At 47.9% G+C, this 71,758-nt stretch overlaps 2 protein-coding genes across 2 annotated transcripts; both read right to left on the reverse strand.

The window, feature by feature from the left end:
• Positions 1–4,964: 4,964 nt before the first annotated feature.
• Positions 4,965–26,420, reverse strand: RAE1 (ribonucleic acid export 1). Its single transcript, XM_080813900.1, has 12 exons — positions 26,219–26,420; positions 23,714–23,810; positions 23,045–23,149; positions 20,487–20,579; positions 15,529–15,615; positions 14,520–14,606; positions 14,318–14,389; positions 12,823–12,930; positions 9,784–9,890; positions 9,626–9,701; positions 8,901–9,095; positions 4,965–6,095 (listed from the first exon to the last, which is right to left on the reverse strand). The coding sequence occupies exons 2-12, from the start codon at positions 23,801–23,803 to the stop codon at positions 6,009–6,011; spliced, it is 1,107 nt and encodes a 368-aa protein (XP_080670026.1). The 5' UTR covers positions 23,804–23,810; positions 26,219–26,420; the 3' UTR covers positions 4,965–6,008.
• SPO11 (SPO11 initiator of meiotic double strand breaks) lies at positions 26,096–45,767 on the reverse strand (the record flags this gene model as incomplete). Its single annotated transcript, XM_080814729.1, has 12 exons — positions 26,096–26,275; positions 33,693–33,804; positions 36,135–36,211; positions 37,158–37,195; positions 37,513–37,612; positions 38,974–39,143; positions 39,477–39,513; positions 40,375–40,461; positions 40,950–41,058; positions 41,273–41,339; positions 41,757–41,845; positions 45,637–45,767. 12 exons carry the CDS (start codon positions 45,765–45,767, stop codon positions 26,096–26,098), a joined length of 1,197 nt encoding a protein of 398 aa, XP_080670855.1.
• Positions 45,768–71,758: the final 25,991 nt, after the last annotated feature.

Below are 71,758 nucleotides of genomic sequence, written 5' to 3' on the forward strand. Positions count from 1 at the left end.
GGGTGGAGCTTAAAAGACAGAAGTTTATTTCCGCACAGTTTTGGAGGCAGAAGACCACGATCGAGGTGTTGGCAGGGTTGGTTTTTGTGAAGCCCCTGTCCTTGGCTTGCAGCCAACTGTCTCCTCCCCATGTCCTCACATGGTCTCTCCTGTGGGTCTGTGTCCTAATCTCTTCCTAGAAGGACACCAGCCACACTGGATTAGGGCCCATTCTGATGACCTCGTTTAATTTAATCACGTCTGTAAAGACCCTGCCTCTCAATGTTGTCACATTCTGGCGCACTGGGGGTTGGGACTAACCACAGGGATTTTGGGGGGACACAATTTATTCTATAACATCTCCTTACTTTGCTTTGGCAGACAAATCGCAGAATTGCACTGGGGGCCTCCCATGTGGGTCACGGGGCCCCTCCTGCAAAGTCCCAGTGAGGTGGCCAAGGACTGGGGTCATGTTACAGGAGGTCCCAAGACAGGAATTGGCCCACAGCACCAGGGGACATGCCATAAACCTAAAGACAGTGGGAAACCCCATGCCTTAAAGAATTCCCTCAGCAAAACTCAGCCTCCGTTGCAGTTTTTGCTGTAAAGGTCAAGCCCAGGACTCCTGGGTGGCTCAGTTGGTTAAGCGTCTGCCTTCAGCGGTTCAGGCCAATTCACAGACTCCCGGGATCGAGGCCCACGTCCCAGCTCCTTGCTCAGCAGGGAGTCTGCTTCTCTCTCTCTCTCTCTCTCTCTCTCTCAAATAAGTAAAATCTTAAAAAAATAAATAAAGGTCAAGCCCAGAGTCAGAAAGATGCGGAGTAGACATGCAGATTTACGTGGTGCCTCAGGCCCAAGGTCAGGAGGGGCTGCTCAGCCTGCTGAGGAAGGCCCCGGGCCCAGAGAGTCAAAGGCAGCCCCTCCAGCCCCTGGAGTCACGGTGACACTGCCCTTCGTGCCACCAGTGTCACGGCTCCAAAGCAGAGGAAGGGCCTCGTGCTTCTGAGCCGTCGCCCTCGTGGAGAAGAATCGGGAGCAGGAGGCAGCGTGGCCGGTGCCCCGGCGACCCGGGGGCCAGCGTGGGTTAGGGCACCCCGGGTGCTGGCAGTTGAGCTTCTTCTAGCGCTTTCGTCCACCCCGTCCCTGCCCGCCCCCACCCAGGAGGAGACTCCAAGGATGAGCTCGCCTGCCGGGTCTCCCCAGGGCCTGCCTCACATTTCAGCAAGTTTGCAACAGGCTTTTATTTGCTTTGGCAACAGCCCTCATCTCCGTATTTCTCAGTATATCGATGCAAATTCACAACAGACTCACAGCGGGCTAGCCAAGGGTTTCGTCTGCTTCTATGGGCCTTGCGGTGGCACACACCCGTTGTGATACACACACACACACACCTCTTAGCATTGCAGCCACACAGTTCTCCTGCCTCCTCCCGCCTCGTGCTGCTGGAGCTCTGAAATCAGGGCACCGCACTTCGCAGGCAATCCCGCCGCTGAGCTGGGAAATGGTGGTGCTCTGCGGGCGCCAGCCCAGCCCCCGTCACAAGAATGGGATGCTCCTGCAGCCAGGACGGACGTCCCCCGGCCAGCACATGTACGTCCAGAGCGTTCACAGTGACTAAAATTTGCCTCAAAATGGCCCTGGTGGCCACAGCACCCATCCGGGATGGAGGCTGGCATTTCCTTCTCTTTCTTTCCCAAAGCAGGGCGGGATAATACCGAAGGGGACTCTAGAGTCGTCCACACCACAGGCAACAGAACTTCAGCGTTCCACAAGGAAACCGGGCAGTGGCAGGGTGGGGGTGGGGGCATTAAATTTTAAGTAGGAAAATCAGGAATCTGACCTCTGAAAAATTACCGAATTTAGTATTTTCTAAGGAGGCCATCAATCCTTGTAAAGGTAAAAGTGTATAATTTTAAAGGATATTTTTCTAACAGGACAAATAATCCCTCAATCCCACTTCCCAACTATTTTACAAGCTTGGTAACACCACCGCGTGGGGAGCCCGCACTCATTTCTTCGAACAAGCCCAAATCCTAGCAGAATACGCAGCAGCTCCCTGCCGCCCGGCCCTGGGGTCGTGGGCGCCATCTGCTGGCGGCCTGGAAACAGGGCCTGGGGCTGCCCGAGCCTCCTCCTGGAGGTCTGGGGACAGCCAGGTCTGTGGACATTTTGGGGTATTTTGGTCCCATGGGAGAAGAACTTCCCACAGACGTCACCCCACCTGGAAGTGACAGCAGTAGCAGCTAGAATTTGAGCACTTACAATGGACCAGCTACAGAAGCACTTTGCAGGTTTGAACCCTGAACACTCTGACCGATCTTTTGCGAATGCTGTTTTTAATGTCTCCCGTTCTAAAGATGAGGTCCCTGGGGCTCAGAGAAGTAGAAATCACATGCTCACGGTCCCAGGGCAGGACTGCGAGGCAGGCAGTCCACGTCCTTAACTACGTACAATGTTATACGGGTATTTCAAAGGTCCTATTACAGTCCATAGACAGTCCTTCTCCCATCTGGGGGGCAGTGCAAGGAAGCAGGCATGACCCTTACACGTGGCAGTGTTACCTGTCCTCAGCCACGTAAGACGTAACAGGGGGAAAGCCCCAGTCCGGGACATGATTGAGGTCTGTAACACACACACATGTAGACACATACAGACACACAGAATGGTAGCCCGTTGAGCAAACAGTGATGCTTACCATCACTGTGTGTGAGGTGGGGAAACGTGTATATTTTAATGCAGTCTTGCAGCTCTGTTAAAAAAACGCTAGTAGCAACAATTGCAGGCATTTCACAACCGTGATCATGAATTAGTCTGGAAAATGCTGACTTCTGTGTTCCTAATGTGTTTGGTAATTTCTCATAGAGCCCCTCCTTCAAAGGAAGATCACGTTTCGGTTGAATGAAAAAAAAAAAAGAGTGGATTGACTTGGGGCGCCTGGGTGGCTCAGTGGGTTAAAGCCTCTGCCTTCGGCTCAGGTCACGATCCCAGGGTTCTGGGATCGAGCCCCGCATCGAGCCCCGCATCGGGCTCTCTGCTCAGCAGGGAGACTGCTTCCTCCTCTCTCTCTCTGCCTGTCTCTCTGCCTACTTGTGATCTCTGTCAAGTAAATAAATAAAATCTTTAAAAAAAAAAAAAAAGAAGAAGTGGATTGACTTAAAGAAAAATGAGGAAATCACGGTGAAAAGTGGTGACCAGATGAATGCTTGGGGAGCTGCGTGGGAACCGGCCCTGAAAACACCCCAGCAGGCGCCTGAGCAGCTCCTCACGCGACAGAATCCCGCTTCTCAGGAGGAAGGGCGAGGACACGAGCAGGCCGCTCACCCTGTTCTACCAGATCCACCCCCACCGTGGCAGCCTCGAGTCCAGGCCCAGGACAGATGAAGCCGCCCCTCACATGGGTCGGCCAGGAAGGGTTTGGGAGGCCCCTCTGATGGCAGAGGACAATGGAGAAGCTCGCGGACCCGCACATAGAGCACCACGTTTCCAGGCCATTTCGAGGTCTGTCTCCCAGAACACGCGGTGAGACCAAACACAGCAGGAACAGAGGTGGGCCTTGCTGCCCACGACTCCCACCTGCTCGGCCCCACCTCCGAGCTCTGCCTCCTTTCTCGCGAGTTCTCGCTGCCAGGCTGTGTCCACGGTTACTGCCAAGTGTGGCGTCACGAGCAGAGCAGAGCAGAGCAGAGCAGAGGCCTAGGAAGACCAAGTGGAGACATCATGCGAAAGCAACCTGTTAACTTCAGAATCTGGCTGGTGGGTATGTGTTCACTGTGAAGCTGGAGACACTCCCCGACACGCTCGGTAATTTTCATGATAAAATGTTGGAAGACGTAAATGAACAAGACAGCCTGTCTTCTCCACGAAGCTTACGCACCCTTCTTTCTAGGAGAGTGGGACCTCTGGTTTTAACCGGGTGTAAATCTTTTTTAAGCTTTTATTTGAGAGAGTGAGCGAGCGAGGGAGCACGTGCATAGAGGGAGAGTGAAAGGGAGAAGCAGACTTCCCGTGAGCAGAGAAGCCAATTACGGGACTCGATCCCAGGACCCTGACATCATGACCTGAACCCAAGGCAGACACTTAACCGACTGAGCCATGCAGGTGCGCCATGGGTGTCCCTCTTTAATGGCACAGTGACTTGTCTTTTATTAAGGCCGTCAAGATTACGCTTGTATCTTTCTGAACCCGAAGATGCCGGCGAATTCACGAGCAGCGTGTAGTGTGGGTACCTGCAGGGGTGATGTTTAAGACGGGGAGCTCCTCAGACTCCACATCCTTTTAGAAAACATGAAAATAATTATCTTAAGAAGTTCAGCGATTTCAACAAGTATTTCCTGGTTCATCACGAGTAAACCCATAGCAGGCTTTTATGCTCTAGGTTCTGGAGAGCTGGAAAAATGAGCCTTGGCCCCATCTACCAGGGTTCACATCCCTGTGGGTGCCAAGGAGCTCCCTCACTCCTGGTTTCCAGTACCCCAGCACGGGTAACTTTGGTAAATGGACTTTGGCAAATGTCTTCAATTAGCCAATGGCACAAACTACTGATCCCCTTGGTGATATGCTGAGGCCCAGTCTTGGAAAAGAACACGGCAAAGCTCCTGGTTTAGACTCATGATTTCGCGGTCTCCTTTCCAGCATCACCAGTCCCTAGCTTGTAAAGAGCATTACGAAACCACGGCTAAACCAGTGCTCACAGACGCTGCCTCCGTGCCAGCCAAAGCCAGCTACTGGGGTTACTGTGCCCGCCTTACAGCACAGAGGTCCCGCTTGCCCTCCCTTCCCCACAAGCACAGGGCTGATTCATGGAGTGAGGTGTAAATAAGTAACTTGAAAATTCAGGCCTTTTTTTTTTTTTTAACCAGTCCATCCGCCTTTCTCTCTCAAAAAATACATTTTCATCCGAAAAGATAGAATAAGAGTTAATGAGTCTGATTTTACTTGTGATCGGACTACCGAAGAATTTAAACCATGCAGCGCAGGCAATCTCATCCAGTAGAAAATTTTATTTTCATTGCTTTTCACGAGAAGGCAAACACAACTTACAACATTGTCAAAGGCAGATTTCCAAACTCAGCAAGTTTACGTACCAGCCCCGAACAGTAAAGCGTAAGCAGCATTTGGGATCACAGGGTAAAAACACAACAACAGACCCAAAAGTCAAATGTTAAGCTGAATTTCATTTCGGATACTTACCAATCAAGAATTCTCAATGACACGGAATAAAAATAGCTACCAGTACTGGGGCACAACTGAACAGCACCGGGGACGGGGGGGCTCGGGTCCTAACCTGAAGGCCACACAAACATCACCCACTGGGGCTTGTGCACAAAGGCCTGCCCCTCGGCACATGGGGCAGGCCCCACTCCGGCCATGGGGACCTCTGCCCAGCAGAGCCAAACACCACTGGGGAGGTTAAAGATGGCACGAAGGAAGCAAGAGAAACACACATCCAGCCTCTGCCGGCCTGTGCTCGCCGCTACCACTATGCGCTCCATGCGGCAGGCACAGCTCAGGATGCCCTCTCGAAGGGGCAAGGCTACTGCATGTCCCCAAGGGCGGCTCCAATCACAAATCAAAACCCAAGACGCTGTGGGACAGGATGGCCACTTCAGAGCTTAGGGGGCAGGCAGGGGGAGAGACACACAAAGGGAGCTTAGTAGGGAATCTTCAAAATATTTTATTACAAAATACAGTACAGCGCTCATAGGATGTTTCCCAATGTTCTCGAACACATACACAGCTGAATGAAGAACGGCAAAATACGTGGCAGTCGCCCACAGGAATCTAACTTCTAGAATCATTTCAGTCCCCGTGGAGTCACAGAAGAAATCTGTAACAGGCAGTGGAACGGACAGACAGACAGTCATCGTGGCCGGCGGGGCTCCTGACTGCTGCTCGAGGACACTGTTTTCTCCAGGGCTTGAGTCCACATCCAGGGCTGACAACCTACCAAACACTGGGACCCGAATCCGTACAAAGACGAGGCAGAGTGGAGAGGAAACAACTCTGGACAACCCAGAAGTCTCCGGCCACTACTTCTTATTCCTGGGTTTTAGCTCTTCGGCTGCATTACGCAGGAAAATGTAATTTTTCTTTTGGGGATTATAAAATTCGTGTCCCTAAGGGGGGAGAAAAACACACACAACAATCTTATCATTAAAGAGTAAAAATCAGCATTTTGTGGGCACTTTGTATATGCCAAGTCCCGTGCTACGTACACAAAATAACGTATCTGGGAGAACAAAACAGGCCTATGGAGGGACAGAAAAGCCAAAATGGTAAACAAATTTAAACTCTGGTTTCAGAGGAAAGGTTAAGGACTTGGTGGAAATCTGTCTTCGGGGACCCACTCAGAGGCATGATCTCTTAGGCGTCTTCCGGAGCTAAGCCTGGTTAACCCTCCCCACCTCAATGCCTGTACAACCGCCGCAAGAGCAAGGCCTCCGGGGGGCGGACGAGCGGCTCCGACGTGAGGTTTCTTAGGAGAGGAGACGTCTGCTCCACGCCTTTCCGGGGCCAAGGGCAAGGGCCAGGACGAGCCGGCCCACACGGACCCAGAGAGAAGTGCAAGTACATGCGGTGGTCAGTGGGTCTGCCCTCCGTGGGGAGGCGGGAGGGGAGCCGGGCGAGTCTCGGGGAGCCTGGAAATCGGGACCAGGATGGACTAAGAGGGACCGTGAAGGGCGAACTCAGGCCTTCAAACATCATCCTCCAGGGAAGAGTAACAGCAGCCTCAGAAGCTCTAAGGGGCATCCGCAGGGACAGGACAGCGGAGGGGGCGGTGGGCACGGCAGAGCAGCGGGCACGTCAGGTGTCAGAGGACCGTCGCAGCCACCTCATACCTTTCATCCCCTGTAATCGCAATTTCAGGCCCAAGAGAACTGTCCTTAAACCAGGAACAGTGTGAAATTCGCAAAGCAACTCTTTTTAAGTGAAAAACATTACGACTTAAGTAACTCCAAGCGTAAGCGGACATTAACCGTCCGGACGGCTTCGTCCTGAGCAGTGCTCACAGCGACACACCTTCCTCTCCCAGCCCACTCCAGTTCGCCAGTGCCCACACCACGCAGCGCCCTAAGCGGCACCGGGCGGGGGGCAGGGAGGGGGGTGGGGCCTGGGCACGTGGACCAGGGCAGGCCCCGTGTGGAGAGCCAAGGTCCCGGCCACAGCCTGCTCCAGCCCCAGCTCGGCAGGACCGGACCGGGCATCCTTTGCAAAAACCGCACACGTGGCTGCCACAGACGGACGGACACACATGGCGCACCGGCCCCACGGACCGCCTGGCAGCGGGGCCACTCAACGCCGGGGCGGACGCCACAAACCCTACACGGGGTGAAAGCAGCCACGCCAGAGAGAGCACGTAGCGCGGGACTCTTCTGACATGAAGTTCTGGAAGACGCAAGCTCATCTACGATGACAGGAAGCAGGTTGAGGGTCGCGTGTGTCGGGGGCAGGATGACGGCAATACACATGGAAACTTCTGGGGGAGCTAAAACTGTTATCTTAAACAACAAGGTTATCTGGGCTGTGGCGGTGGTTTGCTGGGTACAGACAGACACTGAACGCGCCTACCGCGCATGAGCACTGCACCCCTGGGGCACCTCGGCAAAGCGGCTTCCAGAAACACCGCTCCGCTGCCCGGCCCTCATCAGCACAGCCCCGGCGGGAGGGGGCTCGGGTGCGGAGGCCGGGCAGGCAGGGGTACTGCCGCTAAAGCCACCAGACACGGCCGACCGCTCCGCTCTTCTGAGAAAGAGAGAACCAAAGGTGACGCCGAGACGCCCAGTGAGCGGAAAGTGACGGACTCAAAGGGGGACCCAGGAGAGGCGGCGAGCCTGGAGGCTAGAGCGCGCGCGGGCGGAGTCACAGGCCGTCACCTCCCGAGGGAAGGCGCTCCGGGCATGCGGCGCGTTCACACAGCCGGGGCGGGGATGCTGGGAGGGAAGTGGAGGGCGAGCTCGGGAACCAAGTCAGAGACTGAAGGGTCACTGGTTTGCGTTGGGAGAACCCCAAGACGAACCAGTCGGCTCAGAGCTGACAGGGAGGGGCGGCCCCCAGGAGGCAGCCGAAGGACCTAGCAGGTCTAGCAGGTGCCAACCCCGCTGCCGCGGTCGTCGGTCGGGGAGAACAAGGGTTCTCAGCAACAGCCCTGGCACGGCCGCAGGCGCCGGTGTGTCTGACAGACGGACGAGGAGCCGGTGGGCAGGCAGAGAAGGTGCTCGCAGGAGGAGAGAATGGAGGGGCGCCAGGGAGTGTGGGGCGGGAGGCAGGGCAGACGGGCACGTGAGCGGCTGAAAGGGAAAGACACTGAGGAGGGCAAAGCCTTTCTGGGTGAGGCCGGCGACCTCACCAGTCGGGAACCTGGGCAGCAAGGGCAGAGCAAGGAAAAATCTGGAAGGCTGCTGCGGAGAGGGGGTTGGGGGTGGCACGAGAAAAATGAACAAACGATCCAGGAGACCCAGCTGCTGAGAAGCTAACACGGGGGCTGTGAGCCAGCGGTCTGGAGCCCCAGTCCCGAGTCTGCTCCTCTTACCACCACGCTGGGAAGCCCCAAAAATGCAGCCACGACCCTGTCGGCCCCTAACCCCCTCTCCCAGATAATAAAAAAAGAAGCAATTTCTCCAGCGAAAGCCTCAAGACCTTACCCCACCGCGCCCCCTCACTCTCTGACCCCCACCCTGGGCCTCCCTGACGGACTCGGAGCCTCCCGGAGTCTCTCTGCTTCTGGCCTTACAATGACCAGACCCTTCCCAGGGGCAGGTTCCCAGGGAAAAGGCTCCACAGGTATGACTGAGTCCCCACACCTTGTGAGGAAGGCCGGCTATGTCCCTTTGCAGGGACGGGACGGTGACCTCGGCAGGTCCAGAGAAGAGTCACAACTCAAGCCCAGGCCTTCTGCGCCCGGCAGGCCTGGGGATGCTCACCTTTGACCAGTCGTAGCTGGAGGCGTAGGCGAATATGTTTCCGTTGTGATTGAAGCAGCAAGCCGCTATCGGCTGGTCTAGCTGTTCGGAAGTTTTTAGTTTCGTTCTGGCATCTTTGTCCCAAAAGCTGAATCTGCCATCCGACCCTACAGTGGCAAGCGTGCCGTGGACAGGATGGAACGCGATCCCATTTACCTACAAGGATTCACACGCACACGATGAGCAGTGGAGGAGGGAAGAGAAACCAGGTTGTACCGACACGCCTCCTGCTTCACTCTGGAAACAGAAGGCCGCCCGCGGAGCATGGAGAAACTAGCTGTGCTTCCGGAATCCACTGGCAGCCCAGAACCGAATCACGTTCCTTGTTATGAACACAAGGCAGCAGAAGTTAACAAGTATGTAGCCAGCCAGGACGCCAAGCAGTGGGCCTCAGGAAAGCGCCTTTTCTTTCTCAGTTTCAGCTAAGCGTCTGCGCGGCCGGGCAGTGCTCAGGAGAGGGAAGGCCCCCGAGGGAGCCGTCCGCTTGCACTCGGCAGCGGCACACAGACAGCAAAGATGGCCAACGTGTCACAAAAACAGAAAACCAGCATCTACAATGTAAGCCATCATTCTCTGCCCGTGAACACGCACGATGACAGTGGGAGCTTTCCTGGCCCGTAATGACTCAGCCACCCACCTCCAAGTCTAGTTTCTAAATCTCAAAGTTGAAGTTTCTAAAAACATACCGCATAGATGTCCTGAGGAGCTGAGGTATTGGTTCCGTTCGAGCGGTGACATTTGAAGGTAAAGTTATCTTTGGCGCTGAAAAGCAAAGGCTCAAATGAGCTTTCCATCCTGAAAAAGTCTCAAGTGAAAATTCACCAAGTGAACCGAGCCCACTTACGGATTTGGGGGGTTGATGTAGTGAATAGCAACCCTCCCCTCGATGCTTCCCAGGGCGAAACCAGTTGGCTTGTTCTGTTTGTCTTTAAAAATAGCCACACACCGATGCTATGATTTGAAAGAAAAAAAAAACACAGGACGTTATCACAAAGTAAGATACAAGACTTCATAACCAAGTGAAGGTACATAACGTCCACCTCATTTTTGGGTTTCAGAAGAACCAGAAACACATTATACAAATGTGGCACCTAATTTCTAGTTCTCTACCAAGCAGTATTTTCTACCTTTTGAGAAACTACCTGTACTCAGCCTTGAGACTTTACGAACAAACTGCAGAGCACACACTATGTCTGCCCCCGCTTGGCCTCCATCCCCACAAGGGCCCTGCCGTCCCCCCAGCAGCGCACATGCCCCCCGGAAGCCCGCCAGGTCCTATTCCAGAGCTGGCCCGATTCACAGCCCACCACTAACCAGGTGGACACCCTGCAGCAACTCGCCCGATGTTTCTGGGCCTCTGCTTCCCCCCATAGAGAAGGGAAACAGCATCTGCCCGGTGATCACAGGGAAACAAAGGTCACGTGGGACAGTGGACGTGGCCAGGACTTTCTAAACTGTGACCACACTACGCAGAAGCAACACGCTGCGCCTGACCTAACCTAGTCTCGGGACCCAGCCGCCAGGGGCAGAGGCCAGGGCCTGGGTGCTCACTCCCACCTTCCGGTCTGACAACCTGGACTCCTCCAGGGGACCACCCACCCCACCCAACCTGAAGTCTTCTCTTCCGTGAGGAGTTCAGGAAGCATGGGGGCAGGGTCAGAGCCTGGCCACAGAAGATGGAGAGAGAGAGCAGTTTCTGTTACTGCGACGCTTGCTAAAGCTCACAAGTTCCCTAAGTAAATGGAAAAAAACATGCTGCCTCTATTTCTATACTATTTGCTTTTTTGAACAACAGCCCATTACTTTTGTGAGTGGAAAAAACATTAATGAAAAGAGGCAAAAGCCTGTAAGTCACCAGGAACCATGACTGTGCCTCCCATGCTCAGCACAGAGACCAGGAACTGCACACCCCTGGGGGCACCGTTTACAAGAACACAACCACACAGTGGCCCTATGCAAACGCTGAGGCCCTGCCTCGGCAAATGAAAGGCCAGGATGCCTGGCGCAGGCAGCAAGAAGCGAAGGCAGTCACGCTAGGTTTTGTCAAGGAATCTGGGATTTACCCAAAGGGAAATGAGGAGTCGGTGCTGGGTTTTTAAGCACAGGCGTGGGAAAGTCAGATGTGCCATTGTAAGAGCTCCCTGACCCCTTCATGAGGAGCGGACCAAAGGAGGGCCAAGATCTAAGCTCTTAGTTACGCAAGGGACTCGGATTAGATGAGGCAGGAGGAAAGGAGCAAAATGAACAGATTCCAAAACACCCGCAGAGCAGAAGGGAACCTGGAGACCAGTGAGACAGGAGAAAAGGAGGGGAGCAGATCAAGGATGACTTCCAGATTTCCAGCTCAGACAAGAGCAGGCGGGGGTCCCGTCTCCTGAGATGCAGAGCACACGGGGAAGAGGCGGCTGAGGGCGGCAGGCAGGCGCAGGTTAAGGCTGTTTGTTCACTCAGCAAACATTTGCAGAAAACTTCTATGCATCGGCCCTGGTCCCAGGAGCTGGCGATGAGGCAACAAACAGAAATCCCTGCCTCCCCCGGATTTACATTCTAGCGGGCAACACGAGACAGGATATGTAAAACCTGTATGCATAGCTCTGTTAAGACATATATGTACACACACAGTCTTGGGGAAAGCAGCCAGGGAGAAGCCTGACGAGAGGTAACATCTCAAGACCTGCAGAAAGTGGTCCCAGGTTTGGTGTGAGATACTGCTGGGCTGAGATGCCGGGAGACATGCAAAGGAGCTGTCAGACCGTGGGTGTCCCTCTAGGGATCCCAGAGACGAGGTCTTTTGGGGATCTCGGTCCCCCGCCCACAAGGCATGCCTACATGACAGTAAGGACAGGGATGAGATTCTGCTTCAGTAGAGAAGGCGGCCGGCAAGGGCAGAGGCCTGGGGAACCCCAACATGCAGCGAGAACTGGCAAGGAAGACAAAGCAGCCACCAGAGAGGCAGAGGGTAAGAGGGGGGCAGTACGGAGGCCAGGGACAGGGTGTTTAAGAACAGGTAAGAACAGTGGTGAATGCTGCTCTGCTAAGCGAAGATGAGGGCTGCTCAGCGTCCACTGGAATTATGGATGAGGAAGCCATCGGTGGCCAAGGCAAAAAGAGTATCCGTGGAGTCATGGGGGCAGCAGCCTCAACGGAATCGGGTGAGAAAGGAGTGGGAAGTAAGGAAACCAAGAAAGCTCACGTGAGATGCTTCACTGCAAAGGAAAAGGGTCCAAGTGGCATCGGAGGGTGTAGGGCAAGAGTGTTTTCGAGAATGAATGAGACCGGAGCACTAGTCCGTGCTAGTGGTGCTGGGGGAGGGGGCGTTGGGGGAAGGTCAACCACAGAGCCCCACCACAACACGGGCTTTCACAGAGCACAGACCTCGCCTAACTGGCAGGAGTAAGGCAGGGAAAGACACGGGCGCAGGCAGACTCCTAGATTCCCCAGGAAGAAGACAAGCAGTTCCCCACCACGATGTTCTCTGAGTAGGAGCTGAGCTGATCTGCTGAGACAAAGGCTAGAGGAGGGAGAGCCTAGGAGTGAGAAGAGAGTGAAGAAAATCTAAGAGTCTGTGGCAGCGGGGAGACTGCAGGGAGAAGCCTGGTGGCGTGTTGGCCCCGCGAAGGCAGAGCTGAGGCTGGGCTCTAGGACCCGACGGAGCCCATCCGCGGAGGCCCACAGCTGTATACAGCAGCGAGATGACAGAGAAGTCAGGCTCCTCCAGGGCTGGACAGTATCTGCTCACAACATATGTGCGCCTGTATCCTTAAAATGACCCCTTCGAAAACACTTCTCGGTGTCGGAAAGCACATCGGTACTGCCCACATGGGCCCTGAACTGCATACGACACACAGTAAGCACGTGTTTCCTGACCGGACAGGTGACTCGCCTGATGCTTCAGTGGAGACTCTATCCTCCTGAACTCGGATGGTTGGTTCTCTAACTGGTAGACAATCAGTCCTCTCTCTGCAGTGGCCACCACGGCCATAGGGTAGATCTAGGGAACAGAGGAAAGCAAAGACATGTTTAAAACGAAGGAAAGTGTTATTTTCTTTTAATACCAAAATATCAGATCCGTGTTTTTAGACTCAGAAAAATAAGTCTGAGTTTTCTTAAGTTTAAAAATCCAATGATACCACAATACTCTTCATGAAAACCTAGGGCAATAATTATTTCAAAGTAAAACATGCATTTTTAAAAGCCTAATTTTTTTTATACAGGATTATTTTTATTATTTTATTTTTTTTAAGATTTTATTTATTTATTTGATAGAGAGAGAATGACAGGGGAGAAGATCAGAGGGAGAAGCAGACTCCTCATGGAGCTGGGAGCCCAATGCGGGACTCGATCCCGGGACTCCGGGATCATGACCTGAGCCGAAGCAGTCGCTCAACCAACTGAGCCACCCAGGCATCCCAACACAGGATTATTTTTAAAAAATACGGAGGAATAGAGAAGAAATGAAGAGCACCTACACCACCCTTCCAAAGACTGACTGCCATTAACATGCTGCGTTCTCCTCTGGGGCTCGTGTGAGCATCATGCACGCATATGTGCGCACGTCCACTCCTGTGTACTTTATACCCTCATGCGAGGCGTGTTGTGCAACAATACCAGCAGCTGCTGTCCAATATCCCCACAAATGAGCTCATTTAACCGCAGTGGTCTTGTTGGCTCATCAGGCCACATTCAAGCTTTCATTACATTATACAGAACAAAGACCATCTGCGTCTTTATTTTTCTCATGATAAATTCCTAAAAGTGGAATTACTGGCTGTTAGCACAAAACTAAGACTTAAAACCAAACTGGGGCACCCAGGTGGCTCAGATGGTTAGGCGTCTGCCTTCGGCTACAGTCGTGATCCCAGGGTCCTGGGATCGAGCCCCACAGTGGGCTCCCTGCTCAGTGGGGAGCCTGCTTCCCCCTCTCCGACTGCTGCTCCCCCTGCTTGGGTTCCCTCTCTCTCTCCCTGTCAAATGAATGGATAAAATCTTAAAAAAAAAAGACTTATAATCAAATAGAGAGAGAAAGTTCTTCAGTTTCTCTTCCACTCAGTCCCCAAAGATCCAACACCACACCACACAGTCGGTGCCCACTTTCCTACGTAACAGTGACTGTTATATACGCATGGTACGCGGCTCCCGAACATCTTCAAATAACAAATGACAAAAAAACTTGACAACCAGTATTTAGTATTTGGGGACAAATGCAGCACAAAAATCTCCCGATTTAAGGTAGCTGAGGAAATCGGAACTACATCTTCTGTGTATTCAATATTCAAGTTAGAGGGATTTTTAGATCACTCTCTAATGACAAGATATCACAAGGTAAAAAATCTGTTATTTCTCTTAAAAGGATAGATAGGAAGTTAGAAATTCCTTACCACATCGGCACAGTAACATCTTTCAGGGAGCTGCAAAACCATCATAGGATTTGATGATCGTGTATCCCAAAACTAAAATTAAAACAAAACAAAACAAAAAACACCCAGTAAGTGACCATTTCAGAGCTATGGTCCCAACAGTATAAGAATTCACGTCACTCCTGGCCAGGCCATGCAGCCCACCCTCACTGGTGTATCAAACCTTCAGAGTCTTGTCCCAGCTCCCGGTCATCACACAGCTGTAGTTGGGCGCTTTGATCCAGTGTATGGTCTTCACAGGGGCATCGTGCTTGCAAGAAGACAAAATCAAAACAGGTCAAGATAAATGTAACTACATGCTAAGCACCTTTAGTTCTGGAAACTCAAAGAGAAGGCACAAACTGAAATACTGAGGTCCTACCAAACACCAAAGGATATAAGCCCTTCCTAAAGACCGCTGACACTCAATTTCACCTAAGAACGTATAGCTACTTTCCATCCTGACAAACATTAATTTTATTTTACCTATAATGAGGGTAAAAGTAAGCCCCTCCCCAGGGAAATATTCAGAAATAACTAGGACAGTTTTATCTATTGACTCAGGTGGCGTGAATGAAGAGATCAAAGAGATGCTTCCAGCACACAGTCACACATACTGGGAGCCCAGAGTAAGCAAGGTCTTTCTGAAAATGGTTTTGGGTCAAGAGGTCCTTCCCAACCAGGTCGGACCCTTTGGGTCTTGCTTTTCTGAGCTTCATTACTTCCGCCCTTTGCGCCTGCTGCTCCTGGTAGACTAAAAGCTCCGGGGGGGTGTACCCCTATGGGCAGTGCCTGGCACGGAGCAGGCGTTCAATAAATAGTCGTCCAGTGGACCAGTGTCCAAATGCAGCTAGTAAAAGGCAAGCCACACATGGCTGTCAGAACGTCAAACACATGAATGTTGTGGCCCACCTGTAACATCTGTCTTTTACAGGCTTTGATGGCACTAACTCCTTAGGACGCCCCCCTCACCTACACACATACGGAAGACCCATGACAGACCACCTGTGAAACGCCAGTAGGAGTAAGAATGGTTATTACCTTCGTGTTACTCTGATGCTAAAGAGGTTTCTGGAAAGCTTAAGTCTAACTGATTTGGTAGAGTCAACTGCAGTTTTCTATACTAGAGAATTAGAATTTAAAATTCATCACCACCCCAGGCACCAGCCTTTCTGGAGCTCAGTGTTTATTACCTGTGCAATCTGTATTGCTTGATTGCTGTTGAGGTCCCACATTTTGGCAGTTTTATCACATGATGCTGTAAATACTTTGCTCCCATCCTAAAAGAAAAATCAAAAAAATCTGTCATTCTAGAAAAAAAAATATACAATTTCTATCTGTATGTTAGGTTGATCATCTTGAGGCAGGCTTTGTTTTGCAATTTTCATTTTTCTAGTTATTTGGGGGCCAGTGTATTATAAACTCCACTGTCATATACGAAACACATTTTTCGCTCTATTTCTTTATTACTGATTAATTTTTCTAAGAGATACCAAATTAACAGGATAAAAAAAAAAAAAAAAAACAAACAGCATAGGAAGTTATAAAGGGAAAATGAAGACTCCTGCCCCTGACCCACTCCTTTCTCAGGGGCCACTGACTTCCTTCCAAAAGTAGTTTTTGCAAATCCTGCATCACATATAGTACCGGGGGCCACCTACACAATTTTTTCTTGCTCTGGTTAACTCCAAGCCCCCCTTTTTTTTTTTTTAAAGATTTTATTTATTTATTTGTCAGAGTGAGTGAGCACAGGCAGAGTGGCAGGCAGAGGCAGAGGGAGAAGCAGGCTCCCTGCTGAGCAAGGAGCTCGATATGGGATTTGATCCCAGGACGCCAGGATCACGACCCAAGCCGAAGGCAGCTGCTCAACCAACTGAGCCACCCGGGTGTCCCAAGCCTTTTTTTTTTTTTTTTTTTTTTTAAAGATTTTTACTTACTCAACAGAGGAAGAGCAAGCACACAGCAGGCAAAGCAGCAGGCAGTGGAAAAGGGAGAGGCCAGCCCTCCGTCGAGAAGAAAGCCCAACCTGATGCTTGATGCCAGGACCCTGGGACTATGACCCAAGCCAAAGGCAGAAGCTTAACCGAGTCACCCAGGCACCCCAATTTCAAGCCTTTTTTTGATCTTAAGTTGCAAGAATGAAACAATGATCAGCTATAAACCCTGCACCCAGAATCACCAGTGGTGAACACTCTGCCGCAGTTAGAGCATCACTCTCTCTGCATACGCACATGCATCTACTATCAGCACGCGCTTGTTCGGCTACGTCTCTAATAGCATTCTAAAGTGCACACCATAAAACTACACTAATTTTCAATAGTCACTGGTCCTACGGAAACTATAGAACAGCTTAACAAATTAGCAATCATTGTGTAGTGGTCTTAAAAATATTTAAATATAAAACTCATAAACTGGTCATACATGAAGCAGCATAAGGTAATTTTTAGAAAGAGAAAAAACTAAATGGAAGTCTAGGCCAGTGGTTAGCAAATTTCTTCGGAAAGGGCCATCTACTGAGTATTTTAGTCTTTACAGGTCTCTGCTGCAACTCCATAACTATCATAATAGCTTGAAAGCAGCCACACACGTTACCTATATGAATGAGCGTGGCTGTGTGCCAATAAAACTTTATTTACAAAAATAGACACTGGGCCATATATCTGGCCCATGGGCTATAGTCTGCTGACCAGTGACCTAAATTATCTCATCTCTGGTTCCAAAGTTCAAAGATTTACTGCCATCCTTCCTTAGCAAAAATGTCTTCCCATAAAACTCACCAGTTCTCTAACTGAAAGAAAAGACAAAATCTGCTTTTTGATCAGGAGAGTTGTAAGGGTAACTCCATAAATCCTTAGAAGGATACCCATGTATGTCGTGGGCTACCCTGCGACTGAGCGACACACTGGCTCTTGATGTCATTATAAAATGCCCATCCTACCAGCTGCAGCTGGCACCACGGAGCAGCGGCATGCCTGATCCGAGGCCGTGCAGACAGGGAGGCTCATCAGTCAAAAGGCCAGGGCAGAGAAAGGGTATTTACAAGCGCTCTCCAGCCAGCTGCTCCCCGCCCCCCCGCCCCCCGCCTTGCTATGGCTACACAGCAAGCCATGTCCCTACAGCGCCCAAGAAATCATCTCCACCAAGTTTGGGTTTTATGCCTCAAAGGTATCTGGCTCTTTTGTGCTTCTGTGCTATTGTCACATGTGTAGCTTCCTCTCCCTACGGCTCTTCCCACCTCCCACACTAGCCCACTCCCCTTCCCGGAAGCCTTGAGGGAGGCGGTCCAGCACCTGGGCTCTGGAGCCAGGAAGGTCTGGGTCTGGGCCTAGACTCAGCCATTAACCACGTTCCCTCCGACAAGTCTGTCAACTAAGCCTGTGCTAGTCACTTTATGTAGATGCAGTCTCGCTGCCACAGAGTTCTACCATCTGCAGTTCTGTCTGTCTGTCCTGACAGATCAGGAGTTCCATGAATGTGGTATTTGTCCACTTTGCCTACTTCCCTTTTCACTATATCCCCAGGGCTTTAGCGCCCTAGGAGAGCCTGATAATTACTTCCCTAAATAAATGCCATCTGCTGTAATTATTATTACCTTCATTTTACAAAGGAGGAAACAAATACAGGGAGATTAAGTAACCTGACAAAGTCAAAATGCCAGGAAGCTGGAGCCCCAATCTGAACTTGCACCTGGGCTGGATGACACAAAGCCCAAAGAGTTACAGGCATGCGGCTCGCTTTTTTTTGTTTTTTTTTAAGATTTTTATTTATTTATTTGACAGACAGAGATCCCAAGTAGGCAGAGAGGCAGGCAGAGAGAGAAGGAAGCAGGCTCCCCACTGAGCAGAGAGCCCGATTCGGGCCTCGATCCCAGGACCCTGGGATCATGACCTGAGCCGAAGGCAGAGGCTTTAATCCACTGAGCCACCCAGGCACCCGGCTTGCTTCTCTTCTAAGATTCAGTTCAACTCGTCTCCTTGGTGAGGACTTCACAGCACCCCTCCCAAAATTCACAGCTGCTTTCTGTGTTCCCTACAAGCCAGCACCAGGACACCCCGCCCATCTCGGAGCTCTGCTCACTGAGCTAGAACTCCTCATCACCAAGTTGGATTCCTCCATTAGATGACACACAACTTGGAGAAAGGAAATAGGCTTTGTTTTTATAAATGCCAACAGCCACTCAGTAACGTGGGGGCAACAGCATTCCTATCACAGTTAATTGTACTTCTTATCCTACACTTTGTAACAAACTACATTCTGGTCCGTTATCCAGTCGTTAAAAAAAAGACCGGCAAAATCAGAAAGATTCTCAACCTACTCAAGTTGCTACTTTCCCACATATAAATTAAAAACAAGTTGTATCTGCAATAAATGCATCACTTTTCAAATTGTTTTCATAGATCTATTGTTAGTCTCATAATAACCCGATACGATAGGTCAAGCAAACATTTTTCAGATGATAAAAATGCTCGGAGAAGCCTATTATAGCTAATGATGAAAACAGGAGCCAATTCTAGGGGCACCTGGGTGGCTCAGTGGGTTAAGCTTCTGCCTTCAGCTCAGGTTGTGATCTCGGGGTCCTGGGATCGAGCCCCCCTTCGGGCTCTCTGCCTGGCAGGGAGCCTGCTTCCCCCTCTCTCTGCCTCTCTGCCAACTTGTGATCTCTGTCTGTCAAATAAATAAATAAATTCTAAACAAAACAAAACAAAAAAACAGGAGCCAATTCTGGCTCCTAAACCACCTCAAAACATAAGTAGGAAAATCATTTCTTAATTATAAATTAAATAAGATCACATAAATGAATGGTGTCATTTGAAAATGACAACATAAACTAAGAGGAGTCTGGCAATGTCTCACAAAGTTAAACATATACTCGACATAGGACACAGCAATCCCTCTAGGAGATATTCACCCAAGAGAAATGAAAACTTTTGTTTACAGAAAACCCAGCACATAACGGTTTATAACGGCGTTATTTGTAATGACCAAAATGGGAATCAGTCCAAACGTCCTTCTCCCGGTGGCTGGGCGAACAAACGGTGACACAGCCACACAACGGGCCACCGCTCAGCACAAAGGACGAACTACTGACAGAACGACCTGCGTGGGTCCCAGGTGCGCTCCCAGGGTGCAGAGCGAAAGAAGCCAGACGCCAAGGTGACGCGGTACAGGACTGTTCACGTGACACTCTGGGACAGGCAGAACCACAGGGACAGAAAACACATCGGTGGTTTCCAGCGGCTAGGACCGACGAGCATGTGACGGAAGGGCAGGAAGGAATCCACGGCTGGTGTTCTGTATTGTGACAACTCTCTGCGTTTCTTCAAACTGACAGAATTATACACTAAAAAGGTTCAATTTTATTGTCTGCAATTCTTATCTAATGAACCTGACTAAAATTGCACAGAAGGCCTGACAGGGGCCTGGAGACTTAGCTTCCCCAGCACGGACATACATCTGTCTGCCCGTTTTCGCGCCTCTGCTGGGTTCAACCGCTGGGCAGCCGTGGCAGGAGGGAGGAAGGCGGGGCTGTCACCATGCTGGCTCCTCCTTTAGGAAGGCGATGGGCCCCTTTACAGCCTCCTGCTGTGGCTCCCCAGTTACCTTCCCTGCTGCTGCCCCCTTGTGAACGGTCCCTTCATTACATTCTCCCCAATCAACAACAAAAGCTCAGAGCCAGATAAAATTGAACATATTTGCTTATATTACTGTTGCTCAGGATTTGGGAGGAAAAAGAGAATCCCAAAAACCTAAAAGGCTTCAAATGCCTATTAACAGAAAATGATTCTTTTTTCCTCTGGGATTTATTTTTGGGGATACTAAACTTTTCATTTTAAAACGACATAAATTCACGGCAGAAAGGGAGGAATGGCTTCCAGAAATTATTCAATTATTTGCTTAAGATAACGTGTCAATAAAATAATGAACTTTTTATGCAAGAAAAACTTTCAAATAAACTAATGCTAACGTTAACTGACTGTATCACGAATATCAATACATAATTATACTGACAATCAGAAACTTAAAATTCCAACAATGTGTATACATACACACAATTTATGGTTCAGGTTATACTGAAGTAGAAATATATAAATACTCCAGATAACATGTGATTTTATGTTGTAGAAAATATGAAAAATGGGATGACACTTACATCGCTCCAGCAGACATCCAACACAGGCCCTGTGTGCATCTGCTGGGCTTTTGGAATAGTCTGTCCACTATCTTGAACTTCCCAGCAGCGAACCTAGAGTGACATGACAAATTAATGCACACACAGCAACTCGTGACATCTTACATGCACATAACACCTAATAACTAATGGCTGCGAATTAAATAATCACAAACTTCTCATATCAACCTAATTATCTAACTTGAAGAATAAAGCAATTGAGGGCCACCTGGGTGGCACAGTCAGTCAAGCGTCCGCCTCATGGTTTCGGCTCAGGTCACGATCTCCGGATCGTGGGATCCAGCCCCGCGTTGGGCTCCGTGGTCATCTCGGAGTCTGCTTGAGACTCCCTCCCTCTGCCCCTCCTGCTCATGCCCCCTCCCTAAAGTAAATAAACTTAAAAAAAATAATAATAAAGCAACTGAAAAGTCTACTCAAGTGGCTATTTTCCTGTATTTCCAAGTCATCAAAATATACAAATTCTTTTGCTTACACCTAAAACAGCGGATAAATTTATCACATTTATGAGATGTATTTGCCTTCTGAAGCAGAATGTCATCCATTACCATTCAGAGAATCAAGACCAAAGGGGAAACTTACCTTTCTTCTCTGAATACTCTGGTTTTTAACAGTTTTTCCTGATTATAAACATAACACATTTTACTTAAGAGATTTTGTAAATATGACAAGAAAATAAAAAATCACCTTAATCCCACTGGACTAAATAGTTTGTTGTGCTTTCAATGTTTCTATGCACACATATTTTTTTTTTGAAGATTTTATTTATTTATTTGACAGGCAGAGATGACAAGTAGGCAGAGAGGCAGGCAGAGAGAGAGAAGGAAGCAGGCTCCCTGCTGAGCAGAGAGCCCCACGCGGGGCTTGATCCCAGGACCCTGGGATCATGACCCGAGCCAAAGGCAGAGGCTTTAACCCACTGAGCCACCCAGGCGCCCCTATGCACACATATTTTCTTCAAAAGCCTAGATTATAGAGTACGTTCGCTCTTTTAACTGAAACTTTCCTCCCTTGCATTATGAACTGCCATTAAACAATTCATGTTTTTCAGCAATAAATCACGTGAAGTCTTTCCAGAAACTACATGTAGAAACCAAACCTGCTCAACCATGACTACCTTCCTCCTCCTGCTGTTCTCCACTCAATCCCCTCGCTGCCCCTCTTTGCAGAAAAATCTTTCCCAAAACTTTTAAAATACTAGTCCAGGACACAAACATACCATAAAATACATTATTTGATATTATAATTTTCAAAACTTCCACTAGCATGAAGACTTTTTAAAATGAGGCTGGGGCACCCAGGTGGCTCAGTCAGTAAAGCATCTGCCTTCAGCTCGGGTCTTGACCCCACAGTCTTGGAATCAAGTCCCGCATTGGGCTCCTTGCTCAGTGGGGCAGGAAGCCTGCTTCTCCCTCTGCCTGCCGCTCCCCTTGCTTGCATGCGTTGACAAATAAATAAAATCTTTTAAATAAAATAAAAATACGACGCAATACAATGAAGCAGTAGCAGACAGTAGCTAGAAATACGGATCCAGGCCCACACCGCCGGGTCAGCGGGCTGGCGGCCAGTCCCTCAGATGTGGGAGCTGGGCCAGCTACTCTACAACCCTAAGCTCCACATTCCGCGTCAGAAGAAACAGAGGACGACAGGATCACAGTGCTTTCGCTGTCAAGAGATTAATTCAGTTATGCACGTGAAGTACAATACTTTACCCCAGAGGCGTACAATACTGCTTCAGAGGGGAAGCACTGAGAGGCAGGGTATAAACTCAAGGATTTCTGACCGAAACCGCCAACTGGCTTTCAGGAGAGGTGTGCCAATTTCCACACCTACCAGTGGTACACTGGCTTTTCTTTGCTGGGACCAAGTGTTACTCTTTTTAACTTTTCATTCTGTTAATTTGGTAGGGTCCATCACGGAAGTCTGAGTTTACCGGCTTACGAGTGTGGCTGAATGGTTCAAGTACACACTAACAGGTCACCTGCACTCCTTCCACAAAGTGCCTCTTCATGTCCGCTGATTTTTCCACCAGAGTCGGTTTTTTTTTTTCCCACCAGAGTTTTTATCTTTCCTTCTGTGCACTGTGATTTCTTGTCCTTTTTTGTACACAATAGGTTAAGTATAACGTCTTTGCAGGATTTGTGCCATATCCGAAGTTGAAAAAGTTTAATATTTGCCTTAAGAACATTTTCAGGATACCTCAAAGTTTATGTATAGCACCATGGACAACAGTCATTCTCAATGCCACTACATGTGACTTGGAAATCCATGCCAAGTCACTGAACTAGGGCCAGGAGTTCTGAGTGAGGCCTATGACCATATGACCACGCTTTCAGTGTGGTCAGTGTGACAGGCAACGTAGCCTGCCCAGAAGGGCCACTCCCTCTGATTTCTTTAAAATGGCCGTGAATAAGCATTACCTTTGCTTCATTCACTTGGGAAAGAATGGAGCCAAATGGAAAGCTAACCTCGCCCATACAAAGAGATAAGACTTCTAGAACATGCATGTAAGGGAGACTTACATCATTAGCCCATGATCCTGCGATAAGGAAGTTCCCAGGCAAGGTTGGTGGGCTAAAAGATAGACAACCAATGCTGTCATCAGGAGAGGATGTTACTTCAATATCCTGGCGGGGGGAAAGTCAACGTTACAATGTATGCATCATCGATTTCATTCAAAATTGTTTTCCTTCTCACTGAACACTCACAGCGGATTTTCCTTGTGCTAAGAACTAAGTGAATTAGACTTCTCTTGCTTTGATCCAAAATAGGAGTAATAAAGAAGCTAGTGGAAGGGCTAGCACTGCTGGGACCGGAAGCCACACCCTCAATGCATGGCCAGGATGATTTCCACGTGCTGGCCCACTGGTTCACTCTGGCCCTAAAGTGCTCAATCAGAGTCATGGCCTGACCCCACCCCAAAGGAAATTCTCATTCAACAGTTGTGGGCTGGGCCCTGGGAATCCACAATTTTAATAAGCACCCTGCTAACTGAAGTGGTGAAGAAAGTCGGGGGGACAGGACACTAGCACAAGAGACACTGTTTCTGTGCTCCAAGTTTGAAAAAGTGGCCTAGACAAAGATTCAGAGCTTTTACCCCAAAGGAGGTTCCCAAGCTATCTGGATCTCTCTCATTGTGGGAAACCCTGGCCTGTAATTTCATACAAGTCCCATGAAGCTTCATGCGGTACCTTCATAGGGTTGTGGTTATCTGTGCTTGTGCTGCCAAACATGCTGGTCCCACTAGTTCCAAAACCCGAGGTTGTCCCAAACAGACTCATTTTGGCCCTAAAAAATAATAGAAAATGTTAAGGATATGTCTTTTCTTCAGTAATCAATATCACTGAGAGCTAATATAAAGCCTATTAGGTCACAGAAGGGAAAAAAAGACTCTAAATGACTTGATGTCAGGTTTTTCTCTTCCAAAGTGATCTAAATAATGATCACCAGAGCACCTGGGTGGCTCAGTCGGTTAAACATCTGCCTTCAGCTCAGGTCAGGACCCTGGGAGCGAATCCCACATGAGGCTCTCTGCTCAGTGGGGAGCTTGCTTCTCCCTCTCCCTGTAGCTCTGTCTACTTATGCTGTCTCTATGACAAACAAACAAACAAATAAATAAAATCTTTAAAAGAAATGCGAAGTGTTTTTTAAATATGTACTATTTTAGAATAGTTTTTGACATATACAAAATTGTAAAGATAGAGTTCCCATACACCCCCATATCGTTTCCTTATTTCCTTTTTACATCTGTCACCATTAGTAAACCAATACATTACAGCAAAGTACTTTTCAGTCACCAGCTAGAAGATAAATTCACCCCTTTCTTACATAATTTGAGACACTCAGCTTTGCACCAGGAATGTAACAATAAACCAGCAGAAGGCCCCACTCCTCCAGGTCTCCGCTCAGTGAGAGTTCACTTTCCTCTTAATAATTTCTATACTCTGGCTTAGGTCAATATCTCTGCATGATGTTACTAAGAAAAGCAATCAGTCCTGGCAAAGACTCAGTGATTTCCCTCCTGGCAAAGATTCAGTGATTTCTCTGTAGGAGTTTTAAAAAGTAATCCACTCTGGTGTGAGCAGGTATCAAAAGGTCTGGTATTATGTTCTGGACAACACAGAATGGGGAAATTGCTAGGGATTTTGGAAACGCACTTGGGATTCCCAACTTCATGAACAAAATGAGTGCAGATATCCTAGTCAAAGCAACAGCTCTGAGCACGTTAGTATCTTGGAAAGCAACTCTGTGAGAGGAAGTGGTATGTGCCAGCTACCTGTGCCTCAAATGTGAAGGTGCACTTGAAGCACCGGTTAACTGCACGAGTGAACCGAGGAATAACAGGGCTTGGGCAGTCAGAGTCTAGGAACTAGCTACGTGGCTTTGGGAAGGTTACTTAGCCTTGATTTTCTCATCCACAAAAACAGTCACTGACATCCGGTTCAAGGAATCACAAAAACCAAGTGAGATCAGTCGCACGCCCGGTGCCTGAAAATTCTTTCTTCTGTCCCTTTTTGGGATGAACTCAGGGAAGGAGCAAGGGTCATTCAAGTATTAGTCAGCCTACGTGGACCACACACTATACAGGGCATGGGGAACCCTCAAGAAGTTCAGAGGCCATCTCCAAGCAATCTCCTCGCCTGCCCCGCTTGCTGCATTCCAGGCCCTACTGCTCCGGGGGCACCCTTTCCGCCTGTGAACACAGCAAACTCAGCCCCACCCTGCAGCATTCCTACTATCTGTTCCTACGGCCTGGGATGATTCGCCCTCCCCCAAACCTCCAGCTGCCTCAGTCTGAATCTTCAGATCCCAATTCAAAAGTTGTCTCCTGAGAACGCTGGGGGGATGGAGGCGGGGATGGAAATGTTCTCAAACTCTGGGGGTGATGTTCACATAACTGTATTCAACCCAAATGCATCCCAAACGCATCAAAAGGCCCAGTTTTAAGTGGGTGACAGCAGGTAAGCTGTACTTGAATAAAGCTGTTAGACCTACCTTTTTCAAAAAGGTCACCTGCTCAGAGGCTCCCCTGCCTTCCTGATTTAACATACCCAACCTGCGATACCACCACCCTGTTTTCTTCGTAGCACCGGTCACGACCTGGAATTGTGTGCAATCAACCTTTTCCCCAGGAAAATGTCAGCTCCAGGAACAGAGGGCGGTCTGGACTCCTCTCTAAGATACGCCCGGCCCTCGGCAGGGCGCCTGGGCCAAGGCGGCTGGTATTTAACAGACACTTGACGGGGGCGACGGGTCTCTGTGTTTACAGCCAGTACTTGGCGGAGGAGAGCAGAAACAAAGCAACAGACCAGTTTCAGAGGAAAGTGCAACGAAGATTAGCGCGGGAGACCGAAGGGGACGGATGCCTTTCTGCAGGAAGGGTCAGGGGAGGCTTCTCCGAGGAGGTGGGAGCGTGTGTCTGATAAGACAGACGTTGTAACGGGGAAGAGCGGAGACGATAGACTGCCATCAACTGTGACCCTCCCGGTGCCTCAGTTTTCCCAAGAGAAGGACGAGGGGGTTAGACCCGGGGTGACCCCAGAGCCCCTCCCAGGGGCCAGTAAAGAAGCTCGCTAACCGGCCGGCTCGCGCCCAGGTGCCTCGCCGCGGGGCCCACTCCCCGAGGGCGGGGGGGGTGGGGGCGGCGTTGGAAGCGCCATGGCGGCGGGGAGCGAGGAAGGCGGCGTGGGGCCTACCTGAGAGTCACGCCGCGGCGGAAAGCCGGTGGCGAGCAGCGGGGAGGACTCGGGAGCCTGCGAACCCGCTCGGGAACGGAGGAGGAGAAGGCGAGGTGCTGGGCACAGAAACCCCAAGGGCCGAAATACCCCCACGCCGGTGGAGGAAACTCCCCCAATTACCGCGGAAGCACCGCGCAGGCGCCTCAGAGCCACTTCCTGTGTCGCCCGGAAGGCAGGTAAGAACACGGCTTCCCCGGCGAAGGCACATGCGCAGAAGCGCCAGTGACGCCGAGAAGGAATCCCCGAGCCAGCAATTTGCCGATTGGCCGAAAGTTGGCGGGGCCGCCTGCTTGTTGCCAAGCAACCGTTTTGACAAATTCGCAGCCCGCTGAGGGAGGGTCGTTAGTATTTTCTCTTGAGAATGAAAAGTCGAGCGTAATTCTGATTCCCGCCAACCTAAGTCCAAAGCCATACTCGGAGAAGCGGACGGAACGCTGCCTTGGTCGGCGGCGAAGTCGGCCAGCCTGGGTCCCGGCCCCCACCCCGACCTCGTGTTTGCAGATTAAGGCGTCCTAAGCCATCCGGGGCTCCTTGGGCCTCGGTTTCCCTCCGTGAAATTGGCATAATAGGTGCCTGACTTCGAGGGGACTTCTTAGGCTCAAGGGAAGCCACATACGTGAAAGACTTTTTGCGAAGCCCAAGGTTCGGTAAGACTGTGAAGGGGCTGTTCAGACACAGACACACGTGCCGGCTCCAAATATTTCAGCTGGTGGCTGGATTTCTGAAGGAAAAAAAGAGGCAGGGGTCCGCTGAATCTTCTTGGCTAGTCGGTGTGGTCTGCGAACCAGGAGTCTTGGCATCCGCAGGGAGCTTTCAGACCCGCAGGACCTTGTTATAAAATGCAGATTCAGGGGCACGTGGGTGGCTCGGGTCATGATCCCAGGGTCCTCGGATGGAGATCCTGCTTCCCCCCTCTCTCTCTGCGTCCCTCTCTGCCTACTTGTGATCCCTGTCAAATAAGTAAATAAAATCTTTAAAATTTTTTTGAGGATTTTATTTATTTATTTGACAGAGATCACAAGTAGGCAGAGAGGCAGGCAGAGAGAGGGGAGGAAGCAGGCTCCCCACTGAACAGAGACCCTGATGCGGGGCTCGATCCCAGGACCCTGAGATCATGACCTGAGCCGAGAGCAGAGGCTTAACCCACTGAGCCACCCAGGCGCCCCTAAAAAAATTTTTTTTAAAACAGATAAAATGCAGATTCAGAAGGTCGGCGGGGGGCCAAGAACCCACATTTCTAGCAGATTCCCAGCTGAGCTTGCTTCACCATGCACGGCAGCTGAACACCCAAGAATCTAGAGGTATTTGGAACCATTTGGGGGAACTTCCGTAAAGCCCTGCTGCCTAGGATCACGGAGATTTCTGATCTGGTCAGTCTTGCGGAGGAACAGAGGGAATGAGTCGTTTTTGATAAGCTCCCCCAAGTGCTCCTAAGATGCTGGCAAGACAGAACCTCTAGTCCAGGTCGTGATAGTAATAATGGCTCTCTCTCCTTTTTTTTTTTTAAATATTTTATTTATTTATTTATTTGACAGAAGTCTCAAGTAGGCAGAGAGGCAGGCAGAGAGAGAGGGGGAGGCAGGCTCCCCGCTGAGTAGAGAACCCGACTCGGGGCTCGATCCCAGGACACTGGGATCATGACCTGAGCGGAAGGCAGAAACTTTAACCCACTGAGCCACCCAGGGGCCCCATATTAGCTCTCTTGAGCACTAGATGTTCCATCTCCTGTAATTGCCAGGGCAGCCCTATCAAGTAGGTACTGTCATCTCCATTTAATAGGAAGGAAATCACAGTGGAGAGAGATAACATACCTGTCAGTTAAATCGCAGATTTAGCTGTTAATTGTTAAATCACAGAGCCAGAGAGGTCCATCTGGTACCTATCTCCACCAGCATAATCTTGGAATCCTCTCCAACAAGTACTCCCTCCTCAAGGACACCTTTCCTCATTCTTTCCCAGATGGACGATCTCATATGATCTCTTCTTTAACCTCCCAAAGCCCCCTCAGTGCTTATCATATTCCGTCTCATAAAACAGTGCAAGTATTTGCCTTGCCTAGCTTCCTAGACATTATGCCTTACTCCTATGCATACCCTTTGCAACACCAAGCACAGTGTCTTACACATATATGCTGTTAGATCAGTATTTGTTGAATTATATTTTCCATGCCTGAGGAATATTCCAGAAACCTCTATTATGATACAGATTCTCATATAATACTGGTTATCCAGCATACTTTAGAAGAATCTTTCTGCCATCGAGGGACATGTAACGGACAAGCTCCTTTTGCATATACCATCAGGGGAAGGAGAGCAGCAGCATGGGCAGCCAAATATAACAAAAACTAACACTCCTTGACTTTTCCTGAACAGTGTTACTCAAACACTTTCCATGGATTATCTCATCTAATCCTCACAATGACATTATGGGGGCATTATTATTGTTATTTCCATCTTACAGCTGACAAAACCAAGGCCAGGTTGTAACTTGTCCCAGTCACAGAGTCAGTGAGTAGAGGGGAACTGGATACATATAGCCCGCCCCCCACAATCTGACTCCACACCTCCACACACGGCAGGCTGCAGCAAGTCACCCCACTTCTTCCCTCTAGAAACAAGAAGGGGGAATCAAAATAATCTGTATGCATGGGTGGAATTATCGAGCCATAAAGTACAGGCAAAAAAATATCAAAAATAACAAATAATTAGGGGCGCCTTGGTGGCTCAGTCTGTCGAGCCACTGCCTTCAGCCCAGGTCAGGATCCCAGGGTCCTGGGATGGATTCCTGCATCCAGCTCCCTGCTTAGGGGGGAGCCTGCTTCTCCCCCTCCTTCTGCTGCTTCTTCTGCTTCTGGTCTCTTGCTTGTGCTCTCTCTCTCTCAAATAAATAAAATCTTAAAAAATATAAAATAAAAAATAATTAAAATTAAAATTCGGATATGTCTATCATTCACATTGGCAAACACTTCTGCAATATTTATATTCCATTTCTAGGTGAATAGAAACTAAATACGCTTGTAAGCTTAGTATACATCCTTTTCATTTAAAGTGATTTTTAAATTTTGAGATGTTAATTAAAAAGTCCTACTATGTTAAGGTTTTGTAAAGAGCTTGGTTGCCAAGAAGCATACACGAAGTGCAGCTTTACGAGGGCTTGGGTGAATCCAAAGCTGATGATACAGAATGGATTTTTGTCCAGAAGTAATACTCAGTCCCACACAGGAATCCTCATGGTTTTATCCAATTACTTTTGCTGTGTCTCAGACTCTTCTACCCCATTCCTAAAAACAATGACTTGAAAATATTTTAAAGAAATATTCACCCAGGGGACCTTGGTGGCTCAATCAGTTAAGTGTCGACTCTTGATTTCTGCTCAGGTCATGACCTGGGGGCTCTGGGATCAAGCCCCACGTCCAGCTCCACGCTCAGCAGGGAGTCTGCTTCAGCGCTCCCTCTCTCCTTCTGCCCCTACCCTTGTCCTATAAATATATATGTATGTATGTAAATAAATAAATAAATAAATCTTAAGAGAGAGGGGGAGAGAAAGAGAGAGAGAGAGAGAGAGAGAGAAATCCCGCTCAATAGTGGGGGGATTTGGGAGACCAATAGAGCTTTTGCCAGCAGAGGGCGCCTTTGGCTTGTGTTTACAAGATTGCTTCCTTGGGTTATAGACTTTTTTAAGGGTAAACCCAAGTCCAAACAGAAGTAATGTTTCTCAACACTTTGCTACAAAAACACTCTGCTGCCAATATTTTTTCGTGCACATGTGCATGTGGTTTAGCTTTGACAGCGTCTATCTTAGCATCCGTTCTTTTGAGTATCAATAAACAGGTACCTCCGTCAAACAGTTCAACCAAGATGCTCCAGTTAAAGAAGTCATAGATGGCGAACCTGGGATGTTTTTGTCTATTTTGTAGAAACTGCAATGTTTTTTTTTCCCCATGAAATCATGACGTCTCAAGTCACTCAGCACCATCAGTGATGACAGAAACCTGGGGATACTACAAGAGCTTTTCTTTTATGAGGGTGATAACGAGCTCTTAAGGAAAAAATAAGATTGTCTGAACATCTTTTTGTTGTACTAGTTTTTATTCACTTTCATTATAAAATTCCAAATTCCAATACCAATGTTCTTGCTTAATTAAAATTATGAAAATATGAAAAATAAACACAGTAGATGATGGCAGAGGAGATATCTGTTGTCAGTTACCATGTTAAATGGCCATCTATTTTATAGTAATCCTTTTTAGAAATAACTCTTGGGGCACCTGGGTGGCTCAGTGGGTTAAGCCTCTGCCTTCAGCTCAGGTCATGATCCAGGGTCCTGGGATCGAGGCCCGTATCAGGCTCTCCACTCAGCAGGGAGCCTGCTTCCTCCTCTCTCTCTGCCTGCCTCTCTGCCTACTTGTGATCTCTGTCAAATAAATGAATAAAATCTTAAAAAAAAAAAAAAGAACTCTTGAGAATTAGAATTCTAGATGGTTCCCAATAGCTACTAATGTTAGGTTTTCATCTGCATCAAAGACAGGCAGCAAAGCCAAAACACAGTGCATTTTGCTCTCTGATTTCCTTTTCCCAAATAAATGAAAATCATTTTAAGTAAGTTTCCATCATAAACTTGAAATGAATGTAATTATCTAAATGGAATGTATCTGCAAGCCCCTTTCAAATTTTCTTTCAAAAATTTTTTGATTTATTTTCAAAATGTAATGACTACTGTAGATGTTTCATTGCTTTCCATTCTGACAGGATGTCCTCATCCAGATACCCTGCAGCTTGGCTGTGTATTTCTAGGTTAGTGATATTCTCCTTCACTTGTCAAAGTTCAGGGATATTAGATGTTAAGGAAGGAAGGTATAAATTTAAAGAAACACTTGTGATTTATAAAAATGTCTTTACCGTTTGGGATAGTCTCCCAAGTCAATTTGAGAGTCTCGCAGAATATTCTCAAAATGAAATACTTGGTTCTGACGTGACCAGGGGAAGTAACAGCACTGTTGACGTTGCAGGCTTGGCATCGGGAGGACCTGATTTGACCGCTAGCCAACAGGAAGATCTTTCTGGAGCAGTGTGCCACCTTGGCCACATGTACCACACTTCTCAAGTACCAGTGTCGTGGCTATAGCATAAGCATGGAGCCAGGCGCTGGGGGTGAGTCCCACCTCCACTGCTTAGTACTTATGTGACCTTGGGAAAAGTTTCTGAGCAGCTCTGTACCTTTGTCGTTGTGTATGTGAGGTGGGGATGATAAGAAAGGTACCTAGCTCACAGAGTTTCTGTGAAGATGAAATGCGTTGATAATCAAAAGCACCCAGAAAAATACGTGGCACGTAATATGTGCTCTACAAGTATTTTCTTTTCTTATTATATGACCTTATTTAATGTTTCCCAGAACCTCTGGAGTAGGGCCAGCTTCGCCCCATGCTAAGAAGAGCCCCCAGTGTGTGCTTTAATTCTCTGCTGATGTCTTGAAATTCTTAAAAACTTCTGAAGGAGGGCCCTACACTTATATTTTGCCCTGGCCCCACATATTCAGTAGCTGGTCCTGCTCCGTTACTGTCCCCACTCTGCCCCGTTCCTGCTACGTGGCTTTGGACATGCAACACCGTCTGTGTTCTCACCTGTAAACTACAGAGGTAGTTACAGACCTGCCAGGGCCCTTGTGAAAGTTAAGATAGTGTGTAAGCCGTGACTGGCACAGGTAAGTTCTCAGAAATGGGACCCACTATAACTAGCATCTATCTTGTTAAAATAACTCACCAACAATTCTGTTCTCCTCTAAATACATATTCTTGCTTACAATTACAGGTAACCTCAATGCAGTTAAATGTTTGCTGAAAGTACAGAATAAAGTCATTAAACTTTATTTTTAACTCTGGAAACATTCAGATAGGGTTATGAGGGGAGTTGATCAATTCTTTACTATTACAGAAGGACCTTATTAAAAGTTGAGGCATCAGTAAATCTTGAACATGTTTTATAAACATGGACTAGAGGGGAAGTCAAGGGACTTGATTTGGGGTGAGAATGGATAAAACCCTGGGGAAATTTTCAGATAAATTATTAAAAACAGAAAGCATACTTAGAAACAAAATTTAGTGCTTCAGACTGCATCAACCCAAATATTTATTCATGATAAATTTTACTACTTTCATGAGTGGATGAATGGGGTGTGACCCCTACACCATGAAGGCAAAAAAAGAAATGTTAGACACTCTAATTCATTTTCAACTTCTCAAATTTAGGTTATTATTAGTTTTGGTACTAAAAAGATGCTTCATGCCTTAACATTAGTTATATTGCAGGAATTAAATATTTCTGTAGACCGTGATGGTATTTATACCGTATTTTTTTTAATTTATTTATTTGACAAACAGAGATCACAAGTAAGGAGAGAGGCAGGCAGAGAGAGAGGAAGGGAAGCAGGCTCCCCGCTGAGCAGAGAGCCCCATGTGGGGCTCGATCCCAGGACCCTGAGATCATGACCCGAGCAGAAGGCAGAGGCTTTAACTCACTGAGCCACCCAGGCGCCCCTGTACCGTATTTTTTCAAATAAAATTTAGAAGTCAAAATAATATGTACTCTTTTATAAGTTACTTTAGAGTACAGGATAGGACTCAGGCTCTACAGAGAAGGATAAAGTTTTCCAAATAAAATTGTTTTGACAAAAAATATAACTAGTGGAAAATTAATTTACCTCTACAGGATTAAGAATATATGTTCTTTCCAAGATGGTATCTACTACCAAAAATAAAACTAATGAAAAACCTCTTACAATCACAAGATATATTCCGGTATATTTTTATATCCATCCTCCAAATTTTAATTTGTTGGGTAGGTACACTCTGGAAAGATAATCTGATGATAGGAAGGTCAAAGCTTGAATTTCTGCCTTCAGTTTAGAGTCTGCCATTATCTCCATCTGTCAATAGAAGTAAAGCACAGCTGTGACCAAGTCCTGCGCCGCAGCTCCATCGACTCAAACTAGGAAATCTAGACTTGTCCCATTCCCAAAGCCACGGGCAATAGGTTTTAGCTTGGCCAGAACATTCCAGAGCTGTTCTAGGAAAAAATGTCAGAAGAATACCCAGTATGGATGTCTTTGATAACTAGGAATGCTCCGGTGTCTTTATGTGATTTCTCTCTTTTCTTTCCTCCCCTCATAAACTATGATACAGGCATAGACGGTGGGTATAGAACAACGATGAGGATAAAAATAGGTCAGCTCCGTCTACCTGATCTTATCTATTAGCATTAGCATTTCGGTCTTTCAACAACCATTTACTGCCAACACCACTCACATTAGTTGTTGGTTATATAACATTTCAGAGAGGATATTTGCAAAATATTACGTGAATAACCACTATGAATAACCACTATGAAAGTTAAAGGCAATAAAACATACGACACTTGAATTTTAGAAAGAAACACACTTCTTTTCTCCAAAATGGTTGGCAAGTAACATAAGGTCTTTTCAGGATACTGTCAAGTTTCATCTGGTCCTGTTTTGTCAGTGGAATTAAAGTATCTCTAGGTATATTTAACCTAGAAAAAATAAATTTAAAAAAATCAGCAAAAACAGAGTGCTCTTATAACTTAAATGTCATATGTGTATTTTAATTTACTATACCATTTCAAGAAACTCAGACATAACAGATAAGCAAATTATTACAGATCCTTCTTTTAAAAGCCAGAATTTGGGGGATCTGACATGTCCTAGACCAGCGAGGATTCAAATTCATAGTGGACATCCGTTGTAAATTGTTTTCCTTCCAGATGCACAGGACAATGACAAGAAGAACACAGACACTGGTGATAAACACAAAGCCAATGGCACTACCATCAAGTGTGTGGACACCCCGCACTCCCAGAGCGCTACAGCCTCGAAGCAGTGGCCTAGAGAAAATGCGTGGCCAGCAGTGAGAGTCACAGCGGGATCTCAGGTTCTATGGAGCACTTCATTCTTTGTAATTCATAAGAACTTTCTGGGTCAAGGAAGTTAGTCTATTACTAATTTATTTCACTTAAGTGCATGTGTGTATGCACACAAATACACACACCCCTATCTAGTTTTACGTTTTTTAAAAAAAGGTGGATTGTAATTTTTTCTTCATGTGTGTTTTAAAAATAGAACAGCAAAGGTCCAGGATTTATGGTATAGACTACTTTTTGAAGTCACAAATCCTGGATTTCCCAGGAGAACTCTAGTTTCAAATACTCTTTCTCAATGTGTCCCCACAATTATGATAATTTGCCAGTGGCAGATACCAGATAGTGTGACAATTTGATTAAAATTGGGGATAGGGGCCTAGAGGATTTCCCATGAAGCTATGTTTGTGTAGCCATCACACTCTGTAAAAATTTCATTGTCCATTTACTTGGAGCGGCTTCGAGGGCACCGGTGGAATTCATGAGATGCAGCTAGAGTTTCTCCAAGCCCTCCACCTTAATAATGATCAGATCATTTGTCCTGACTTTGTGTTAGGAAAGCTTTTCATACAAACAGATCGTCCCCAAGGGATTTTGACCAGGACACATACACCAAATGGAACAAAACTTTGATCCAAAAGAGTGCAAATATTCAAAAACCAAAAACTAAATGTTTTCTCTTATGCCCTCATTTTGTAAGAAGTGGCAATCACCCAAAACCGTTCACGTTCCAAATTTAGGAAACAAGGACCAGGTAGCAAGGTTTGCTCATTGCTTAAAGAAATCCAATAAACACGTTTAAGTTCATTCACACAGCCCAATTAAAACAATGAAATATTTTAAAATATCACATTAGCAGAGATGAATAAAAGGGATCATAACCTGTGCTGAGGGATAGGTGGGCTCTCACTCTCCAGGAGAAAAAAAATAATTAACCTATCTGGAGGGCAGTCAAAATCTTTTTTTTTTTTTTTTAAGATTTTATTTATTTATTTGACAGAGATCACAAGTAGGCAGAGAGGCAGGGCAGTCAAAATCTTAAAAATGTGCTACCCGTTTGACCCAACAATTCTGGGAATTCAGCCTTCGGGACTAAGGGACTAATTAAAGATGCAGGCACAGATTTAGTTACAGGAGGGGCCCATCAAAGCACTATTTATCAGAGGTCTGGAAACCACCCAAATGTCTGACTACGGAGGCACTGGCTGAATAAACACTGGTACATCCAGAATTGGAACTCAGTAACAGAAGACACTAGAATGAGGTCATGGATACGGAAAAGTGATTTCATTGTGCTGTGTGAGAAAAGGAGACTACAAAGTAACAAAGCATGATTCCATTTTTGTGAACAATTTACGGCTACAGACAGAGAGTAATAATAATTTGCATGGGTAAAGCTGTTCATCAGTAGGTGATTTTTATCTTGTTACATAATGATATTTTTTTCTGTAATGAATATATATGTTAAACTTGCCAAAATTTAGGTTCCCAAATGTTAAGTAATCTTAAGATGAGATTTTTTAAATGAAATTAAAATTTTAAATCTACAGTAAAATTGAATCATATGGCAAATGATGTTGTTGACAATTACCATTTCACTAGAGCCAATGTCTTATACTTTATGACTATAAAAATACCACGAAATCTTAAAAAAATAAAAATTAAAAAATAAAATTAAATATTACAAAATCTTTTAACCATAAGGTAAAACAAAAAGTATTTTCTAGCTCAAAGTTCAGTTCACCAAATTCATTCAAGGATTTTTGGTAACTGAAACAGAAACATCAATGCATTTAATTCATAACTCTATAATCCTGTGTCATTGTGACGATATAAACAAAACACACTAATAGCTTTCCTGTGCACTTTTTCAGCTTATTGGTACATATTATGATGAGTCATCATTTTAAATATCTCAGTTTTACTAAGACTAAAATTAATCTCACCGTTTAATATCAGAAGGGAGGAGACCAAGCCATCTAATAGCTGGAACTGTTAGATTATGGGCCTCAAAAGACATCGCCTAAAATAAAGAGCAAATGTACATTAGGTGAGGCTAATCTGCAGAAAACCGGCAGACCTGTTTCTGCAGCCACATGTTTTACTTATTAAGAAGGATAAATACGAAAGACTGCATACTCCCTGAACGCACAGAACTAAGAAAATCACCAAGACTTTTGCAAACCCGGGCTTTCAGTGAAGGTTTTAAAACTGCTCTAGGATTTCTGTATCGCTTTTATATAAGTTAAAACTAAAAATGAAACTCTCTGACCTTCATTTATTGTTGTTCATGATTCTGTGTTTTAACATCTTACTTCACCATCCCTTACATCTAAATATATATGTCATATAAATGTATCTGTCGGGGACGCCCAAGGTTTATACCGGTGGTGCCCAAACTTGATCATGCATCTGAGTCACTTGGGGTCCGAGCCTAGAGATTCCAGTTCAGGAGGCCTGGATAGGGACTGAGCTGTGCATTTCTAGCAAGTTCCCCAGTAATGCCAGCACTGCTTGTCTAGGACCATACTCTGAGAACGACTGATGTATGGTAGTTCAGGCTCTAGTGGTGAAATTTGGTGATGTTTTCATTTTTCCTTACAGTGGGTGTAAAGGGAATTGGCAATGTCAGAATTCAAGGTTATATATAATTTTCAGAGTTTATTTGGCAATCAAACCTTGCTATTAACCTGAGGTCCCACAGTTACTTCAGCAGGCTGGGAGAGTGGAGGATTATATTGCCTCTTGCCCACAGCTAATCCCACTCTGTCATCTGCGGTCACACTGGTCATGCTGGAAGCTGGAATCACAGCCACTAACACAAACTGGCCGTAGACTAGGAGAGTAGCTCCCCGGCACACTTTGGGGGTCCTCAGCTAACTAAGGGTTGGTAAATGAATGCAGCAATCACCCTGATGAATATGAACTACCTCAATATTGGAAAAGGAAAAATACTTTTCTGTACTTACCATAGATCCATACTTGTAGATGCACATTATTTCTATGCCTGTAAAAAGAAAGTCACCTTTACAGTCAGTCTCCTTCCACATAACGGGTTAGATCATGTGTACGCTCACATTTTATCTAACATCTGCAAGTTTTCTTTTCATAGACACTACCAATAAAAAAAGTTACTGTTCAGTTCAATGGGGCAAAATAACAATAAACTTCCTCAGATGATTACAGTCATTAATTTTAATCTAATAACCATCTTCTTTTAAAATAATTTATAAAAGTGTTCTAAGAGCAGAAAAGTACAACTATAAGTATGACGAAGAGGATTTAGTTAGGACAACTGCTTCAAATAATCCAACGACAAATCACCATGTGGATCGGCATCGACAAGGGCGAAAACAGGAATATGAAATGTATCCCACAGCTTCTTGACCAAAAGTCTTGTGTTCAGGTCAGGTACCCCCTTTCCCTAAAAGCGAGATTGAAATTATGCATATTAGTTCCAGCAGAATGAAACTAACAAAACCTTTTCCTTATCTTATCAACAATTTAAAATTTAGAAAAGTTAGATCACCTCAAATTTCAGGTGGCAGACTAGTGCGGACTGTGAAAAATGTACAGTCTACACAACAGAGTGAAGAAGCCTGCCTCCATTCGTCACCGTGACCCAACTATCTCAGTCCTGGGAAGAGATCCCAAGGAAACATTTCAGCACAAACAGAAATGATAAAAATCGGTCATATCTACCAACAGGGACATGGAGAGGCAGCATCACACATGTCATTTATCATTTGGCCCTAGTCCAGCAGGTGTCCCTGATTACTCCAGGGTTATCGACTCCTCCCACACGACGCAGTGTGGGAAGCTTACTACCCTTTGCTCACTGATGCCTGTGGCTGCCTGTGTGGCATCTCAATGTATGCTTCTGGGTTCTCTGCCGTTCTTGGCGCATATATATGTATCTGTATCTGTATCTGTATCTGTTTCTGTATATGTGCATATGTACGTATGCATGTATGTATAGAAAAGCAGACTCTCTTTGATGAAATTCATGTAATTACCTGATGTACAACCCCGCGGGAGGTGGAACACAGAGCAGCTCCAGTGTTACCACATTAGAGACAAGCCGCCGTGGAGGAATGGCCTGTAGGTGACTCTGAGAGCCTGTGCAAACTCACTGTGGTATTAGAAAATCACTGCTGTTTAAGAATTGGAACCACCAGGGGCAGCCGTGTGGCTCAGTCGGTTAAGCATCTGCCTTTGGCTCATGTCATGATCTCTGGGTTGGGATCGAGCCCCGCACTGGGCTCTCTGCTCAGCGGGGAGTCTGCTTCTCCTTCTCCCTTTGCCCCTCCACCTGGATCCTGTTCTGTCTCTTTCTCTCTCCCTAATAAATTTTTTTTTTAAGATTTTATTTATTTGACAGAGAGAGAAAGATCACAAGTAGAGAGGCAGGCGGAGAGAGGGAGAAGCAGGCTCCCGTCGAGCAGAGACCCCAATGCGGGGCTCAATCCCAGGACTCCGAGATCATGACCTGAGCCAAAGGCACAGGCCCAACCCACTGAGCCACTCAGGCACCCCTCTCTCTCCCTAATAAAATCTTAAAAAAAAAAAAAAAAAAAGAATTGGGACCACCACTTTGATTTTAATCAGATTTGAGGATGTTTAAATAACCCCCTTGGAAATTCTTACTCTGTCACCCCAAAGGATGTGCCATGCGGATAACAGAATGCTGTGTGAGCTGCAGACATAATGTTATAAACCCCTCTTGCCAATCACCAACATAGTATGCTAGTCTTGGCATTGTAGTAAAGGGCGACAATATAATACCGTAACCATGATGCACGGGGACATTCTGTTGCAAAAGCTGTCATCCAGGAGTCGCTGAAATGTTGCATCTTTTTCTACAATGATGCACGGGGACATTCTGTTGCAAAAGCTGTCATCCAGGAGTCGCTGAAATGTTGCATCTTTTTCTACAATTAATAGAAATTTTGCATCTGTAATTAAATCTGTGATGTTAAGGCTGATAATTCGAAGCCAAGAATATTTCCATTTAATCGCTAGCTAAATAGTGGTGCCATAGAAATCAATTTTCAAACAGCTGTATGGTATATTCCTTTTTACCTTCAAATATATAGACATCTATTCACATATTTCCATATCTGTCTCACCTACTATACAGAGAGCCCCTAAAGCAGAAACCGTGTGTGTTCGTCTTGACCGCTACAAGGTCTAGCATGACGGTTACACACTATGAAGGGTTGGTTTATCAAAATAATGGATGAACGCATATTCTATGAGCTTAAATAGTTTTCCCACTCAAAGGATACTTCGAATTCCTTGAATATTCGATGGCACAGCAACAGCCTAAGTTAACAAAACAAGAGAGTTTTTATTTTAAAATTTTTTTGAAAGATTTTATTTATTTATTTGTTAGACAGAGATCACAAGCAGGCAAAGAGGCAGGTGGAGAGAGAGGAAGGGAAGCAGGCTCCCTGCTGAGCAGACAGCCCGATGCGGGGCTTGATCCCAGGACGTTGGGATCATGACCCGAGCCGAAGGCAGAGGCTTTAACCCACCGAGCCACCCAGGCGCCCCAAGAGTTTTTATTTTAAATAAAAAGCAAGTTTAACCACATTTAAAGTGTATCCCCAAACCCTATTTCATTTTTCTCTGAATAAACCAGTTATCAGAGATTTATTCCTCAGACAGACGTGCCACCCAAACTACTTCCTGGCAGGTGAGAATCTCTCAGAAACTCTGTGGCTACGTGGCTTAAGTGGCAGAAAGTGGTGAGTTAAAGCGCTCCTTACCATGGAGCGCACAGGTGTCTCCTGCTCATTTCTAGACTGCTGTGCAGGTTAGTGCTGCGGCCTTTCCAGGTGCCAAAGCCCAGCAAATAGCTCAGAATTAAATAGATCAACTTCCAAACCAGGAAACTGTATCAAGATTACATAAATAACCATGCTAACATAGCCAAGCTCCATTCTACCTGAAGACAACAGTACATTTTTGAAAGGAAGGCATGTCTTTATTTTAATATGACATTTGACAACTGGCATATTTTAAAACTGCATAACGGACGAACCCTAAAGCATACGCTTACTCACCCTTCAGTTTTATTTGAACATCTTAAGCTCCAAACTACATAAGAAAGCAGGAAATAAAATACATTTCAAAAACAAAGGATCTGAAAGGGAGTTAAAGCAGGTGCATGAATATGCTTACTGTGGAACCACAGGTACAGTGCACTCTGGTGCCGTCTTCCTCCAGATACCTTAAGTTGCCAGCGATTAAACCTTTTGATGTAGATAACTGAAAAAATAACAGCCGTTTTTGAACACTGTTTCACTGACATATTTTTTAAAGTGTATTTATTTAAGTTTATTTATTTAAGCAACCTCTACACCCAATGTGGGGCTCGAACTCATGACCCCAAGGGCAAGAATCACATGCTCCACCGACTGAGCCAGCCAGGCGCCCCTCACTAACATTCTACATGGCTGCATCAGTCCTCACGTTTACCTGCCAGACTACACGTATTTTAGCTCAGATCGGAATTTAAGAAGCAGAGGAGAAAATATGTAAGGATATTAAGGAATTAAAAAATACTTAGTAATTCACTTGTTGTAGTCCATTCATCCAGGGGAATATACTGAAAGTAGATGACTTAAATTCGTAATGAGAAACATGTAGTATCAAATACTACAAAAACAAGGCACAGATTACATTTGGTTTTCTATTATGATTTCACACAAATCTTTCGTCTTAAAATAAGATGTTTTGTATTAAATGCTACTTACTATATGTAGACTTATCCTTGGCATTTTTAACATACAAGAAATGTCATTGATAATATTGTCCACGACAGTCTGGTTACCGAAGAGTTGGCTGTCAGTATAATATATGTCTCTATGAAAGTTAAATATATATTTTTAATTAGCCATATTCTCTTCAACTATGACAAGTATTGGAGTATTATTTGTAGGAGGCTTTAACTGGATGAAACACAACATATAAAGAAAATAATTTATTACCCATAGTCTAGTCTTATGTACCATTTCAAAACATAATGGGAATTAACCTAAACGTCTTAAAGGAATGATTCACCAAAACAAGTATTTACCTTTTGGTTGCATAAGTGTTGCTCTGTACTAATTTATAAATCATGGACAATATTTTAAGAATTAGGGCTGGAAAATAAGATACAATGAATAAGTTACTCATCATTTCTCTCATTAATTCAAAACACACCACTATCAAGGATTTCGAGTACCCCCAGTTACTTTCCATAACATTTTAAAAAATTATCTTTCCAAAACAGAAGTACTGAGTACACGATAATAATTTCCTGAAGGATCAAATAAAATTAACTGCTCTCTGAACAGCAAAATTGAGAGAAAACTTTTCTACTGAATCATGTACCTTGAAAATTTATTTTGGAATTATAATCTGCTTCCATGGTTACTGACAATGAAAAATTCTGTAGCTTTATTTCAGGTGTAAGGGTGGTCTATTAAAGAACAACTAAAATTATTCAACTAGGAACAACTAAACCCAGGAAGTAGCCAAACTTACTTATCACTAAAAGCTAAGAAAAATTAACTTACCAAATTTTTTAACTGATTTTAGTGAATCACTTTTGATTTTTCTCGTGGTACAATGAGATGCCATCTGAAGACCCACAGAATCTTCAAACCTGTCATTTTGTCGAAAGGCAATAAGATAAAAAAAGAATTACCTTCTGAACACCAGATAATATACACTTAATACACTCTTCTGCACATCATCTAAACCCATATTTCCTCTCAACAGAGGCACTGAAGCTTTAGGACAACTTCATTTACAATCTTAGATAATTCCAAGTAGTAATAAGGTAATTAGCTTTGTGACATACAGAAGCACTAAAACAAAGTGCTTAAAATAAGTGAATTAAATAACTTTGAGTATAATGTGTGCGTGTGTGTGTATTTAGTGTATAATGTGTGACATTTAGTGTACATGAACTATTTTCACAAGTTTTTCACAAGTTTCATTTTAATATTTACTCATTTATTAATTTTGCTCAATTTAACAAGTTTTGAACTGTATTTCTGATTTACTTCCTAAATGACATTAAATGAAATAGCAATTTGTTATTAGGTTGTTCAATTGAACTGCCAAGCCTGTCCTAAAGGTGGCAGAAGGCACCAGGCAAATAGGCTGAATGTCAGCGTCCTCAAGGGCTTGATGAAATCCATTCTGCAAAATGATGCAAAGTAGGATTCAAAAGTTTAGTTTGTATTAATTATACTGACCATAAAAGAATACTTAGTGACTAAGGAAATTCAAGATTACTTTTATTCTGTGTAACTCTTACTGAGGACTATTGTAGTGTTTTTCATTATTTAGACTCTGCAGGCTGAGCATCTTAAAAACACAAAAGATATGAGCAGGTTGGAGGGCTTTGACAAAGCTGTTTGCTGATTTTACCTTCTTGGGACACATGACTTAGCAGGGGGAAGCTACCAGGAGAAAGAGCCTGTGTTGCGGACACATTTATTTTCCTCCCAGTATCATGATTGCTTGTGGCTCCCCAGAGCAAGTGCTTTGCTTTTGCAGTATTTCTGCAGAATTCCACTGGTCATATTACCCCACTTTGAGTGTTAGAAAGCTTAGATCCCAGTTTGAAGCCTGTTTTTAGCAGAACTGTAAGACTTTATCATATGCATTTTGAATTCTAACCTCTTTGGGTGCTTCATTTGTTGTTCCTAGCATTGTTTTCCCTTTGCCTTATTTTTCACACCCACTTCTAGTTTATATGACCGACCTGCCTATGAGGTATGTATTTTGTAAACTTCCTTAAATCCTTCTAGGCAGGGTAAAAGCAGTAAAAAGAAAGAAATCAGATTAGAACTCAAACTCAAATAAATTCAAGTAATGACATAGGTATTGTATTCAAAAATTAAAACTGCAAAATGCCCACTTTATGTTTTCCCAGCTTGATCTGTTGTCTATGGTGAATGCAGGTGCCTCATTCCTTGCCACGCTTGTGATGACATCCTGGATAACACTTTCTATAGATCCAAGAACCTCAGAACTGAAAAAATAAACACACTATGATTCAATATTAATTCTAAATTAGACCTTTACAATATGTAACATTTCCCCAGATCAACAGAAAAGTAGGGTTTTGTTTCATTGGCTGTTTTTTAAGACTAGGTAATTCGCCTCTGTACGAATCCCTCCTATTAGATTTTGACATCGGCATTGCACTAAACCATCTTTACGGTAGTTATTTGCAGAGAAATCTGATTTGCTTGTAATTTTACTTCTCAAACAATTACCAATTGAAATAATCTCTCCCTTTTAGACAATATCAATAACTAGACAATGATTTATAAATATATTTTAATCTCTTCGTATTAACATACTTAAATTCAAACTTGTTGGCTTGAAATAGTACTGATAAATGTTTCAATTAAAAATGACGTAATATTGGCTTTGAATTTAATTTCTTTCCCAAAAATGCAATGCAAAAAATATTCCAAAAGAAATACTTCTTATTGTAACACATCACCCTGATTGATCTCATGCCTTAAATCTGCCCTTTGAATTTTAGTGATACAAAGAGAAAAAACTTTAATCACTACCATGGAAAGACTTGGCAACCATTACCCCACTCTACAGCAAAATAAGAAGACCTAGCCCAGTTTTCTATGAGCTGACTTTTAATTTCATAAGCCATCAGCTTCAAAAAATGTTGTTCGTTTATAAATACCATTAGTGTATTGCCTAAGAAGGGAAATCAAATTAAATCTAGAAAATGCGCAAATGCAGAATGTAGAATGTTCTAATTCCCCCAGAAACTTCAGAGCTTGCTTTGAAAATGCACGTTTGTCAAAAAGAAAGGAAGGAAGGAAGAGAAAATGCACATTATCAGAAAGCAAATCTTAAAACAATCAGTATTTTCTAACAGGGAGAGATGAAAACCGACTCAAGGAAAGATCTCATTTTTCCAGTTTGGAGAAAAAAAAAAAAAAAGTTGCAAGGTAACACTGTGACAACCTTGAAAATACAATTAGGTTAATTTGCATCTGAAGTTTAAACAGGGGACTTCCATTCCCTCCTTTCCTCACCCTTGCAAGTTCTCCTCCTAATACTTTTACAAAAATCGGTTTGCTTATATGTTTCCCACTTTGTGTGTGTTTTGTTTTGTTTTGGTAGTTGGCTTAGTCTTCTTAAAGATAAGACAGTAATTTGTTTAGGCTGAAAAACTTTGCTGATAAACCAGAACAGCAGATGGTGGGGGGTGGGGAGGGGAGAACAGCATCTTAAGTAAAAATGGTCAATAACATAAATACATTCTCTGTAGCTAATTCCGAGCCGGGCAGCTGGAGAATCGCAGTAACCGGGCTCCTCGGCACCTGGCTCTAACCAACCTCGCCAGCCGCCAACTGCTTTAACTGATTTTAAATAAATCACTTAAAAACGTGTGTAAATCGTTGTCTCATCAACCGCTTTCATGTTCATTTTGCTAAAACCCGGATGGAGAGCGAACGCCCAACACTCAGCTTCTCTCTACACACACACACACACACACACACACACACACACACACACACACACACACACACACACACACACACACACACACACACACACACACACACACACACACACACACACACACACACACACACACACACACACACACACACACACACACACACACACACACACACACACACACACACACACACACACACACACACACACACACACACACACACACACACACACACACACACACACACACACACACACACACACACACACACACACACACACACACACACACACACACACACACACACACACACACACACACACACACACACACACACACACACACACACACACACACACACACACACACACACACACACACACACACACACACACACACACACACACACACACACACACACACACACACACACACACACACACACACACACACACACACACACACACACCACCCCCCCCCCCCCCCCCCCCCCCGAACGCTTTTTAAGCTAAAATGGAACCCAAAAGAAACTGTTTTAAACAAATACAAAGCCAAGCTGCGCCCTCAACTCCCTGACCTCTGTGACCCTCAGGAGACCTGCGAGCCGCGAGCCTCGCTGTGGGGATGCTCCTGGAACAGTCTAGAAGGGGAACATTCTAGAAGACACGAGGGGCGGGGTCTGCCCCCGGGCTTTTTGAGTTCGAAAGGAGAGCTCAGCGCCGACAAGAGAAGGAGCTCTGAGGAACGGCTTTCTCAGAGTTCCTGAGCGGCCTGCGAAGCGAAGGGGGTCGCTCCTGGGGCCGCCTCATCCCGAGACCGGGAGAAGGCAAGGGCCGCCAGCCATGTCCCTTCAGAGCGCCTCAAGCCCCCACCCCCTGCCCGCTGGGGACCCAGCTCCTCTCTAACTCCCGAGCATTGTGTCCCAGAGAGACCCCTTCTACCTGGAGGCCAGGCGCGTCCCCCCGCCCGCAGGCTCCCCACCGCCTCTCCTCAGGGCGGCCAGCAGGGAAGCCCTGTGCTGGTCCAAAACCTCGAAGAACGAGGCCTCAGGCCCCATGGGCGCAAAGGCCATGAGGGCTGACAGCAACGGAAAGCTCCAAGGGCAGGAACCCCAAAGGCGACCACGATGGCCCTGCCGGCTGCTGCAACGAACACTCCCTGACGGCCTCTCTGGAGATGGTGGTCTCTTTTCCCAACACTTTCTATCTGGGCATGCGCACACCTTGCCGCCCCCCCCACCCCCGCCCCCCGCATGCGCATAACGTTGAGTGGAGTGCGCAAGCGCCAGAGTTCAATCAGGTTCTCTCCCACCTGAGGGTCAAAGTGATGGGCCCAGGGGGTACCAGAATGATGTGTTTGGGGCATTGGATCCAGTTTTCCTTGAAATGGATTTATGGTGGTTTTGTTTGTTTGTTTGTTTGTTTTTAAGGGGATAAGGGGCCGTATTGAGGCAAAAATCGTACCAGCGATTTTTTTCATGAAAAGAAATAGTTCTGGTGTTCCCCACCCCCCGCCCCGTGTGCTTGATGCGGCCCTAGGCACTGGGTTCAGCTGTGGTCAAGGCAAACAAAATTCCTGCCTTACTGATATTTTTATAGTAGCCGCTCTCTTAATTCTCAAAACCATCCCAGGAGGTTCCTGATGTGGTCCTGGTGATTTCTCAGGAGAGGAAGAAAGTGAGGTCCACAGTGGATTCAGGCTGGGGTAACATCCTCCCAGTTTGATCACTTTGAAGGATCGCCAGATTTAGCAAATTAAAATACAGGACACTCAGTTAAATTGCAGTTTCAGATAAACAACAGATACCTTTTTTTTAAGGTTGACTAGGTCCCATGCAACCTTTGAGACATACTGTTACTGGAAAACGTTTTGTTGTTTATCTGAAATTAGAATTGAAGTGGACATCCAGTTTTCATCTAGCAATCCTGACATTGGACCACATCCTTGCCTGGCAGACTTGGTGAGCTGTCCGTGTCCGTGTCCCACCCCCCCCACCCCCCCTTGAGCAGAAGCTAGGAATTCTGAAGCCTCAGGGAGGGACTCTTGCCTCTGGGGAATGATGCCCTTGAGAGAGAGGAAAATGGGGAGAGATTATAAAGCAGAGTAGGTCCCTGGCCTGTGGGGGGCTTGGTCCTACAGGAATGCGAGGCCAAGGGCATTGCCCCAGAAGAGCCACCTAACAACAGGCCCCGTCCAGAGAACTATTTTGTTCTCTCACTTCCTGGTTATTTGATAGTTTTGAAATGAAAACTGCTTTGCCATCAGAAGTAACAACGAACCCCCCCCCCCATCCCCGTTCATAATGATGGCTGCCTGTGCCAGGCACTAAGCTAAGGGCCTTGGTTATTATTATCACAAATACTTTGTCTCTGCCTACTCTGAGCTAGGAAGCACTGGTTACTGAGGACACTACTGTGAATACAGCAGACAGAGTCCTTGCCTTTGGTTGCTCACCATCGAAGAAGAGGGTAAATAAGTGAACACTTAAATCGTAAACTTGGCAGGGCGAGAAGCACATTTAAATTGGCAACCCTAAGAGGTAAAAATTATTATCCCCGTTTCACAGATGAAGAAACTGAGGCTTGGAGAAGTTAAGCAATCTGTGCAAGATTGCACGTTGGTATGTGATAGAGCTGAGAAGTAAATCCTGCCTCCACCTTTAAGCTGCTACCACGGAAATAGGAGGCCCCATGGCGGGGCTGGCTTGGGAAGGGGCAGCAGTATTGCAGAGGCTTCTCTGGTGGTGGAATTAGCCCCTCTGGGCTCAGTTTCCCTCATGATGAGATGAGGGCGGTGCCACAGGTGGGCTCTCATTTACCATCCTCAATGTGGAACAAACAACAGGCCTTTGAAGGGAGAGAGCAAGTCAGTGACACCAACTGGGCTGGTCTGCTGGGAGGTACCTCTCTCCAAGGACTAGAACCATCTATCTGGTTGTCTCTGTCGCTCTTGAGGACAGGCTGTTCTGTCTCACGTAGCGCTACACTCAGCCGGGAGCCAGCAGCCTCGCGGGATCTTCGACATGAAATGAAAAGTCCTGAGCGGGGGCAGGGGCCCAGGGAGGAGATTGACACAGAGGACGGAACAACCCCTAATCAACGTGACATCCTTGCAGGGAGACACCACAAGGGGCCGACTTGAAAGGCGTCACCGTGTTCCGGCTGCGGGAGACCAAAGCAGGAGGCGTTAGCTGCACTCAGGTAAGCTGCCACCTTCACATCAAAGTCCGCCATCCCAGCCCCAGGCCCCGAAACCAGAAAAACAGATTCCGCACCTCCAGCCACAACTTGCAGCTGAAACCGGGAAGCCACTCTGCAGCGTAGTCTCCCTAGTGGGTCCTTTCTTCCTGCTGGACCGTGACACTCGGCACAGGGACAGAGAAGGGTCTCAAAGCTGTGCTCAAGCTGCTCTTGGGAAAATGGAAAGATTTTCCCCAAACCCCACTAGTGGGCCTTTCATCTAAACCCAACCTGACATCCGGAAATTTGTCTGGGAATCAGAGCCCCTCATGCGGGTTGGCAAGGAACATTATTTAAATTAGGCATGATTATCATAGGGAAGGATGGGGAGACCCTTCTGGCGAACCAGACAGGAGATACCACGCTTGTTACCTTTAAGCAAGGTGGGGTCTTTAGCAAATGTGAATGGATTTTAACGTATTATAGATTCTTAAGGAAAAAAAAAAGCAAATGCTACAATAATATTTGTCTGGGGGCTTTAGCAAATGTGAATAGATTTTAACATATTATAGATTCTTAAGGAAAAAAAAGCAAATGCTACAATAATTTATGTCTGGGGGCTTTCGCAGGTGATTTTCTTTTGCGTCTGTGGGGTTTTTTAGGTCTTTAAAAAATGTAAGAATGATATATGCTTTTCATAAAATATTTACATAATTCAGAAGGTACAGCGTAAGAGTGAAAGAAACCCCCTCCTCTTTCAGCCACTCACCCCCCACCTTCATTTGTCCTCCTGGGGCTCTGTCATCCTCTGAACCCTGGAATTGCTCCTTCTTGCCCCAGGGCCTTTGCACTTGCTCATCCTTTAACAGTTTGGGATGTTTTGTTCTTTTTCTTTCCTACTCCTTGCCCTCCCTCCCCCCAAATCCAGCTTTGCCGATTCTCCTGTATCCTTCAGATCTCAGCTGGACATCTCCCTGGACCACCCCCAAGTCTTGACTCCTGTTTTCCCTCTGTCTCAATATACCTGCATTTCTCTACCCTGTCACCCCCAGGGGGGTGAGCTCTCAGTACCCCACAGTTGCACTGTGCCTGACACATAGAAGGCACTCAGTCGTGTCTGTTGAATGAACGAATGACCCCTTGTGGGATTATGTCCATTATCTACTTGTAGTATTTCAGCTCCGACATCTCTCTGTGCATGCCCAAATAAGCATCACTTTTTATATGAATAAGACGCTACTCAACATTCTTCTGGGATTGCTGCCACTGGTCATAATCATAACCGCAGTTTGCTGATGGTCAGACACTGAGCCAAATGCTTCACACACAAAATATCATTTACTCCTTCCCACTGTGTGAGGGAGAAAGTTGAGGCTTAAAGAAGTATAAATAAACCTTCTGGGTTTCTTAGAGAGGCATATGAGAAAACTCTGACAGGAACAGCGTCTCGGCTGTCAGCTGCTATACCAGATTGCCTCAAAGTCAAGGTAATTTAGTACTGATGAGTTAATTTGGCCATTTTTCCATAACCAGTGATTATACGACAGGATGTTTGGTATGGAGTAGATCAGTGAAAGGAAGATAAATCAAATTTTAATAAGATCAGCAAAACATTTGGGAGCATGTGGGCCATCTTACTGATGCGGGCATGGTGGGGTTTTTTTTTTTCCCCTTAAGATTTTATTTATTTATTTGTCAGAGAGAGCGAGCGAGCAAGCACGCACAAGCAGGGGGAGTCGCAGGCACAGCAGGCAAGGAAGAAGCAGGCTCCCTACTGAGCAAGGAACCTGATCCCAGGACCCTGGGATCATGACCTGAGCCAAAGGCAGATGCTTAACTTACTGAGCCACGTAGGCACGCATGGTTGTTTGTTTTGAGAGAGAGAGAGAGAGAGAGAGTCCCATGGACCCAACACCAGCTTCCATGACTGTCCACTCCCAGCCAAACTTTTTAACCTACATCCACCCCCTTCCAACCCTCCTTCCAGACTATTTGGAAGCAAATTCCAGGCATCATATTATTTCATCTTAAGTATTTAAACAGGTATCTCTAAAAAACAAGGACCATTAAAACAACAACAACAACAACACCACAATTCCATTTTCATAGCAGAACTTCCATTCACAATCATCCTTGAATATCCCCCAGTGCTCCATCACTGCTTAATGTCCCCCATTATTCCATGAACTGTTTTTATAGGTTCTTCTTGTTGAGGTGCAGATAAGGTCCGTCCATTCATGGCTGTGGGTTGGTAGGTCTCTTAAATGTCCTTAGTTCCATAGGTCCCCCTCTTTTCCTTCCTTGCCCTTATTTGTTGAAGACACTGAATCATTTATCCCAGAGAGTTTCCTGCAATTAATAGCTTATGGACTGCACTCCTATGGTGTCACTTGACCTGTTTTTCTTTTTTTTTTTTTTAAAGATTTTATTTATTTATTTGACAGACAGAGATCACAAGCAGGCAGAGAGGCAGGCAGAGAGAGAGGAGGAAGCAGGCTCCCTGCTGAGCAGAGAGCCCGACGTGAGGCTCGATCCCAGGACCCTGGGATCATGACCCGAGCCGAAGGCAGAGGCTTTAACCCACTGAGCCACCCAGGCACCCCACTTGACCTGTTTTTCTGTCCCTGGTATTTCCTGTAAATTGGAGGTTAGATCTAGGGGCTTGACCGGTCCTGCTTTGATCATCCACCCTCCCTTCCTTCCTTCCTTTCGCAAAAAAACATATCCTAGCTGGTTTGAACTGGGTGGCATCTCTGCTGGAAACTTCCAGGACCTCTGTGGCTGGGTTTTCCAGGTAGAGAAGCTCAGAGCCAGCCTGAGCCTCTCATGAACAGAAGGAGAAGCTCACCCCGGAGCCGAAGTCACGCTCAGCAAAATCCTGAATCCCTTCACGGAAGACCAACCCAGAGGAGGACATTCAGGGAGAGCTCTTCAAGCCACGACTTCGCTCGGCCACAGACGCCGGCCTGTGGACTTGCGGGGAAGCTTTCTCCACCTGGCTGCCTCTTGGCTGGCTAGCAGGCGGAGTCTTCTTGCTGCGGCCCAACCTGACTCATCCCCTCCGCTTTTGGTTTCTTCCTCACACCCCGCTGGGCTGCTCATCGCTCCCCTCCACCCACCCCGTGTGTCAGAATCCTGGCCTAGAGACACCCGACCACCCCTGTTTTCCAGCCCGGCTCCAACAGCTAGTCTCGGCTTTATTTGAAAAATCAGTTGACACTAAACAGTGACTTGCTTTGATTTAAGGAGGCTTTAAAACTTTTAAGTAGTTCTCGTCCTCCTCCTCTGCGACTTCTTTGTCGTCTTTTTTGGTCTGTCTTCCATTCTATAGGCTTCCCGGCAACAGGCTTGGACAGGAAGAGACCTTTTACGAAAGACCAGAAGGCATCTTTCGTGGCCAAACCCGAGGTGGTAACACGCTCCTAAGGTGATTCCCTCTTCCCTTCTCCTTCTGTCCTGTGCACAGGTCCACACCAGAAGGCCTCCCCGGTTTCCATCCATTCTAACTGGGGCAGTTTTGCCTCCACAGGACACCTGGTGGTGTTGGGACATATTTTGGGCTGTCACAACTTGCAGGAGGTTGAGGGGAGGGGATGGATCCTCCTGGCATATAGTAGTACAAGGCCAGGGATGCTGTTAAACATTCCCAAGTTAAGCATTCCCAAGTGCCCAGGGCCGTCCTCGCAGAAGAGAATGAGTCGATCCCAAATGTTAATAGTGCCAAGGCTGAGAGAGCCTTGTCCCAAGGCAGGGGGAGGTCATCAGAGGGTTCAGAGCGAGAGACTGATCCAAGCTGAAATAAGAAGAGAATGGAGCACAAGGGAGGGAGGGTGAAGGCGGCAAGCCTGGGGAGAAGAACTGCCCCCTGCGCAGGTGAGCGGTGCTCCCGGACCAGGTGCTGTCCTCCAGGAAGGAAAAAAGGCATAGGGGTGGGGATGCGTGGTATCAAAGTCAGAGAGGGTCACACATGTTTTGGAAATGCTGGATACTCCATCAAGACAGCAGTCTAGCATGAATCCCAGGGCAAGACTCGATGCGTTCAAACCTTGGCTTTGCCGCTTGCCAGCTGTGTGATCTTGGGCAAGACTCGCAATCTCTCTGGGCCTCAGTTTCTTCAGTTCTAAAGTAAGGACAGCAAGAGTACCCACCTCACAGGCTCAGTGCGGAGAGTTAATTTGCTAATACGTGTACGTGAGTTCGTATATGCCTGGCACGTGGCGGGCACTCCGCAAGCATCGCCCTTTATTAGAGCAAGGCCCACGTGGGGCGTCAGCAGGTGTATCTACAAATTGAAGGCTCTATGTAAAAACCTCATGAACCTGTTTAACCCACATTTACCAGACTTACTTTTTCATGACTTTTCCTCATTGACACTCAGAAAACCGAAGCCCTTAGAACACACTTTAAAAACAGCTACCCTGAGATATAATTTACTGATCACGAAATGCACTCTTGTAGAGTTCCTACTTCCAAGTGAATTCGCAGAACTGTGCAACCGCCATCGCAGTCCACTTTCAGGAGATTTTTGGGTTCTTCCCTCTCCCTGCCCCTGGAAAAAAACCCCAGTACCTCTTAGTCATTTCTCATTCCTGCTTCCTGCTCCCTGGCAACCTTCTGTCTTCATACATTTGCTGTTCTGGAAATCCATATAAACGCGGTCTCACAATATGAGGCCTTTTTGACTGGTTCTTTCAATCAGCATGTTCTCGAGGTTTATCTGTGTGTATCTGTGCTTCATTCCTTTTATGGCCAAGTCAGTCTCCCACTGGATGGAAAGAACACAGTTTTGTTTACACATTCATTAGCTGATGGGCGCTTGGGTTGTTCCCACTTTTATGAATAATGCTGCTATGAACGTTCTCATACAGATTTTTGTGGGGACGTGTGTTTTCATTGCTCTTGGGTCCAGACCTCGGAATGAAGCAGCCGGGGCAGCATTTTGCAGAAGAGGGGGCTCTCTGAGACACATTGATGCTGCCATTGTGTCCACTCTGCCATTTTCCTCCCCTGCCCCCCAACCCCTTTCTCTCTCCGCCATCCAGGGTGCAGGGCAGAACTTTGCCACTTCCCAGCTGCGTGATCTTGAGCAAGCACTGTGTGCCTCCCTGAGCCTCGATTTTCCAATCTGTAATGTGGGAATAAGATGCAGGGAGGTTGTTTGTGGAAAGCATTTGTTCCAGTGTCTGCCAGTCCATCAGGGGAAGCTGGAGCGTCTCTGAATGCGTCCTGTGAGATCTTACTGACACAAGCAGTGTATCTTGGCAGCTGGCGTGGATGGATTCCTGGGCTTGTCTCTAGGCAGGACACAGGATGTGCACATCCTCACCTCGGCTAGCGTTTGCGAAACAAATCTCTGAAGTGGCCGCCTCGAGAGGCATTCCCCTGCAAGGGCCCATCACACCCATCCTTGTCGATCTGGGACAACCCCACTTTTCCAAGGGTGGGAAATGGTGTCCCTTTATGGTTTGGCTTTGGGTGCCTGCCACTTCACCTGGGCTATTTTGCTTCTACGGACACACGTTGAGGTAGGTGCTAGTGTTGCGCTGTGTCGCAAAGGAAGAACCCTGCTCTTCGAGGTGCAGAGCTGGCCCATATGTTTGGAGCACAGGCCGTCTGGCTCCGGTCCCTGGGCTCTCTGCCTCGGCTTTACTGTGCCTCCCACGGAGCCCAGGACTGGCGGCTAAACACAAGAGAGACCTCGCAGTGACTATTTAAGACCATTAAGAAAATCTAAGAAACATGTCCATCCTTCCAGTCAACATACACTTACTGAGCAATTACTCTGTGCCAGGTTCTGCAAACACAGTAAAAGTCCCTGTCCCAGGGCTTGCCGTCCAGCGGGGCAGGGAGAGCAAATACATCTGTAATACCTCGTAAACTCCATGAAGAGGAACAAAGCAGGGTTAAGGGGCTGGGGAGCGAGAAGGGTGATGTTTCTGCAGGGAGGGTGGGGGCGTCTTCCCAAGGAGGTGCCATCGCCATCACCATCCCCATCACGAGGAGGTGAGTGGTGAGCCCCATGGGCACTTTCCAGATGAGCTCTTTGGAGGCACAGACGGCACATATAGGCTTTGAGGGAGAGCACAGATGGGGTGTTTGAGGAACAAGGAAGCTGGAGGAGCCTCAAGTTGGTTCCCCCAAGATTCCCATCCTCTGCTTATTCATCCAGACTTGAAGCTACGTGCTGCAGGGCAGGGACTTTGTAATTGTGATTAGAGCCCCGAGTCCGTTGACCTCAAGATGCAGAGGTAACCCGGGGCATCGAACCTCATCAGTGGAGCCCTTGGAGAGTGGAAAGTGAGTCCTCTGTGGCTGGGGGGCACAGGAAAGGGCAGAGGGACTGGAAGTCGAGAGGATCTGCTGTGCCGTTGCTGGTCGGGAACCACGGGACATGGTGGCCCTCTGGGACCTAAGAGCTGTCCCGGGCCAAAAGCCACCAAGGAAATGGGGCTACAGTTCTGCAACCACGAGGAATGGAATCCTGCCAATTACAGGAATGAGCTTGGATGAGAACCTTCAGCTCCTGGAGAGAGCACAGCTGGCTAACACCTTGACTGCAGCCTGAGCGGAGAACCAGTGACGCTATGATGTCCTTCCAACCCACACAACCGTGAGCTAATAAAAAGCTGTTGTTTCAAGCTGCTAAATTGGGGTCATTCATGACACAGCATAGAAGACGGATGTGGGGGTGGCATAGCTAGACAGAGGACGCAAGTGGGAGACAGAGAGGGTAAAGCCCAAGAGTAACAGGCCAGATTCTGCCAGGCTGTGCCTTTGTGCCAAGGACACAGGAAACCACCATGGCTGAGTAACTCTCAGATCTCACCGTCCTGGCTTTTCTCACTTCCCATCCTATCCTGCGTTTGTCCCATCCCCACACCCTGCTTCTGTCTGTCTACTGATGTGTGTTCGTGATTTGGCTGGGATGCTGTTGACTGTGAGTGACAGGAAACCACACAAATTACTTAGCCCTCAAATCCAGGGGCTTCAGGAGTAGCTGGATCCGGGAGCTCAAGTGTTACTCTCAGAAATCTGTGTCTTTCCATCCCATCACTTTGCTTTCTTCTGCCTTGCCCTCATTCTCAGGCAGGCTCTCCCCCACGTGGTGGTTGAGACGGTCACCAGAAGTTGTGAGTCACATCCTGTCATCTTCACAACCCAATCAGAGAGACCCCTCACCTTTCTACATGGCTCCCCTAAAAATCCTGGGATGACCTGGGATGGCCCAGCTTGGGTCACATGACTACTACAGAACCAGTCGCAAAGGGTGGGGGAAGGAGAAATCCTGGGGGGAGGCCTCAACCATGGACCTGTTCCTGGATGTGGGGCTCAGGGGATGGGGAGCAAGGGGGCTTCAGGCCTACCTTGAAACCTCCTAGACTGAGAAAAGGGAGGTTTGGTCCCTTGGGGTCCTTAAGGATATCACCGGGGGGCTGTGAACAGCAGAGGAGGGAAGCAATACTGTGGGGGGCAAAGTTAGCAGATCCACTAGGAGTCAGCTCTGCCCACGTCTCTGGGTGACGTGGGTGCTGTGGGTGCCGTGAGAGCCATGGGCGCCATGGGCGATATAGCTTCTGCATGGAGATCCCAGAGCCTTACCCCCTGTTCAACTCCGATCATGGGGCCTTCATTCCTCCCCTCGTTATCTCTGCATCCTATTACAGCTTGGCACAGGCAGCGGGAGCTGTGGAAACACCACACAACCCTGCCTTTGCCCTGGTTGTTTACTGGAGAAATAAATAGAGAAAGAAATTCAGCAGAACAGATGCTTGGACCCCTGGAGCAACCCTGGGAGGCTCTGCAACAGTCATCGTCATAGGCAGATGCCGAGAGAGAGCAGCTTGGAAAGTCTGTGCCGGCCCCAAATGAATGAGGGCCTGCAGCCAAGTGTGAGGCCGGCTGGAAGGTCCCAGCTGGAGGGGAGCCCTGGGGTGGGGCCGGCCCAGCGGGATGCCCCAGCCCACCGCCCGTGTGTGCGTGTGCGTGTGCGTGTGTGTTGGGGTGCACCAACAGCGGCATTTTCTCCCTGTTACTTTCTAAATGCGGTGTTGGAAACAGCTCAGGAGGACAGGTGTGCTGGTTGGTTTGGAGACCCTCCCCTCCCCAGACACCAGTAAGCCTTGTGCTTGGCCTTACAGTGGCCCACAAGGATGCAGTGGGTTCCCCTCTGCCCCTCTAGCTCCGTCCTACGCTGGAGCTACTCCAGCCTCAAGGCCTTCTTGCTGTACCTGGAATAGGCCAGTACAATCTTTTGCCTCAGGGCCCTTGCACCTGCTGCCCCCCCCACTGACAACACTCTTCCCACATACTGCCCTGTGGCTTGCTGCCTCCCTCTCTTTAAGCTTCTGCCCCCTTAAGACATAGGACTTTGGATCAGGCTTAGTGATGCTGCAATCAGCAACCCTAAACTCTCCGTGTCTGGGCGCCAGGAAAGTTCATCTCTCACACTCACTGCATTGCCAGTGTCATGGTCTGGGGGGTTCTGATGGCTGCTCAGAGGCCCAGACTGACCCAGGCTCCTCTCCTTGGATTTTCACGGTCACAGTGGCAGTGGGAAGGGACCATGGCAAGGCACACAGTGATTCTGCGGTTGCACTCAAATCTGGCACCTATCACGTTTCATTGGCCAAAGCAAGTCACAAGGGTCCGACAGGAGGACCATGACACGGGGCTGCACAGCCCAGGGCTCCCCCTTTCCTGAAACTCCCCGTGACTGTGCCCCCTCCCCACCCTCCACTGCAGTGCTCTGCCGCACCACTCCCTACCTGACCTGTTGCTACATGATCTGCCTTCTTCCCCCCGAAAATCTAAACCCCAGGAGGTTGGGGTTTGTCTGGTTTTGTTTGCTGCTAAACTGCGGGCCTCAGAACACTGCCTGGCATACCAGAGGCCCTCAGTAACATTTAGTCAAGTCCATCAGTAGTAGTATGAGAAGTTGTTGACTAAGGATGTTCCCGGGGCTGGGCACTGTGCAGAGTGCTCTTCGCCCATGAGCTCATTATAGCCACACCTCAGTCCTATGGGAGAGGGAGGTCTATTATGACCCCCATTTTCCATACATGGAAACTGAGGCTCAGAGGAGGCCAAGGCACTTGCAGAGGCCACATGGCAAGTTAGTGGGCAATGCCAGCCTCCTGACGTCCAAGAGGCCCCGTAGGACCCGGGTGTGGGGGCGCGACGTTCAGGCATGGCAGCTGAGAGTCCAATGTGTGTGGGGATGGGGCCTGGGAGTGGGGGCAGAAGACAGAGTCACAATGGCATGACCTTGTCATTCATTGGTCCCCGGACACTGGGCTTAGGGAAGCACAGCTTAATTCATGCTCTTGAATTCGCCCCCTGAGCGGAGGAGGAGACTGAGGGAGGGATTGATGTTTGCAGGGCACTGCCTTATTGGAGGGAAGCTGGGACTTCGGCCCCAGCCGCCCAGACATGGAGGCCGGAGACCTACCCACAGCCTCTGACCCGCCGCAGTGGGGGAGGGAGCAAGCAGCCCGCTAGCATCCTCACTGCCACAGAGTCCCCTTGGTGCACCCGCCAGACCTGCTGCCGCGTGCCTTCCTGCCTGGCAGGGACAGATCGATTTTTCCAGCAGAGCGCTTTTCCTGCTTTCTTCCCACATGTGCTCTTCTGATGACCTGAGTGGGTCCCTGACCTCCCTTTGGGCTCTGTCTCCCCCTCCCCACCCTCCCAGGACTCTGCGCTCTCCCAAGTGCGGCTGCTCTGCTCACTGGCGGGGCCTTCCCCTTCAGGTGCCTGGGTTTCATCCCAGCCCCTCCACAGACTAACCCCATGACCACAAGCCTCCCTTTGCCCATCTGTAAAGTGGGGGCACCCATCACACCGGCCTGAGAGGGTCGTGATGATAACATACCTCGATGGTGCAAAGTGTTCAAGCCTTAGGAGCAATCCTTGTTTCTGAGACCTCTATGGGCACCAAGAGTCTATTCTAAAACATTCAGCGGCTGTGAAAATTGGCACATTCATTGGCTCAGGGCTTGGAAAAGCAGGAATGTTGCAAACATGCAAATATTCTCCAGCACTCGACAGGCTTGACTCAGGTTTTTCAGATACACAGAGGAAACCGCTGAGGCTGATACTGGGAACTAGCACTGTCCGGGTTCACTTTTTCGAGGCAAAAATGTCACATAATCCCACTTTAGTAAATGATATTTTCACTTTCCATATTATACATTTCTGAAATGTTTGAACTGGTTTTGAAGGCAGGGATTATTCTGTAATCAGGACAAAAGGAAAAAGGTATGAGCCTCATAGAACAGAAGTCAATGAGGACCTTTGTGTATCTGTGACTTTGTCTCCCTCTGTCCCTGACTTGGCTTCAGACAGTGTGAGGGATCTTAAAGTACAAATCTTCATCCCTGCTCTTTTGGGGGAGCTCTTGATTTACAGCTGAATAAGAAAAGAGTAAATGGCTCTTGGATGTCTGACAGTGGTCTCGCCGTAAGGACATCGCTCATGTCCCCGGGCTTGTGAGTTGGCACTCAGCCCACCTGTTCTTAATCCCAGATAGGGGCTGCCTCCTCTATGGCCTGAGGGCAGTCAGCCCCTCACCCCTGCCATGGAGACAGCAGCCACAACGTCCTCCCTACCTCACATGCTGCTTCTTCTAACCACCTTGAAAGCCATACCCACAAGCTTTGGCACTATAATTAGTCCTGCATGTGGAGGTAGGCCCGGCAGCAGGACAACCCCTTGAACTAAAAATGATCCCAATGCCACTTGGCATCCATGCGTGGTCCTGCCACTCAGGTCTACTCATCAGTGGCAGCTTTTCTATTGAGCATGTGGGTTTCCTTGAGAAGCACTGCCCTTAAGTCAGACCTTCTCAATCAGCTCATTAGCATATTATCCAGACAAGGTAAGATTCTGGAAAGAAAAGAACAAGGAGGCAGGCAGAGGAGAGCCATCACCAAATCTATAGTTGGAGAACCTCTCAGGGGATGGTCCCGCTGTCACAAGACTTCCAGTGACCAAGAACTTTCATTTCTGCCCGGTTTGTGATGAGGAGTCAATTTCGCATCTGTTTCAGAAGATTCATTGGAGGCTTGGCGGTTAGGACCAGAAACAAGAAAGCCTCCCTGAGAGGAGCCCAGCTACTCAGCTGCAGACACACTTGGCTCTGGGCTGTGTGGCTTGGAGTGTATGCTCTGTGGCCAGAATCCCTGGTTTCCCACCCAAGTTCTGCCAGCTATTAGCTGTGGGACCTTGGGCCAGTGATCAATCCCTTTGGGCCTCAGTTTCTCTATCTTTAAGATGCGGATGGTGAAGAACCTACCCCATAGGTTGTTAGAAGGATTAACTGTGGTGATGCAGGTGAAGGGTTTAGCACAGATCCTGGCACACAGGGAGTACTCAGTAAATGTTTGCCATCGGTATCACGGCTAGTACTTTTTTAAAGAAGATGTTATTTATTTGAGAGAGAGAGAGCTCGCATGAGTTGGGGGGTTGCAGAGGGAGAGGGAGAAGCAGACTCTCTGCTGAGCAGGGAGCTCCATCCCAAGACCCAGGGATCGTGACCTGAGCCAAAGGCAGATGCCCAACCGACTGAGCTACCCGGGCACCCCACTGCTACTACTTTTCTCATTAATATTAGTATCATCATCTTCTGATTGTGATGAAAATACAGTCAATGTAAACACATGCTCATACTCTGGTCTGGCTTATGCCCCGTCCTGATAGATGAGACCCAAGGGCCTGCATACCATCGGTTTACAAGAAAGCTTTCCTGCCCTAAAGAAGAGAGGCGGGAGCAAAGGGCAGTTTCAAGGTAGTTAGAAGAAGCAGCATGCGAGGTAGGGAGGACATGGTCTCATGGTTTCTGTCTCCAGGGAGGAGGTGACCCCTATCTGGGATTAAGAACAGGTAGGTTGAGCGCCAGCTCGCCAGGGGACACAAACGATGTCCTTACGGCGGGACCACCGTCAGACGTCTGAGACCTGTCTACTTTCTTTTTACTCAGCAGCAAATCAAGAGTGCCCCCAAAACGCAGGAATGAAGATTTGTACTTTAAGAGCCTTCACGCTCTCTGAAGGATGTTGTCCCATCTGTGTGTGACAGCTAGAGCTGCCGCAGCATCTTGTGACCACGAGGGGACAAGCCAGTCTGGAGTGGAGGCAGCAGAGCAAGAGGACTCTGGATCCCTGACCAGTTCCCAGGGACACTGATCCCAAGTGGAGCCGCCCATCAGTGGTCATCACATTCCGGGAAGGAAATCCACTTTCTAACTGTTTTGTTGTTGTTGTTGTTTTCAAGAAAGAGAGAGTGCAGGGAAGGGCAGAGGGAGAGGGGAGGAGAACCGTAGCAGGCTCCATGCCCAGTGCAGAGCCTGACACAGGGCTCGATCTCAGGAACCCTGAAACTGTGACCTGAGCCAAAATCAAGAGTCAAACACCAGCCAACTGAGCCACCCAGGGGCCCCTACTTTCTTAATGTCTGATCCACTTTTAATTGGCGGCCCTGTGACCGGCGAAACAGCAGGCCCGGCGTTCCCAGTCCTGCAGTGTCTGACCGACGTCAGCCCTATGTGGTGGGGACACAGAAGCCCTCGAGTTCATAGCTGCGGCCAAGCTCGCAGTAGGTGAGACACCCTCCCAGAGCACACACTGCGGAAGGCTCCAGTCCGCACCCAGTGTAAGCTGTTGCCATCACACTGAATCCTCCTCCAGGGCATCTGAGGCCATGCGGGTTATTCTCCTTTTACCCATCAGGCCGCAGAGGTGCAGAGAGGTTAAGGAACTTACCCCTGGGGCCCCAGCAAGAAAGTAGTGCAGATGGGGCTTGAACCCAAGCCTGTCTCCCCTGTGGGAGACAGCTTCTCCGGGGACAGGAAACCTGCTGTCCCCCCACGGAAGCACTTTTTAAGGATCAACGAATCCTGCAGAGTGACGTTGCCCTGGGATCCTGGAGGTCCCAGCTCAGGGCCTCCACTCCCGTCACTGTTTCTCCCTGTGTCTGCTTGGTCCCGAGGTGCTCCCCAGGGATGCGGGAAGAGCCAAAATCCCCTGGCTCGGCTGCCTTGCTAATAGAACTAGAATGTTCTTGTCAAGATGGATTTCTTTTGGGGACGGCCAAGCTAGCCACGTACTCGGCTGCTCGAGACAGAGGACAAACACAATGTGTCATCCAGGACTCGGCTATGGCAGCTGACACTTGTCCTTCGATCCTCGGGGCTGGATGTGCGAAGACGGGCTTCGCACGCCAAATCCAACCTCACGGCGGTGGGGGAGGGTAGTTTTAGTGATTGTTGATGACTTTGGGCTCCCTTCCCACGTCTCTGTCATTTCCCGTCTTCTCCCGAGGCGACTCTCAGTGTCAGCTCGAAGACGTCAGTCCCTGGGACAGGGTGTCCTTTCACCAAATCAGCCCGTGGAGGGACAGCTGGGTGCAGTTCGGGGGGGTGGGGGCTCGTGGTCTTCCATCCCTTAACACCACCTGCAGGAGGGAATTCCACAGACTGGTGGAAATCCGCATCGGACACTGTTTCTGTGGGCTTTGAACTTTGATCCCTGACTCTCGGTGGATTTCCCCAAGGAACCCTTATCTGGGACACCGAACAGCTGATTCCCTTGGGAGCGCTGGAACCAGACATGAATGCAGTCACGACTGAGCTCCCTGGGGGCCTTGGCGAAGGGAGAGAAGCTGGAAAGCCAACAGTGGAGGCGTCGGCCCTCAGATGACCGCGTCCTACAGGGCGCCGCTCGTGTGCCTCACGACTTGTTGTCAGGAGATAATTGCATACAGATCTGTTTTCTTATCTGGTTATTGGCAGCTCTAAGATACCCACCCTCTTCTGCATGATGTGCAACCAAGGAAGCTGTCCATTTCGTCATGTGCTTGTAAATCCCTGTCTCGGTGAGCTTCTCAGTGCGTCCAGCTGCTGCAGCTGGGAGTGGGGGACGGCATCGGCATTTGACCTGGTCGGACGTTCCATCCTGGGGGTCTGGCCTCTTCTGGGCCAGTCACAGAGGGATGACCTCATATTTTACGTTGTGCTGATCTTTCTGCCACTCCCTCGAGGATAGGCAAAATGCAGGATTCGAGAGGCACCCTTCCGAGGTCGCCTAAGCAGGTGGTGTGGTGCACGTGAACAATCTCTTTTGGGGGGATGGTCCCTGTCTTCACTCTGTGCCTTTGAAAGCCGGAGCAAGCACGTGTGGCTTCTGCCTCTGCAGACCGAACCCATCAACCGTCTCTCCCTCTCACCATTCCAAAACCCCTACTATAACTTTCCCCGCTCTGTGATGGCATTTAATGTCACTAAAGTGTGACAGAGTCACCAATATGTTCCCTTTGGGATTTTTCTCCCTGCCCCTCTCATTCTAAAAATTCCACATTTCCAAACAAACTGTAAGTCATTCCCCTTCTGACTCCTGCTCTTCTCTCGTCCTCTGGGCTGCTGTGTTTTTCTTCACACTGCCGTTTGACATCGGATTACATCTGGTTCTGTATCTGCCTCTCGGTTTCAGGTGGTTTCCTCCCCCTGCAGTGGAAGAAGCATCAGGACAGAGGCCTTGCAAGTCTTTTGGGTGCTCCATTCCCGGTGTCTAGAACAGGACCCTTAGGATTGCAGGAATGCAAGCAGGCCTTGATGATCGATGGCACCGATCCATTCACTAAATACGAACTGTTGAAATTCTCGTGGTGCGTGTTGGGTACCAAGGTCAAATGCTACAAGTCATGGATGGCTGGATGAGACGTTGTGCCTTGTGTGGGTTGCACACCTATTACCGTGTTGAACTGGAGAGCCGTGAGGCATGAGGTCTAGCCTCCAACCGTCTGGGTTCAAGTCTGCCCCCAGCAGTTGCTCCGGCCCCTCGGTATCCATTTCCTCATCTGGGGGTAATGTTAGTACCCACCTCCCTGGGACACTGTCCGTATTTAAAAAGGTAATACATGTAGCACACTTAGAAAGATGCTCTCTGCCGGGTCTAGGCCCAGCAAAGGCAGCTGTGATAATCCTTACAGAGGCCTCACTAAGTGGGAACCACTATGCTTCCCATTTAGCAGATTGGGAAACTGAGCAAGCCGTAAGCAGACAAAGCCAAACAAGACGCACGCACCCTGCCCTCAGCGAGGTCCCAGTTTGGTGGAGGGAAGAGACAACCGTGCAGAAACAAACAAACAAACAAACAAACAAACTCAGCTCTGCCCTGCATTACCCTTAAGAAAAGTCCAGTGCAGGCAGCGTGCCTCAGATCCCGTTCCTTAGGGAAGGATTGGCTCCAAAGCCTGGCACGATACTGTGCTCTGTGGCTTCTGGGACACCTTGCACTGACTTCCATGCCATTCCAAGAGAATCCCCAGTTATGCAAGGACATGGGCCAGGGTGTGACCTTCTGCATCAAGTGGCCATAAGTATTCTACACAAATAGCAGGATGTTTGAAGAGTGCTCCATGATTGGAAGAGGCTTTGTACTAGATCTCCCAACCCAGCAGCATCCCCAGGGATGGTGATGGCTTACGGTGAGTGCGCTGTTCTAGTTGATTCACAGGCTAAATTTGGTGATGCGGTTCCCCAGTGTCCTCCCGCGGATATCTCTCCATTGACTGTGTTCCATTTCTGCTGCAAGGGCGCTGAACCTGGGGGCCAAGAAGACACACAGCACAGGTCCCACGTGCTTCTTATTCCTTAGGCTGAGCTGCAACGCTCCTGGCAAGACAAGGCTGCCCGCACAGCAAGCTGAGACCTGCCTTAGACCACGGGCCTAGGAGGGGTAGTCATTACCTGGTCCTGGCCTTTGAATCTTGCCGATGGTGGTATTTATATTCTTAAAATGTGGCTGAGCAGACAGGCATTTCCTTGGGAGTGGGCCTTGTTTGAAGAGTTAAGTCAACAGTGTCTCCAAAATGACTCCACGGAGACTGCCAGGGAGATGGCTCAAGGTCACCGAAGGCTATGGGCATCCATGGGCCACGTGCTGGGAAGAGGAAGAAAAGGCTAGCTGCAGCCATCCGCGTTGATGAATACTTCCTGTACACGATGCATTGCAGCCAACTGATGTCTAGAATTCTTCCTAAATAGGAATTATTATCCCCGCTTTATAGAAGAGCAAACGGAGTCTCAGAGAGGTTAAATAATCTGTCTAGGTCACACAGCAGGGATGCTGGGTATCTGAAGTCTGGGACGTCTGATACCAAATTCCATACTCTCACCCATAATGGGCTCGTGATTTTTCCCTCTTAGGAAAACAGGAAAGAAGACAGTCTCAAGAGAGGAGAGAGAAGACTGAGCGGACAGGAGAATCAGGGGAAGAAAGGGATGCAGGTGTTAAGCACAGGCTTCCCAGGGAAAGCCCAAGCCTGTTGGGCAGGAGTGTCAGCCTGCAGCCAGCTGCAGAACTCCCAGAAGAAATCAAGGGGGTGTGGCCACAGAAGCCACTTCAAAAGCAACTCTGCCTCTGGTGTTCTGCCTCTGGTGTCAGCAGGACACTTCAGGTCGCAAGTGACAGAAAACCTAATCAAACCAGCTTAACAGAAAAACCGAAAGATAAATATTGGCTCCCTCACTTAAAAGCCCAGAGTAGATGACTTCAGGTACACCCAACATGCGGCTGGAACCCACAACCCTAAGACGGAGAGTCACGTGCTCTATTGCCCGAGCCAGCCAGGAGCCCCAAGCTTTTTCCTATTGTAGAAAAATAAGGAGCTTCTCCAGGGTCATCCGCCCCACCCACCTGCACACTCCTTCAACAATATTTTCTCCTCCGTTTAGAAACGATCACATGACCGTGTTGGAAAGCACAACAAAAGAAAAAAAAATTACCCCTAATCTCACACTGAGAGGAAGCCATCCACATTCCACTCCAGGGGTTTCCCGATGTGCTATAGATACTTTCTCCATAACTGAGGTCATTTTACATATTCAAGTGCGGGGGCTGCACCTTTGCGTTAGTAGTGTAACCATTTCCCTGCTGAGAAGAGGGGCTCTGCTTCACGAAGACGGAAGAATAGATGTTGATGCTCGGCGGCGAAGCTGAGCGCCACGCTGAATTAAGGAATTAAGGCGATGCTGGATTGTGACCTGTGGAATGGGGCGGTGCACGCCACCCAGACGGGGTGGGCAGGGAGCATCCCTAGCATCTGGGCTCCCGCTTTGGCTAAGTGAAAACCACAGGGTCATCTTGATCGGAGGTGCGGTTTCAGTAGATGCACACGAAGGAAGCCAAGTCACCAGATTTATTACTTACAGACCCTGGAAACGGAGGAGCGCAACTAACCGGGAGAAGGGCGGTCCTCCTTCCCCCGTCCCAAGCAAACCAGGTAGTGAACACTTATTACATAGAAGCGTGTTGTGGTGGAGGTCACTACTTTTCACGAGCTTAACTCTAAATAGCTATATTAAAAGGGGCCCCAGGGGAAGCAATGCAGGAACTTATGGCAGAATCTTCAACTCAGGTCCTTATCTAACTGTCCAGACTTGGTGTGAGCAAGCTTTTCATACTGTAAAATGCCAGGACAGCAACTCAGAGAAACACAAGTTGTCCTCATCACAGGGACTTAGGGCTCATTCTCTTATTCCTACTTCCAGCCTTCAACCCGGCTGCCCCTGCTGCCTTGATTCCTGTCCTTCTCTGAGGCCGGGCCCCTGTGCTGTCCTGCATCAGGGGGCTTCTGTGTTTTCTGGCTGGGGGCAAGTTTACCTTCCTCGGCCCTCTTACTGCAATGTCATGTGTGGCTTTGGCTTGCCTTGAACTAGGGTTATCTGGACCACGTGCCCCCCTTCCCCCTCAAGGCTGGAACTTATGTAGTGTTTACTTAATGAGCATCTATTGGGGGGGGGGTAAGGGGAGGACACTGTGAACAACAAACTGACATGGTCCTGCCCTTGCGAAGTTTACAGTCTAGACTGGTGGACAGACATTCTCAATCACATGAAATAATGGGAAAGGGAAAAGTGTTCTGGCCCTTGAGGGCATGTTTAATGGGGGGGGGGTAACTTGATTTCCTCTGGGGAACCAGGGAAGATTTCATGGAGGAGGTGACACCTGCGCTGAAGTCTGAGGAGCAGTTACCTGGTCCAAGAAGTGGAGAAGAGCGCTCCGGGCAAAGGGAGCAGGTGCAAATGCCCTGGGGAAAGCATGATGACCTCAGAAGGAGGGCGAGGCTGGAGAGCTAGAGATGGGGGATAGGGGAAGATGGAGAGTGGGGAAGGAGGCCAGAAAAGACCATGGGCAAAGGCATGCAGCACGCTGGGGACCTGGTGAGAATTTTGGTCCTTGTTCTAAGAGCAGGAGTGAGGTAGGGATTGGAATGATCAGAATTACATAGTATCAATGAAGTATCATAGCGTATCACATTATGTGTATCAATGGAGTATCATAGTATATCAATAAAGTATTATGTGTTGCAGTGGAGTATCATAGAATCACGTATCAAGAGAATATCACACTGTATTGTCCTGTATCAGTCACAGTATCATAGCGGCCAATCTTTTGTAGCCTATTCAGGAAGTGACAGCCCAAATCACAGGCCAGTCCCTACTCAAGGGGAAGGGATTCCACAAAGACGTGAATACCAGAAAGAGGGGTTCATGGGGTATCTCAGAGCCTGCCGTCTACACCCCAGCACTGAAGGCAAGCAAAAGGATGAGTTCTTTGGCTAAATATTTCTGATGTTGGGAAATGAGAGGTTCAAAGGAGGGTGTCTTAACACAGACAAGGTTATCATGTGTCCTGTGTCTCCCAGTGGCTGTCCCCAAGGCAGCAGACTGAGAGGGCTCCTTGAGGCTTCCCCAGTCCTGCAACCCAAGAGAACATCCCCTGGATGATTCGGCTCTGGCACAAGCAAGGGGACCTGTGCCGAAGTCCCCATTATGAAAGGATCCTTCCTCCCAGTTCCCAGCTAAATGCAAAGAATTCACCACATCTCCATCAGAAAAACGATGATTTTCTTCACATGAAAGTTTCAGTCTGGCTTTACTCTGTCAGATGGATTTTCTTCTTTCTTGGTTCACATGCTCTTTGGAGTCACAAGATAAAAATGAGATTTTATGGTCAGGTCATGGATAGACATCGGTTGGAATAGTTACAGGAACACCACTTAACGTGCTGCTTTAAAAGGAAGTCCAAATTGTTTCCTTCTTATTTTGAAAACTTTCAGATATAGGAAAGTGGAAAAATGATATCGTGAACATCCATATCCCCATGGCCTCGGTTCTGTAATTAACATTTTACTCAACTTGCTTTTTCTCCTATCTGCCCATCTCTCCATCCCTCTTTGCACCCACCACTCCATCTGCTTTTTGGCAATTTTTTCAAAGCGAGTTGCAGATATTAGTATAAGGAAGTCCAATTTAAAAGGTGTTCTAGAAAGTTCTCTACAAATGCTGAAATTCAATGGGTTGAGGTTTTATAGGATGAGGGTGGAAGGTCCTATTATTTACTCATTTTCATTTTTTAAAAATGTGTGGTCGCTGACTTCTAGGGCAAAACCTATCTCTTTCCCCACTGACTCGAACTGCTTATCCGCGGGATTTTTGATCCAGGAATTTGAGTGCATTTGCCATGTGAAAAGTGTATTCACGTGTTCACTCACTCATTCATTCATTCGAGATACTGGTCGCGGTCCCTGCAGGTGTCCGGCTCCGTTGAAATCTGGGCAGGTGTTTCAGGACTAGAACGGTCGAGCCATGTGCTGTATGTGGAAAAGGCTCAACAAACATCTATTGGACAGCGAGATGAATCTCTCAAGAGGTTGCCGGCCATGAGGTTCTTGGACATTGGTGGTTTATTTATTGTTGTGTGTTGGGATGGTTCCAATGCTTATGAACTGAAATTTCAGCTTTTACGTTTTGGAAAAATAGTAACTTGTATAAAAAGGTGTACACATTACAAAGGTGTCAATTCCCCCGCTTGTGATTTGCATGATTTGGCATAAATTATTTTCAAGCTCTGAACTTTAGGATCTTGACCATTTAAAGGGGGATAATAGCCTAACCCTAGGTTGTTCAGAGATGAAATAAAGTGAGTATAATGCTGAGCGCCCATTGCCTGCTTGTAGAAAGCCCCCAATTACACTGGTTCAAGTTATGCTCACGCCCAAGACAGCTGTGTGCCGTCTCAGGGATGTTGAGAGAGCAGGTGTGTCCCCGGGAGATGGGAAGGAAAGGAGGATTTGACCGCTTTGGTCCTCAGTACCCTCCTCTGCTCTTTCCTCTCCCACCTTCCAGTGGCCACATTCCAAGATCAGGGGTGGGGGTGGGGGCTCGTCTGCCAGCTTCCAGCACGTCTCCCTGGTCTAAGTGGCAGTAGTTCTCTCTGGGTGGCCGGTGGACTGACGTACGGCACCGCAGGTCCCATTTCTTGCTTGCTTGCACCTACCTCTGAACTGCAAAACATCTCCCAGCCACGCTTCCGGATCACCTACGTCAAAGTCACACTCGGTGCACTGAGGTTCCTTTTGCAAAGTATGGGCAGCCCTTTCCAGGTCACTGCAATGGAATTTGACCCCCGGAGCCCCCGCTCTGCCCCTTTTCAGAGTCAGACTGTTCCATGGTTGTTCCCAGCGGCCTGGCAGGAGCCCAGTCTCCACCTCCCCTGAGGAGGGCAATTACAGCTGTTTTCATTTCAATGTATCTTTATTATTACATTGTTATTTATTATTAATAAGTTATAATTAATTACATTGTTATTATAAAAATAACATTGTTATTTTTAGATTACACAAGCCATATACTCTCATTTTTAAAATTTTAAAAACACGATTGTCAAAGTAAATTCCTTTCCCCAGAAATGAGCAGTTTGTGAAAAATTCTTTAGGATTTTTTGTGTATCCTGATAAATAAACACGGGTAACACTAGCATTATTATTTTTGTCACACTTTTTTAAGCCTTTAGGCACATCTTATTTTCTTAAAAGATTTTTATTTGTTTATTTGAGAGAGAGAGAGAGAGAGAGAAAGAAAGCGGGGGAGGGGCAAAGGGAGATGGAGAAGCAGACACGCTGCAGAACAGGGAGCCCAACGTGGGGCTCGATCCCAGGACACCCGGATCATGACGTGAGGCAGACACTTAACCAACGGAGCCCCCAGGTCCTCTTTGAGGCACATCTTAGACATCGTTCCAGATCAAGTCCTTTTTTAACAGCTAGGAGAATCCGTTGTAGGGATGACCGATAGTGTATCGTTCCCTCCAACACCGGTAGATACTGAGTGGTTTCTCATTCTTTGCTATTGCAAACACTGCTGCTATGAAACCGCCTTATGTCCATTTTGGAAGACCCTGGAGGAACCATAAAATTGAAAATTGGAATTTAGACTGGAAAAGCAGAATCAGTGGGTCAATGAATATCATATTATGAATCAAGCCCTTCCTAGGACACAGACATTATTTAATGCTTTCTGTGTATTTAATCCTCACAGAGATCTGTGCAACAGTCACTCTTCGCGCTGTTCATAGGTCTGGAAACTGAGGCACAAACAAGTGAAGTAATTGCAATCGCAGCTGTTAAGAAGTGGGTTTTCAATTTCAGCCCATATTCCATCAACAACCGCCAGGAAGATCATATCCAAGTAATCTCCTACCAACCGACGATTTCCCCCTACTCTCCAACAAAAGCAGGTCATGGAATACAGTAGCCCACAGGTATGGAGCACTTCCCAAATGCTTTATGTGTCCCCCATGGTAATCTTCACAACCTCCTCACTTCACAACTGGGGAAACCAAGGCACAGAGGTGTTGCTTAAGATCACCCAGCTTCGGGCGCCTGGGTGGCTCAGTGGGTTAAGCCGCTGCCTTCAGCTCAGGTCATGATCCCAGGGTCCTGGGATCGGGCCCCACATCGGGCTCTCTGCTCAGTGGGGAGCCTGATTTCCTTCCTCCTCTCTCTCTGCCTGCCTCTCTGCCTACTTGTGATCTGTTTGTCAAATAAATAAATAAAATCTTAAAAAAAAAAAAAAAAAGATCACCCAGCTTGTACAAGGGGATTGGGGATTATGGCATCTATTTCATTTTGAAACAAAAGAAAATTTACATGAAGATGGTCTTAAGAAGTCCATGGCCACCAAAGGGGTTCCTGGCCCCTTGGGTGATTCACACCCCCCCCCCCAGTCATTTCTTGCCTATGTCAGTAGGGGGTTTGGTGTCATTGGTGGCTGTCTGTGACAGTGCCTTTTGAGGTCTAGAGGGACAGTAGGGGATGATTTGGGCATAAAGCTGGGCAGAGTTCTGTCCTTGGAAGGGCAGGACTCTTCCCGGGCGCGGTTGTGATAGCCCTTAGCGGGGAGGTGGGTGGGGGCCGAGTATCCCTGCAAAGGCGAGGACGGAAGACAGGAAGGCATTTGCACCTCCAGGTAAGAAGCAGGTGAGCCCCTCTGGGGGTTTCTAGCACTCCCGGGGCACCCACCTGTGTGCCCCTCCCCATTCGCTGTCAGGACTCACCCATTCTCCTTTGTGGCCCTGCAAACCTCCACGTCCCCGGTGAGGCCTATCTGTCACTCACACCTTAGTGTCAATTGCTTTCCTCAGCTAATTAGATCAGCACTTGCCTCCTGGATGCCCACACTTCCCTTAAGGCCTTATCAGGAAGGAGACAGACCTATTTCTGAGGGAAGATAGCCTGAGGCTGAGTGGGGGTTGCCCAGCATGAATGTAGAGACAAAGCTCCCTTCAGGAACCCGGGAGGAAGAGAGTGGGCCAGCAATGAGGGGGGAGAGGGGCAGCTTCCTGGTCGCTTTGAAGGAGTTGGGGTGAGTGGATTGGAGGAAAGTGCCAGACCTGGGGATGGCTTGAAGGAGAGGGGGGATGATGTGAGACCCTGAGTGGCCTGAAAAGCCCTCAGATGACAAGGTCGCTACCTTCACTACATCAGGAAGGCCTAAGACTGCTGCAGCCGGAACGTGACCCCACCCCAGGGCACATGTCCTGAACATCGGCTTCTCTGTGGCTTCGTGTCTCGCCTTTGGCTCTGACCTCATCCATTCCTTACCCACTCCCTTTGCACTCTCTTGGCATGAAAACAGCAAACTCCGGGGTTGTGAGAGGGTCCTAAGAAGTGGCCAGGGATCCCCTGTCTTCACATCAGCAGAGGCAGGCAGCTCTCCTGGCCTCATGCCCCACTGGTGTTCCCACACGTCCTACTGACAGTACCCACAAGCCTGGTGCTTTCGGCTCTCAGCCCAAGCTGTTCCTTCTTCCTGGAATGCCTTTGCCCTGAGGATGAGGCCGGGTCCCCCTTCCTGCAGCATCACTTCCCTGCCTCCCCCTCTCAGCCGGGGGGAGACAGCTGCTAGCCCTGGGTCCCCAGTATGTGTCAGTAAAAGACGTCCCTGTACCAGGATGATGTGAGACGCTAACTTTAGGGACAGCGGGGCGAGGCGGGTACTGAAGCCCTCTGTTCTGTTTCACAATTTTTCTGCAAGTCTAAAGTTACTTCCAAAACAAGAAGTTCACAAGAAGAGGGACCCGTTCATACCGACGGTGCTCACGGACTTGATTTCAGGCCCCACAAGTTCCGCACAGCAGGACCTCCTTATCCCGTGGGTCAAGGTCTGTCCTTTGTTTCTCCTCTGGCCCTGTGCACGCCCACTCGTTCAAAGCGTGGACTGAGGGAAAGCCACTCAAAATACACGCGTATAGACCCTCTGGTACCCCCGCTCTCGGCTTCCCAGAGCTCACACACCGTCAGCTTGGCCCCTAAGCCGCTGCTTGAAACCACGTTGCTGAAAGTCCTGGCATTAGGTGGGTCCCCCTGAAATAGCCCCCGAGGTGCTGATTTACTGAGGACATGTGCCCAGGGGCAGCCAGACAGGGGAGGGAAGGAGCCAAACTTGGGGCTGGTTTCCAGGCACAGTGCCCGGCTGGGCCCGATCCCACGGAAGTTTCTGGAGTGTGAAGGACACTCAAAGTCTGGCCTGGCTAGACTCAGAGGC

The sequence above is a fragment of the Martes martes genome (assembly GCF_963455335.1).
Source record: "Martes martes genome assembly, chromosome: 9".
NCBI classification, from domain to species: Eukaryota; Metazoa; Chordata; class Mammalia; order Carnivora; family Mustelidae; genus Martes; species Martes martes.

Bases quoted from the DNA above. Each gene is read 5' to 3' on its own strand.
- RAE1 (XM_080813900.1), bottom strand. From the start codon at position 23,803: ATGAGTCTGTTTGGGACAACCTCGGGTTTTGGAACTAGTGGGACCAGC. The intron at 20,580-23,044 runs GTAAGTCTCCCT...ATGTCACTCTAG, and splicing joins CAGGATCATGGGCTAATGAT to GTTCGCTGCTGGGAAGTTCA. The intron at 9,702-9,783 runs GTAAGTGGGCTC...TTTGCTTTTCAG, and splicing joins TACATCAACCCCCCAAATCC to CGCCAAAGATAACTTTACCT.